This window comes from Lagopus muta, chromosome 1 (assembly GCF_023343835.1).
Source record: "Lagopus muta isolate bLagMut1 chromosome 1, bLagMut1 primary, whole genome shotgun sequence".
Classification (NCBI taxonomy): Eukaryota; Metazoa; Chordata; class Aves; order Galliformes; family Phasianidae; genus Lagopus; species Lagopus muta.
Genome location: NC_064433.1, coordinates 159,196,032 through 159,268,120, shown reverse-complemented (window position 1 = coordinate 159,268,120; position 72,089 = coordinate 159,196,032).

The window sequence follows — 72,089 nt, the reverse complement described above, 5'->3', positions numbered from 1 at the left end:
ATAGAGAAGTAATGAGTCGTGTATTTCAACGGTGGCAACAGTGACATGGGATCACATGACCTGACAGGGAGTCACATATCAATCTGGTACAGATTTATACTATCTTGGCATGCAGGCTCTGGTGGACAACAGGTTGACCGTGAGTCAACAGTGTGCCTTTATTGTCAAGAAAACTAATCATGTCCTGGGATGCATTAAAAACAAACTATCCAACAGGTCAATGGGGGCTATCCTCCCCCTCTACTCTGCCTTGATGAGGCCCAAATCTGCGAATTCTGGGCTCCTCAGTTCCTCTCAAAGAGAGTCCAGTTGAGGGCCACGAAGACTAGGGGTATTGAGCATCTCCTGTATCTGGAAAAGCTGAAAGACATGGGACTCTTCAACCTGGGGAGAAGAAGACTCACAGGGGATCTTACCACTGGAGTCAAATAGATGGGGCCAGGCTCTTTTCAGTGGTGCACAGTGACAACACAAGGTATATCTGGCAAAGTCTTCTAGACAGTTCATTTCAAATATGAGGAAAACCTTCTTTACTGTGAGGGAGACACAGCACTAGAAGAAGCTGTCCAGAGGGGCTGTAGAGTATCCTTCTCTGGAGAAATTCAAGACCTGCCTGGACACTTTCCTGTGTCAGTTACTCTAAACAACCTTCTTTAGGAAGAGGGTTGGACTTGATACTTAGAGGTCCCTTGCAACTCCTAGAATTCTGTGATTGCTATGTCAATCATATTTTTTATGAAAAAAAAAGAAGTGATAAGAATTTTCTTAGCATGTTTCTTCTTCATCTTACAATATGTTCTCTAAGAAGCAAATTAAAGCCAATTTCAGATAAAGTGATGGAATGTATATGATTTTACATATTTAAGTAACAGTACATCAAAATTACAGCTGCCAAAAGTATCCAGGAACTACATTCAAGAAAAGTTTACTACACAGTGTCAGCAGGCATTGTGATAAACAGTCTTTACTGATGTAAGCAGCTGTGAATATATATGGAGTAAATATGAATAATGCATGTAGAATTAATAACATTTTGATATATTTTACAGGGTACAATTAAACAGAGCTAAATCAGAACAAGTTCTCTAAAAACCCTGGCTAGCTATGATTCATAGAGACCATCACTAATGAAACATTGCTAAAATCACATTTTAATTAGGTTAAATATACACTTTAATTATGTTTTCTCCTACTAAAACAATATGTCATTATAATTGTTTCTTATTCGTACAAGTGCCTTAGTAACATCTTCTGCTTAAGAAAATAACATGTCATGAAGAAGTGTTATTTAGAGATATCTTCATACCTAAGGTGAAGATTCTAAATGTGCTCATTGTTAAAGGTACAACAGTTAAAAACAGTCCAGTAATAGGAAATAATAATTAAAAAAGAGACAAATCAAACAGATGGCCAACTTAGAGTCAGCGAATGGAGATGGCTGTATTACAAAGATGAGGCCCAAAAGGATAGACACTGAGTAAAAATCTTAGATATAGTATACATATTTCCTACCATTTTATAAAACTTTGAGGTGAATCAGTCAATAAAAGACCAGAATACTGTCATCACATCACTGAAATATGTATAAACATGTTAATAATAACTGTCATAAATAAAATTAAACAAACATAATTATTTGTAAAGACAGAAGGAACTGATTTGTCCACAGTTTATTTCCAATGAAAATTTCTACAGGTCTCCTACAATATTTTTCAAAAAATTTGAGTGGATTAATAATCCACTCAGTAATCTCAAAATATTCCAGTTTATTTTTCATCTGATTTCTTTTGCAAGCATAGCATGTTTTCAATGCAAAACTCAAAACGTAGAATTGTACAAGGAGATTTAACCTCAAAAGCAAAGTATGCTTCTTTGATGAAGAGCTGCAGTGATAGCAGCAGCTGCAGTTTTCTGAAAGAGGTGGATTAGCTGAACAGTGGTGACTGCAGTAATGATTGTATGAGGAATGATAGGAATCTGGCCCAGATTTCAGTGAACAGAGGCATATGCTACTTCTAAATTTCCATACAGGCAGCTGGTGCTAAATGGTGCATCGGTGCAAAAAAGACCCAGTTGACATAACCTTGAAGGGGAATATCAGATAGAAAGATCTCCTTGTGTCATCTTTATGTTCAAACAGTGGACATAGAAAACAACCATCACTAAATAAATTTAAATTATCTTAGGATTTAATACATTTTTAATAAAGTGTTTTTAATTAGAAAATGAAAAGTGAAAACAATGAAAATTGAATGTGTATAGATATATTAGAGATACTTGTTTATAGTTCCAGATTGAAAAGCTTCAAACCACATTAAAACAAAATTAGGTTTACTGAGATTAAATAATGTATACATTTCAAATGGTTTAGTTCATTATCAGTATGCAGAATATAGAAAATTGAGTGAGAATCCATAGAATCCTGCAAAGTATTTCAGCCACCAAGAAGCCCTGCTGGAAATATAGAGGAGCTGCTGCAGTCTTGTTTCACCCAAAATATACCTACAATTTCTATGCTGGTAATTGGAGAAGGTGGTGGGGTTTTTTTTGCTAATAAACTGGCTAAAACTCTGTTAATATGTTAAACTATCATTTGAATAAAGATGAATTACAATATCCAGAAGAGTGAATTTTATTTTTTTTCTTTTTATGAAACATTTGGATAAAGATTAAATAGCAAGGCAGTTACTGAGTATTTAGCAGCAAAAAACTTGTGTTTTAGATAGGAAAGTTCTAGGGGAGAGAAGAAAATGTACCGAAGTTAGTCACTAAAAGAAGATAGAAGTAACCGTATTTTTAACGCAAAAACAAAATCTACCCCTCAACAAAATAAACAAAAGAAAACCCCAACAATGTAAAATCATACGTTTCGTTCATGGTTGCAGATAAAGTTTTCAAAGCAGTTTATAAGTAACTGCTATATAAATATCAAAATTAAAGTAAATAATAAAAAGACATAAAATAAAATCAACAAATATATACTTTCTGTAGTAATCTGGGGAAAAATTTCATGTCAGTCCTAGCATTTTTTACAAGTTCCATTTTTTTTTTTTTTTTAAATCTGCTGATAGATGACCAAGTGTAGAAATAGTAGCTCAACTTTTGCAAATGAATGTAGAGAGTTCTTCAGGTGGAGAACTGGTCTGGAGAAAGGAAGAAGGGAGGGGTGGGGAGAATAAGGCTCTTGTAATGAAGTTGAGGTGTTAATGCCAAAAAGTTAAAGGTAAAATGTAACAGTTTGTCACAATTATACTTCATATTGGCAGGTGTTCTGAACTTTCTGTTTGATAACTAGACATATAAATTTCAGTTCTTAAGCTTTGCAGCCAATTTAAGGGCTCATTTATTTCACTGACAGCAAGATATATATGCTGCCTGGCACAGTGGATGTCTGGGGCCAAATCCACCACTTTGTTGCTTGCCTGTCTCATGAGAAGTAAATAGTAGCAATTTTTCAGCATAGGCATACCAGTACAAGGTGTTTAGCAAATAAATGAGCATAAGATGACCTGTGGTGTCCTGAAATTACTAAAATTCATGAGTAATAAAATGATCTATAGATTGTTATCAGAGGGCTATAGCAAAGGCTAATTTGCAGTCATTGAAGCTTTACAGGATAATTTGTAACTTTTGAAAATTTAATGACTTCATCAGTTTTTACCTATTATTTTTAACAATATAATTGTCTAAAAGCTACTTTCAGCAGAAATCTTCTGTCTAAACAAAATCACAGTCTCTTAAATCATCACATTATGTGAACTGACTTTATCTACAGAACTTTTCATTCACCTCTATCTCATGGTAACAAAAATATGCATTTATCCTTTGAAGAGTTACTTTCCATTTTCTTAATCTTGTTGGCATATAAAGCAATTATAAGTGGAGAAATGCAAAGGGAAAATGAATCTTGAAAAAGTAATCCAAACCAAAACCAAACTAAGACAGTACCTAAAATAAGATCAAAGCCATCAGAAGAAAAAATAAAAGGCAGTACACATACTATTTGTAAATTTTATGTCATTTAATTAAGGTTTTGAAAAGAAGAGATGTACGATTTTGAATCTTTGATTATACGTATGTATTTTTTCTAGTTTATTTAGATTAGTTACTAGAACAAACATACTGAAACAACCAGGAGAACAAGAACAAAGGACAGTTGCTCTCTCCTTCACATGCCTGAAAGGTTCTTCACGTAATACATTATTCTTTTGCTATATATGACTTTTTCACACTTGCTGTCTCCAACATACTCTGTAGGCAAATTTGCATTGTCTTGGGTAATATTTCAGGAGAATTAGATGCAAGGGAGTAATTCTGCAAGGCAGGAGGGAAATCAGCTTTTTACAAAGGGAAATAAACTTTTTAGATGTGCAGATAGTGATAGGACAAAGGGGAATGATTTTAAACTAAAGGAGGGAAGATTTAGATTAGATGCCAGGGGGAGTTCTTTCACTGGGAGGGTGATGAGGTGCTGGAACAGATTGCCCAGAGAGATTGTGTCTCTGGAGCTGCTCAAGACCAGGCTGCATGGGACCCTGGGCCCTGGGCAATCTGATCCAGTACATGATCAAGCAGCTTGCAACTCTGCCTGCGGCAGGGGAGTTGGAACTTGAGGATCCTTGAAGTCTCTTCCAACACAAGCCATTCTATGATTCTATGATTAGGTGTAGTGCAAACTCCAAAGACTTTTTTTTTCTTTTTTCCCAGCACTGCAAGATTATGCTTACTTACTCCTCTCCTGTGTTTATAGCTTCCTTTTCAAATGATGCTGGTGTTTTAAGGTCCTCAATTCTACTTCACCTGTCTCATGTATTCTCTTGACACATAAAGAAAAGTACTAAATCTTTACTTTTACACGATTCCCTTTGTACACAGAAGTCCCCACCCCTCAACAGTATAACTGTGGGTTAATGATATCTCACATAACACCATGTGTTTGAAAAAGAAGAAATTCACATAGTGCTACTGAGGAAATTAACCCACACTAGGATTTATCAGGGAGTAATACCTTTTAATACCAAATACAAGTGGGTAATATTCCACCTTTAATAACGACAGAAATGTTCCAGACACTTCTGTCAGGAAACATCTGCAACTTAATCTAGAAAATGGAAAATAGAAGCACACTCTATGTAATTTCTGCTTTCTTTAAAACACATTATTAATTAAAGAAGATGACTTTTCAACTATTTAAAAGGGATAGCTAATTAATGTCATTTTGTCAATGTAGAGACATAGTGACTTTTGGCAGACACTTGAGAATTGCTGTAAGTGGTATTTACAATATTAAAAAGAAAATAGAAATGCAACATCCAAATGTTTGTAAAGGACTATTCATTCATATATTCAAAGAAAGAAAAAGAAAGATAAAGTAAGTGAAGCTAGTATACTTATTTTACAATTTTTAATTGCTTTTTAAACTTTGTAATATATCTGAAAGCAAATAAAATGTAAAACATATTCATGTGAGTAATCTTCTTTAGGCTTTTTTCAAGATAGTTCTGTGACAATGCAGAAAAAAATTCTCTTTTAAAATACTTTTTGAGTTATGATTGAAAATTTATGGCTTAGTAAGTACCATTGCATAGAGTTATATTACTCCTCAAGTTATATTTAAAAACAAAACAAAACAAAATAAATAATTTACAGTGATGAGTTTCTCCAAACCTGGACTAGATTTCACACAGGTAATCACAGTGACCTTGCTCTTTCTAAAAGTTGTACATAATGTTTATTATAATCAGAGCATGTGGACGATCTAATTAGTCCCAGAGCTTCAGAGTTGTTGTTCAAAATACAGTGAGAATTGTTCATTAAAAAGGTCAACACAAATAGAATACTTTGGAGACTTTTATTTTTCTACCTATTTATTTATTTATCTATCATGTTATTAGTCAATGAATTTGTGTGTCCCTACGAGTTTTCTTGGACGGAGTGTCTAGGAGAAGAATTAAAAATAAACAAACAAACAAGCAAGCAAACAAACAAATAAAAGATTAGGAACCCTGATCATACAACCTCAATCAGTCTGCTACTGAAAAAGCTAAAAAATTGTTTAATTTTCCCTTGATCATGCTTTCCCAGGAGTAAAGGCTGTTTGAGCTGAAGAAAATAGAGCAATGAAGCAGTTTAATACTGTTTTTACCTTGTAGTAACTTGTTTTCCAGTATTTCTCTGTATACTGTATATTTTAATTTTTCTCATGCTATACATATGAAGATTGAGTGCTACATCTTACTTGGGTTTTAAACAGTAATATAATCTATCTGGAGCCTAATGGAACCTTTAGATCAGTTAAGAGTAGTGACGAATTCCTTGGTAGAGATCTGCATCTTGTGATCACTGTAAACCTGCCAGCGTAATACCAGGAAAAGATGGAGCCCCTAAAATGTCTGTAAACTTGACTGTACTAATGTCACAAAATGCCAGTTCTGACAGTTTGGCACATAGAGGGTTAAATCTGCATATGTGTACAAATCTCTGGAAATTACCTTTTAGATAATACACGAGCTTGAATGTAACTTGATTTCTTGGTTTCAGAAAGTGCAGTCCAAATTTGTACAACTGTTTGACAACCACATTCTCTACTGCACGACAAAGATCAAATGCTACGTAGGTAGAGAAACAGAAATTTACATTATCTACCAGCATGAAAAAGATCTACGTAGTACAGAATAAAGATGTTCAATTGTTTTATTTTTGTTTGATTTTGTTTAAAACAACATCACACCAAGTTTGCCACTCATTCAATATTCTTAACAATGAAATAATCAGCTTAGCTATTCAAGAAAAATGTTACACTGATTTGGCTATGTGATAAATGTGTGATCTATAGCAAAACCCATGTGAACAGTCACTGAATTTAACTTGACACGTTGATCTAGGAGTGATTTTATTTTATTTTACTTTATTTTATAAATAAAACCAGATAGTGTTAACTTCTTCAAATAGCCACTTTCCACAAAACTACGGGAAATAAGTGAAATTCATGAAGTATTTTAAGAACTGCTTGGTATCAACCATGAACTGAAATTTTTATCGTTTATATATGTCTGAGTTTAGTTTACTGAATCAGACCCTAAGTTGCATTTTAGTTACACTTAATGCTCTTAAGTAAGTGAGAGAGTCATAGAATCATAGAATTGCAGGTTTGACGAGGGACCTCAAGAGATCATCAAATCCAACACCCCCCCAGCCAAAGTAGGTACCCTACAATAGGTTTCACATTTGACAACTAAGTGCTAAAATTAGAAATGCTGCACCAGAAGTCTAAATTAACTTTACAAATTAAATCTTCCACAATAAATATAGTCTTAGGAAGTATTATTCATTTTATTAAGCTAAGCAAAATTTTGATTTTACATTTTGTACAAACTTCAACGTATAGTGTCTGTGTAAATTGAACAAAAAAATCCTACACAATATAGTACTCTGACAACCCTTGTCTGAGGAATTCTCAGGATACCTGCAGTAGAAAGGAAATGGATGCAGTGGCTTTAGGGTGCAACAGAAATCTATTTAGAGCAATACAAACATTTCCAGTTCTCAAATATAGACAAATTCAGAAATTAAAAGAGTAGCAGATACAGATTTTAAATTTTCAAGACATTAGATCTTGTGGAATGCAGTCCTTTAATATTAAACACTGTCTGTAAGAACTTCCAATTAAAGAGACCAAGAAGTAAGAAAGGGAAGTGTCTAAAGGAAAAGACACAGATTTTAATCAAAATAAAAGGCAGCCTATTTGGCAGCATTATGTGTTGCAGTATGAACCATGGTAACAATCTATTTCTGTTCTGACGCTGACTGACTCCTATGATCTCAGCCAGATTAATTAAGGCCTAATTCTGTCAACTTTAGTCACAGTGATTAATTCTTTGGGAAGTAATTATTTGGGAACTTTTTCTTGGGAAGTACAATGAATCTTTCACGAATAGCAGAAGGCTGAAATACTCAAAAATTGATCCCTCTTAGTGTGAAGTGTATCTACTGACTTCCTCCTAATCCTTAAAAAGCTCTGTGTATAGAACTGGAATGGCAGCTGAATAAATCTGTTATTTATTTTATATTCTGACGGGCAGGTCCAAAATTAACTCTCTGTCCAAAAATGCCAATACTGGCATTTGACTTAAAATATTTGTAAATTATTTTTAAAAATTTGTAAAAAATTACAGCCTGATATGTTACTATGTGAAGAACATAATTGATGTAGGGGACCTGAGAGTTAAAGCTGCTGCAGTCCCATTCCTACATCTGATCTGTATCAAGGCATGTACTGTCCATAGGTACATATACAAAGAACACAGATATATATCATATTCAGGCATGTCCAACTTGCAACCCAAAGGCCGCATGTGGCCTGACATGGCTTGCAGTGTGGCCTGTTTCTTTGCAGAGGGCTCTTATCCATTAAGTGTGCATTCATTTCTCCCAACAGCCAAACAAGGGTGTGCAATCAGCACTGTCTGGGCTGAAACCAAAGTATGGAGAGGGTGCAGTTCAGTTTTTACTCAACTTGTGGCAAATAATTTTATGAATTTCAATACGCTGGCCAAACATAGTTGTGTGAACAGTGAAAAATATGCAGCCACGCTTTTCACACTGATACAGAAATTTGAGGAAAGGCTTCAAGATCGACAAAAAAAATCATTAATTTATGTGTGCAAATCCATTTCCAGTTGACACAAATACATTACTTGAAAACTTTCAAATGAGATGCATACAGTTGCAATCAGACATTCAACTCAAAAATTTGATCATGTCTCTTTAGACCTCTCTTAGTGGAGAAAAATATCCCTCTCTTCAGATTCATGTCTTATTCATGTCATCATTTTTGGCAGTATGCACATTTGTGAGCAACTGTTGTCAAGAATGAAATACAGGAAGAGTAAAATTTAATTTAAAAATTATGATCACCTTGAGAACTTACTCAGAATTTCAACCACTGTCATCGAATCATAATGATGGATTGTTTTCACAAAAAACAAGGGCAAATATCCCACTTCTATGTTATTTCTGCTTTCTCTATAGTATATAGTTTACAAGATCTGCTCCAAAAGTAATGCCTGCTATTTTATTATGCTCACTCACAAAATGAGAGGCAGATGTTGATAGTACGGCAGTAGAGGTTGAACCTTTCTGTCCATATTTTGTTGCATTTTGTTCCCATGTGACAGATGACACCAGAGGGACAAAATGATGTCTGACGTAGAAGTGTGTATGAAGTAACAGTGTGCTATTGAATTCCTCTATATAAAAAATAAATAAATAAATAAATGCCCTCATTAACATACATCAACACTTGCTGAATGTTTATGGAGATGAAACAATGGATGTGAGTACAGTGGTGTGTTTCAGAAGTGGTGAAAACTCACTGACAAGTTTGACTTGTTCCTGGCTAGTGCTCACATGCTCACTTGCACATCTACTCTCTATGTAGTCAGACCATGTGCCTCTGACTGCAGTTACTGTTCCCAGATTAAGCCACTGCTTCTCCCCCTCACAAAGAATAGAGTCCCTCACCCACAAATGACTTAGAAAGGAATTTCTCTGAGTTTTAATGTTTTGCACTTGCATTTATCCCCCCTTTGACAGATGGGCCTGTGATGGACTTATGTTTCCTGTAACAGGTTTGGTAGTAGCTGATAGTAGGTAGGATAATGCTTGGGCTATCCCTCTTACCCCTATCCCTCTATGTTTCATTGTATGTGTGCAGATGAGCTTCTTAACAATACCTACCAATTGTTAGATATTGTAAAGATAACCTAACAACTGCTTATAGGATATAATATTCTTATCTCAGTAGTGAGCCATACTCTAACATTTAGGAAATACAGGCTGAGATGACTACTGAGAGGAAAAAAAAAAAAAAAAAAAACAAGAAACAAAAAAGGACAGAAATATAGAAATGGAGTAAGTTAGTAAAGAAAGTAAATTGTTAATGTAACTGGGAAACCTTGAAAAGTGTAGTGTACAAGTTAATGTAGCCTTGGACAATTCAAACTTCGTACTTAGCATTTATATAGTCAATAACCTCAACTGACATTGACCTTGGGAGCAAAATGGGAATCATTTTTTCACTTGGGTGAACTGTTATTGCAGAGTTTCTCTAGTGTATTAGGCACAAACATTCATTTCATCAACATCAAGTACATGCTATCTTTTTTCATCAATTTTCTTTTATTTTGTCCTAACATTGTGGCTGTGGTCAGTACAGGGAAAAAATACTTCGTATGAATGTTAACTTAATCTCTGGCATAGTAATATTGAAATTGGCTGTCTTAGCTATATATTCTCTTTGCAGGGAAGTTTGGATATATTTATTTTACTGTTAATAATATAGGCTGTCTCAAATTAAAAACAAAACAAAACAAAACAAAACAAAACATTTTACTGTCATATAATCAGAAGTGAATTTCAAGTTGAAAACCTTCTGATCATAGTCTGAAATGTTATGAATAAATTGTGACTAATGTACATTTCCAAGTGTTCTGCCAATAAAAAGGAATACAGATGGAATATCCTAGCAGATATGACCTTTACTGTGTTATAGTTTGCAACAATAGACTGACAGTAGCGATGCATACCATCCAAATAGGCACGTATATAAATCAGTAAGAGTTAAGAGATCCTAATCGCTCTGTTGTAAATATTCACACTGTGAATGGATTTTGTTCAGATCAGGAAGCAAAACACACGGAAGCATTTGAAAATCAACTTCACCTGTTCATTTTCTTCTGAAAATGTTTACCCTCTTTAAAACTAGATGAAAATTAAACAGTAGTACTAAATGTACTAGAATTAAAGGTGTTGCTCAATTTCACTCAAATAAGGTTCACTAACTCCATTCTATCTTGCATGTTGATGTGTGCAACTGAATGTATTTATTTAGGTTGTGCTTATGTATTTATCAGTAACTGGTTAAGTTACCACATTTCAGGAAAGTATTGCTCAGAGAGAAAATAAAAACAGATTAATATACAATAAAATGTACGTATGACTGAATATCAAGAGAAAAAAAAATTGTGAAGTAAAAAAGAAAAAAAAATACATGTGCGAGGGCAGCATCTGAGGACAGACTCGGATATGAAAGGTGCAAATCATTTATTACAGGTTATATCATCCCTTATATACATTTACAAGTTTTCTCTTAACTTTCCTCCCTCCCCTTTACACATCAACAAAACATTCCTCAAATACTCCATAACTGTGCACGCAGGCACTCTGTCCAATCACAGCCATTAGTCATTTCTGGCCACGCTCTCTTCTTCCAATCAGGGTCATCACCATGTGGCCATCATACAGCTTACTTGACTTTGCTTTTATCCTCTTCCAGAGGAACGTTCCTGAGCTTCTCAGGGTTGCTTTCTCATGTTGTTTATCTTGCTACACAGCTTCTGCTCTGAACAGTCTTTCATGAATTCCTACAGAGAAGAGATATTATGAACCTAAGGAAATAACTATTGTATTCCAGTATATAATATTTGGTCTAATAAGGAACAACTCAATATATATGAAGAAGTACTACATTAATATTCTAATTTACTTTTCTTTTTTATCTTCTGGTGTTTAAGAATGCAATGTGCATATTTACAACTCTAATAAATAAATAATAATTTGAAAAAAAAAAAAAAAAGCCCTGCAGAAATTATGGCAAAATGGAACTGAATTTGTTATCTTGATCAGAAAGAGCTTTTTACCTTTTGAAATTTTGTCAACATGGGTTCTTTTTTTTTTTTTTCCTAATTTTAAGACTGTTAACTGACTTACTCCCTTCAACAACCTCAGTATCTCCACAAAGGCAATTATATGCCTTTACAAACCCTTCAAGAAAACTATATTACATGTTTCACTTTAGTGAAGCTAATTCAGAAATGAACATTAACAAAACAGAAATATGAATATACTTACAGATCACATAAGAAATACAGACCATCAGAATTTGAAAACATACTCAAATAGGCTTTAACATACTGGGTGCTGGGTAGGAAAAAATAGAGAGAAAAAAAGCAATGGAATATTAGAACATATTTGAGAGAGGTAGTAAGCTATCTATTTGGAAATTAAAAGCATGGCAAATTGAAATAAATAAACGAATAATCAAATAAATAGTTTCTCTCTTGAAAAAGGTATTTTTACAAAACCCCATGCAGATGGAAGTTGCTTCAGGGAGATTTAATTTTGTTTCTGTCACATTATTTTACCAGGAAAAGATTCTGTTTACCAGTTTTGAAGGACTGTCAAGTTTCTCATTTTTTTTCTCTTATGTCTCCCATTTCAGCTTTATGTCCGCAATAAAAGCATCAATGATCAGTTTGATATTACTCAGTGATAAAACTTCCCCAAGGCGAGATGCAGGAGGCATCACTGTCCCAATAGCCTTTTCAGGCAGTGACCTTGTGTCAGGGTTTCTCATGCATACTAAAATTCTATGTCTCACAGGTTTGTTGCGATGGTATATGTTTCTCCCGCCTCATAAACGGTGAAAAGAAAAGCAGAAAAGACAAAGAGAATTGCCACTTTTCAATTTCTTTTCATATCAAGGAAGAAGAATGTGGCAAGAGAGCTGCGGGCTCCTCTGCTGGTGCAGAATGAAGGACGTTTAACAGCTCCTGCTCCCACAAGCTGAAAACCACCAGACCTGGAGGTTTGATCCTCCTTCTCTTGCGGTGGTGAACGAGGCTCAGGGTCTGCAAGCTTTGCTTCAAGTTGCTGAGCTCCAATAGCTTCCACTCCAGCGCCTTTTGTTTTGCAAATTCCTTTGTAATGGGCTTCTTTAGAGCAAGCAGTACCTTTTTGCAGTCATTGTTTGTATTTTCAATTGCTAGCTTTGTACAGCGAAGGGCAATTGTCTGGGGACGGTAAGACTTCTCTGTCTTGCGCTTTTTTCAGCAGGATAGGGCCTCTTTCAGCCCGACGCTTCTCTGTAGGACTTCTTTCAGCCCGTTTCTTTATAGGACTTTTCTCAGTCCTTTTATCTATAGGACTTCTTTCAGGCCTTTTTCGCTAGAGTTTCTTTCAGCTCTTTCTTTTTCGCTAGAGCTTCTTTCAGCCTTCTCTTGCTAAAGCTTCTTTCAGCTCTCTTTAGATAGGACTTCTGACCGACGCTTCTCTCAGCCCACTTCTGACCGCTCTACCTTACTTGTCCCTGTTCGGGCGCCATTTGTGGCAAGAGAGCTGCGGGCATCCTTGCTGATGCAGCGAGAGAAGCACGGACTCCCTTGCTGGTGCAGAATGAAGGACGTTTATTGTAGGTGTTTACAACCTTTTATGCCTGCGCAACTGGTCACATGTAGGAGCCGGGAGCCTTGTGTGCGTTTAAGTCTGGCTCAAGTTACTGCTGAGCTTTTTTACTCATTAGCAAGATAATTACTTTCTTTATCGACTGAAGAATATTTTGAAAAGCATCCCTTCCATAGCCAAAGCTAGCTTATTAACCCTCTCTTTATAATCATTACAGACTTTATATTTTGAGCACTGCATCTCCAAATCATTCTTCATTTAATTTATAACCCTTTTCCAACCTTCTCTCCTTTTCTTTTGCCGTTGGTCAATCTCATTTTTCCTTTTGCTCTTCCTCTCTCACTATTATTTTTTATTCTGAACTTACGAGTCATGTGCATATCACTGGGAAAAAAATAAAAAATAATAATTAAAAAAAAACACTGAGAAAAAAATAAAATTAAAAAAAAAGTACTTTATGTTTTCCTCCCTTTCCGTACTACTCTTCGATATTAATAGAATTTAACGCGTTGCACCACCATCTACTCAAGAAATATAAATAATGGTAATTTTAATTTCTGATTTGGAAAACAGGGATAAAAATAAAGCTCAGTAGGTACCTGAAAGGATTTAGGTTAAGCCCATATTCCACATCAGAGAAAAGTTGCCAACTTCTTGTTTTCTTAGTCATTTATTAAATCTCTTGGCTGTGAGATGGTAGACTTATGTATACCATTCCCTTCCACTGTTCACATATTTTTGAGACTGGGCAGGAGTTACAGCAATCAATGATTTTCAGTGCTTGGGTTTTCACTTCCTAATCAGTTCAGATGCAGGAAAAGCTGGTTAAACAGGGAGATGGGTTTCATCAATAAATTGTCAGCAGAAGCGGCCAGACTTTGGAAATTCTGCATTCACCCATAGTTGGGATTTCCTGATGGATAAGGAATCCTTTCACCTACCTGTTTTAAGAGAGGTAAAGCTCTGTGTCTGAGTTTGTAGTCTGGGCTTTTTCAGCCTTGAAAAGACTCCAGTGAGATCTCGCTGTAGACTTCCAATACACAAAAGCTTATAATCGAGAGGGAGACAGAATTTTTACATGATCTGATAGTGATACAACAAGGGGGAATGATTATAAATTAAAAGTGGTGAGATACAGATTAGAAGTCAGGAGAAAAAAAATCACTTGGAGGGTTATGGAACAGGTTGCCCAGAGAAGCAGTGAATGCCCCATCTCTGGAGGCATTCAAGGCCAGATTGGATGGGGCTTGACAACCCTACCCACGGCAGGGGTATTGAAACTACACGATCTTCAAGGTCCCTTTTGTGATTCTATGATTCTACAGACTTTTCAGCCAATACTGTAGGAAAATTCTGTGGAGATTTCAAAAATGAAAAATCAATCTAGAAGCCTCTGTAGGACAGTAGTTAGTGGTCCCTCCTTACACTAGACTCTTCACAACCATGATTTAGAAAATTCATTGTAATACTATGTTATGATTTAGTTAGCAAGGGATTTTTGAAGGTGTCTGTGTGATTTGGGAGCATACAAAATCCGTAGAAAATTATTCATATTAAAACAGCACAGAAGATGATGAAGGCTTCTGCTTCTAAAATGAACAGTGCTTTTGGATATTCCCCTGAAGACTGATATTAAATAAAAGGGAAGAAGGTTTTAACATCTTTTTGAAATAAAATTTGGTAAAATTGAAGTTCTACTCTTAAAGAGAAAGAAAAAGAAAAAACTCTATTTCATTTGATAATAACTAATTCTGCTGGAATCTTTGATACCCTGATAATATATGACCTTTAAAACAAGAACAACACGAAAAACTATTTTCATTTCTTCTCCTCTTTTCTGTCATTCAGTTCACTGAAGTCTTCACAATTCTCTTTTGTTTATCAAACACTGTAGAGCACTGCAGTATCAGTTTGAGAAATGATTCTTCAGACAAAAAGCATCTCATTGGCATAATTGTGTGCATGCCTTGAACCCTATAGAATTTGGGTACAGTCCCTAACTCAGACTTTAAACAAGTGCCACATATTTGATTAGAAGTGACAATATGCGGTGAAAAACTGTAACCACAAACTATAAATAGTTAATTATTCAAATAAGCTCTTGTAACTGGTTACTGACTTAGGATGGACTTCTACAGGACTATGAGTGCATTCCTCACACTAAGGATTTCAGTTACACATAGGCTTTCTGACAAAAGCAAGCAAATAAAAAAAAAAGTCTTCTCAGTGCAATTAATTTTGCCCAAATGTGTTTATCTATATAGAATACTTAAAAAAAATTAGTCTTTAGAGCTGCTGGAAAGAAATAGATGTTTTCATTATGTGAGTTATTATACCATGAAGCAGATATCGAAGTTGACTTTTCCCATTTAATGTTTACTTTTCTCCAATTGATGCAACTGAATGTGTTTAAAATCCTAAGTTTTGGAGACATAAATCCCTGTAGTTCCATTTGTAGACATACAGAAGGTCATTAAAAAGAATGAAGAGTATTTTGTCAAATCACCAAAAACAATAATTATTTCTTAATACATGTCTAAACCTCTTTTATATTCCATAACAGTGACAGTCTAGTTCAACAATAGAAACCGTGGGAAAGTAAGGTGTTGCTATCTAAATACATTATAGCAAGAAAACGTAAAAGTTAATTGTTTTCTATTAGTCTGTGAAAATTGGTACAGTCTCTATTTTTTATTAATTTTAGCAGAAGTAGGATTATTGAAGTACAATACTGTTGTAGTTTAGCCCAGCAGGTGGTAGAGCACCACACAGTCATTTCCTCACTCTTCCCAATTGGACTGGGGAGATAATAATAATTAATTGAAATTTAAAAAAAAAAAAAAAGCAGATTAAACTATTTACTAAGAAAAGGATCATAGCTATGACTCCATATATGGATACGTATAACAAGTGATGCACAAGCCATTGCTCATCATGCACTCGCCAATGCCTAGCTAGCCCCCAAGAAGTGGAAAAGAGCCAGGTGAATTTCTACACCCTCCAAAACTCCTGCATGATGTCATATGGCATGGAATAACCTGCTGGCCAGTATAAGCCAGATGTCCCAATTTTGTTCATCATAGCTCCTTGGGCCCTTCACTGACAATGGCCTTGGTTCTGTACAACACTGCTTAGAAGCAGCTATAAACCTTGGTATGTTTTTCTCCTAGAACAAAACACATAGCTTTGTACCAGACACTGTGAAGAAAGCAATTCTATCTCAGCTGAAACTCAAACAAATTGACTTAATATTATTTATTTTGAATTTAATATTTCTAGAACATCATATCATTTAGTCCTCATAAATGTTCTGTAGTTTCTCATCGTTGTCATCATGTGATGAAAATAATTTTATCATATTCTGAACCTGTAGTGTCCATAGCCAGTATTGCAACACAAGAGCGTGCTAAGAGAAATAGAGTTCAGTGTTTCCTCAGATCTCAAACATTACTATTTTAGTAATAAAAGATATTTTCAAATAGCCAAACTGCCAATCCACAGATGATATTAGAAAATCACTAATATTTTAAGTAATGCATTGGTCTTAAAATCTAAACTATCACATTCTCTGGGAACATTTTTATTGCTTTCTTTTCCTATTGTTTTTATATTGTGGAAAACAGATATTTAAAAGTAACTAGAAAAAGGCAAAGTTTCACATCTGTTATGAAACATGCTGGAAAATGAAACAGCAAATATAAGGTAAAACTGAGCATTCTGAAAAAAATATTCTGGAATAACAGTGGATAATGATAATGCACAGGGTATGCATTTGCAAAGAATGAGCATACAAATGTCAGAAAAATCTCATATTTTGGCTCAATTTTCATGAAGAAATCTCTTTTCTATTTTTGTTGTTGTTGTTGTTGTTGTTTTTGTTTGTTTGTTTATGACTGGATTTTTTTTTTATTTTGCAAACAGTATGCGGTGGGACAGTGTGCAACAGTACCAGATTTCTGGTATGAACCAGATTTCTTCTGATTTGCTATTGCATATGATGTATTTTTTTGTGTTGAAGTCATAACATTCCCATAGTAATATCCTACATATATTATCTCTATTATTTCTTAAGTAAATTGAATCAAACATATTAGCTAGTAGTGATGAATTCCATCAAGTGAATATAATATAGTTATAACAATAACTACTGTATTAAGAAAAATAAATCTGATAGTACTATTTCACATGAACAAGTATCATTTTAAATTAATATGCAGTGACATTCAGTTAAAATGACTTTTATTTGGAGAAAATTGTGACAGGCTATAAAATCAGCATGCTTTGCTCCAAGAATAAGTTTTTCCAGAGAACACCGCTAGAGAAGAACATCTGTGGCTCCTCTAAGGAGAAGGTGCATGGAGCGCATAATTTCTCCACAGTCAGTTATGCCTTTTTACCCTCTTGCATCCATCTAGAAGTGATTAACTGTGGAAAATAATAGTAAATAATGTTCTCTGTATGAACAAGAGTATATATATATATATATTTTTTTTTTTCATTGGTCCCTAATTGTTTAGAAAGAGACTGAAGATACTTGGGAGAGCAGAGTCTAATTCTCACAGCTGGGTGATATGGTTACAAGGTGACTAACAGGATAGGAAGGAACTGATCAGGCGTTCAGCATTTGTTATCTGCCTTACTGGCATCTTTAGAGGCCTTATCTGAGCACATTGAAGTAATAGCAATTTCAAAGCTCTTTGGCTCACACTGTCGTTACATTGGTCTGCTATTATGTTTTCCAGCATCTGTTATCTATTAGTGGATGGGATGTTCATGAGGCTTAGTAAGAGCTCATTCTTGCTATTACTCAGCTAATCTTTAACCATGCAGTTTTTCAGCACAAATAAGAGAAAAAAATAAAAAAAAAAATAAAAAAAAAATCCTAGAATTTATTGTCTGACTTTTCTGAATTTTCCTCCCATATAAATTATATTTAAAGTATACTCTTTTAGGACAAAGTGGTTCTGAGAATCAGCTTTCTTGCAAACCAATGGAAATGTTATAATCTCCTGACAGATCTGGCATTGGAATAATCAAGAATTCTTCCTCAGATAGATTTGTTTGTCCTTTTTGTCTGGAGCCCATTAGTTGCAGTGTTATTTGTGCTTTTATGTCCATATTAGACTGTTCTGTATTCTCTGGAAATAAGGATGTTCAGAATGTAAGTCTGTGCTGTGATTGCATAATTTAACACAGAAATATATCAGTTTTGATATTTTTTTTTCCTCATATGTAGTAAATTGTTGGATCTGCTTCAGTCAGTCCTCAGAGACTGCTAAACAAGTTCTGTGATGTTCCAGGTACTTTCACCACTAAATAGAACATTAGATTCATCTGAATATTTCCCCCCACCAGCCTCACAGAGCACCAAATCTACAACTCAATGCTACGCTTCAAATAACAGGGAAGTCTTCATGGAGTCATTAGACTCCAATTAGGAGGAAGTAACAAGCAGTGTGGAGCCAGGGATTTCTTGTATGTACTAAACTCCTCGATAAACTAGTGGAATTTAATAAACAATATTATTTAACACTACTGGAAAATAGACACAGAAGAAAATACTGACTTTTAAAGAAGAATCTTTGTATATTTATTATATTTAATTCAGTGAAAAGAAAGAATGAATTAATTTCAGATAACTTGACAATGAGAACAAAATTATATCTCAGAGAGAAAAAAAAAGGGAAATAGATCAGTTAATAAATGAAGGAGCTGAAATTAATGCTGAATTTAAAAATAGCCTAGATGCTGATTTTTTTTTTTTTTTTTTGTTCTGTTTTGTTTTCTAAATAACTTGTCTTCTGCAGTTGAACTAAAAGAGAAATGTTGATATGATTAGCAACACCATGAAGATTTAGTACAGTGAAGACTGGAGATATAAGCATAGGCAGTGCATTGAAGAGTGCAGCATGTAAGCATCAACCCATCTGTAAAGAATCATGGACTAGACTTCTGAAAGAATGCATTATTTACAGTTCCCGTTTAGGTGCCTGGACATTTACAGGCAGTGACTGTATCAGAGCAGCAGTAAAGCCAATAACCACGTGTCTCAGTATAGATGTGCCACAATGAAACCAACTCATTCATACTTTGGAAAAGTTAAACTACTTCATGTAGCTGACAAAATGGGAATTTCAGTACTTTTCAAAATCTGCCTTTTGGAAGACAAATTAAGGCAGAAAAAGAGTTAATTAATATACTTTTTAGACATTTAATCTTTAAAGCTAGGCTATGGAAAGACAACAGAAAAAGTACTTAGATTTAACAAAACATTTATTTAAATGCTACAGTTGGTAAACTTCATTCTTTCTCTCATATGTAGCCAAAATATTTTGGAAAAAAAAAAAAACAAAAACCATAAATAAATAAATAAATAAATAAATAAATAAATAAAGGAATCCCCAACATTACACTGACATCATTTCTTATCCTAGAGTTACTTGTCCAAGACCATACTCAAAGAGATTTCAAATGTCTCCTGAGAGAGAAATTCTGAAACATCTTTGGGCAGCCTTTTCCAGTGCTAGGGCACCATTACTATTAAAAAAAAAAAAAAAAAAAAAAAAAATGTTTCTTGATGCTTAAAAAACCTCTTTTGTTCCAGTTTGTGTTTATTGTTTCACAACCTTTCACTGGGCACTGTTGACTGTCCTTTTTGCATGGTCCACTCAGGTGTTGAAAGACATTGATGAGATCACAGCTGAACTTTTGCCCTCTCACAGCCATTCCTCACAGAAGAGATGCACCAGCCCCTTCATTGTCTTCATGGCTCTTCATGGCACTCTTTCCAGTATGTCCATATCTCTCTTTCTCTCTCCATCTCTCTCCATCTCTTTTTTTTTCTTCTTTGTTTCAGAAATGCTCTGCTTTTGTAACTGAATATATATTTGAAAAAGCTCGTATATACAGTGACAAGAAAATGTGAAAGATCTTTTAAAATCAGTTTGACTGTGCATTACTAAAAGCCTGCAACTTACTTATTCTATATCATATTTCCTGACTAGTTGTTTTTCTGTTTGTTTTTGCACTTTGCATCACTAAATTAAAAACTAAACAAAAATAAAAACCACATGCTATGTATTTATGAAAATAAATACATATAAATTTAAATATATTTAATATCATTATTTAGTTCAATATCATCATCAAATTTAGTTTAATATCATTATTCCATTCATGAATCAATGCTTTTCAGTTAGAAAACTAATTTTAAACAGTACAGAATTATTTAGAAAACAGGTGAGTGCATCTTTGTCAGGTTCACAATGTAAAGAACAGTATGTTATTCTATTGTTCACCAAGAATAAAGTGATTCTAAGCACTATAGCATCAATTTTAAATTTTTTTTCTGACAGTACACGGTCACTTTATGCTTAATCTCATAATATATGCTTTGACATGCTCCTTACTTTGCTTTTATCTCACTCATGAAGCAAACATAAAAGCTGACATTTTTTCATCTGTTTGCTCTTAATTTCTGAAGTTTAATTAATGAATGCTAATTAGAAAAAGGTGACTTTATTGATAAAATAAATACTTATTTTCAGGTCAATATCGCGGGAAACAAAAATATTTTACTGCAAAATCTATGCAAATACTTGTAAAGCACAATGAAAAACTCTGTAGTTTAATGTGTCTGTAATTATGATCAGTCTGTATGCTCTACAGGGCGATAAATGGAATTAGAATATATATAGAAACAGCATCACTGTTATTAAGGCCAGTGAATACAGAAATAAGGATTCATCAAGTTATTTGTTTCTTTTTTTTTTTTTTCTTTTTCCTTTTTTTTTTTCTTTTCTTTTCTTTTTCTTTTTTTCTTTTTTAATTTTAGAAAAATAAATCTAAAACTAGCATCTTACATGATTATAAAATACAATATAGTGGCTTCCATAGCTTTTAAATGTCTGCTACCTCATACTTGCAGGACATTTAGAGTCCAGGCATCAGAAAATATTTTGCTCAAATGTAGATTTATTAACATAAGAGGGGGCATTAGAAGGAGCTTACTTGTTTTGAAGGATATTTCTTGAGACAGGTTTCCATACCATTGCATCTTTTCATGTGTTTAACAACAATTTAATATTATTTTTATTATTTTCTCTATCATCAACATTATCACTGTACATGTATTGCTTTGAAATATATACACATTAATGCCACTAGATGGAACTGAAAAACCTTGTAATTTCTCAGTTTTCCTGCCTATGCAGATGCATTTCAATTTCATCAGCATATGAAATACTGAAAACAGTCCAGAATTGACACTTAGAAACTTAAGTATTTTTGTGGTTTAACCTGGCAGGTGGCCGAGCACCACACAGTTGTTTGTTCACTACCTCCCCGTCTCAGTCATGACTATATATAAATATTTGTACATATATCGTCATAAGGAAGATGCTCCAGACTGTTTCTAGAAATTTCCTACCTTTCTTGTACTGGGGAGCCTAGAACTGGACACAGTACACCAGATGGGGCCTCACCAGAGCGTTACCTCCCTCTGCCTGCTGACCATGCTCAGAATACCATTGGCCTTCTTGGCCACAAAGGTACACTGCTGGCTTATGGTCAACTCAGGACACCTAGTTTCTTGTCTGAAGAGCTTAGGAAAAGGAAGGCAAAAATTAAAAAAAAAAGGAGAAATAAAAGAAAAAGACAAGCAAGATAAGGAAAAAGACAGCAATAAAAGAAAGAAGACAAACAAAATATCACCTTACCATTACAGTTTCTGAAATGGTAATAAATCAAACTCAAATTGATATTGATTGTTTTTTGAGAGATGCTTTGAAGACAAACTAAGGCATATGTTCATTTTCAGTGTATCTGATGTCTAACTGTAGAAGGGCATTTAAAAATAAGATACATATGTTTCTGTTATGTTTTGTGCTGTTCATTTGTAAGAGTTTATTTATTTAAACATCTTACGGGAATAAATATTTCTTCTTCTGAAAGATGTAATTTTTCAAAACTTCTAGTTTCATGATGTATTCAAAATTAAAAAAAAAAAAAAAAGAAAAGCACACAGTATTTGATCATTATTTCTTCTTTTTACAGACCTGATAGTTTTTTTTTTTTCTGTGGCAGGATGTTATCAATAGGATAGATCTTTCTGTGCTTAGTTCATCTAAACTTGAATCAGGTGTGGAAACAAAAAAGTAATTATTTTTAAGACCTTTAAATTAGCATAATTTTTTTATGGATTGTTCAATCATTTGTATTATTTCAACCTAAATAGATAAAAATTGAATTTAGACTGAATTCACATATTCTGCATAAATAGAAACATTTCTCTCCCTCTGACTCGTGGTGGAACTGTCAATCTTTCTGTTAAAATGTTCAAAGAAATATTTGTTTCCCTGTCTTGTGACTCACTCCTCTGTATCCATATTTCTTAAACAAGACATTACTTCAGTGAATGAATAAGACATTGATAGTTTCTAGCATTATTCTAGAATTTTCTGGAACCTTAAAGTATTTGCCTTTCAATTAGAAGTTTAGGCTTAACAAATCAGTTACATGTAGTTAAAATATAACTGTATTTTTACAATGTAGTTGTATTAGGAATTTTGAAATAACTGTATTAAGCACCAAACTGTCAATACATGAACACTGCATGCATCTATCCTGTTCAGCTTACTCTTTATAATAAAAGAAGGCCTGACAGAGAAATGTCAATAAATTAACTGCTACTAAGCTTCTTGATATTACTTGGAAGCAGCCCAGAAGGTCAACTGTGTTCTGGGCTACATTAAAAAAGGGGTAGCCAGCAGGGAGAGGGAGGTGATTGTCTACTTGGCTCTAGTGAGGCCCCATCTGGAGTACTGCATCCAGGCCTGGGGCCTCCAGTACAAGAAAGACGTGGAGCTCTTAGAGCAGGTCCAGAGGAGGGCCGCTAAGATGATCAGAGGGCTGGAGCACCTGTCCCATGAGGAAAAGGTGAGGGAACTGGGCTTGTTTAGCTTGGAGAAGAGAAAGCTCCTGGGAGACCTCACTGTGGCCTTCCAGTACTTGAAGAGAGCATATAAACAGGAAGAGGAATGGCTGTTTACAAGAGTGGATAGTGATAGAACAAGAGGGAATGGTCTTAAGCTGAGATGGGGAAGTTTAGGTTAGATATTAGGAGGAAGTTTTTCACCCAGAGGTCACCAGAGGGTGATACATTGGCACAGGTTGCCCAAGGAGGTTGTGGATGTCCCTATCCCTGGAGCATACAAGACTGAGCTGGAAGTGGCTCTGGGCAGCCTGGTCTGGTGGTTGGTGATCCTGCACATAGCAGGGGGGTTGAAACTTCAACCCCTCTTCAACCCAGGCCATTTATGATTCCATGATCAATCCCATTTCTTTTGAGAAAAATGTGTATACACATTTGAGAAAAATGTATATGTAGTATATGATAAACTCCTACGTAGAAAAAAATATATTTTTTCAATCTAATTTATATTTTCTTAGTAAGGGTAGACTGAAAAAGCTGCTGTAAATTAAGCTAGGATATTAAAGGAAATTAATTAAATTTCCTTTTTAATTTAATTTAATTAATTAAATTAATTAAAGGAAAGATGGGTAAAATGCCCTTTGTTTACTGTGGATTTCTGAGAAGTGTAATATTCATAGTTTGTAGACTAACCCTCTTGCAAAAATTTTTATTTGACCATACCTTTAAGATATAAACAGCACAGAGGAAGTTTTTAATTTCTATATTCTATAAAGCAGCCTGTGTGTTTTAAGTCTTCTATAATACCAAATGACGGTGGGCTAAAATCTGTGAAAGAGCTGAAGACAGTATGAGTGAAATTCCTGAAAAAAAAGATCAAGAGGATAAAGCAACTTCTTGAGTTTTTGAATCAGATATGGAAAAAAAAAAATAACATGTCAATATGAGAAAGTGTGTTTTTTAGTTCATGAATGCCCCACAGAGCTGGGAAGAGTCAAGGAAGATTCAAGAATTACATTTGTGAGGTCTCATCTTTGGGATGAAATGCTAATATGGCCTTTGTAATTATAAAATACTGACACAAAATAAGAACTCATGACAAAAGTGAACATGTAAATAGTTCTATAATCTTGTTGGTAGTTTCAGTTATGGTAGATCTACCATCTTCATCTGTCACAAGGAGACCTATGCTTCAGGAGTCAATCTATCATAGCACTGAAATGATTTTATGTGGTATTTCATATTTTAGTACTTTAGAACACATTCAGTTTTAACACCTTAAAATATATCTACTTGGTGCTCTAAATATTTTATTGTATTAGTTCATATGGAATAACAGTTCTATGTTATAGTTACCAAGCTTCAAATTTCTCAATAAGTATCAGTTATACGTTAGGCAATTTAATAGTGCAATTATAGAATCACAGAATCATAGAATCACAAGGTTGGAAAGGACCTACAAGATCATCTAGTCCAACTGTCCTGCCATCACCATTACTACCACAAGCTACTAAACCATATCTCATAGTTCTTCATCCAGATGCTTCTTGAACACTGCCAGGAATGGTGACTCCACCACCTCCCTGGGCAGCCATTCCAGTGCCTGACCACTCTCTGAAAGAAAAAGTTTTTCCTCATGTCTAATCTAAATCTCCTCTGGCACAACTTGTGGCCGTTTCCTTGGGTCCTGTTTGTTGCCTGGGAGAAGAGGCCAAAACCCTCCTCATCAGAACCTCCTTTCAGGAAGTTGTAGAGTGCAATAAGGTCTCCTCTGAGCCTCCTCTTCTCCAGACTAAACAATCCCAGCTCCCTCAGCCACTCCTCATAGGACTTGTGTTCCAGACTCCTCATCAGTTTTGTTGCCCTTCTCTGGACACGTTCCAGGGCCTCAGTGTCTTTTTTTGTAGGCCCAAAAAGGGGCCCAAAACTGAAAACAGTACTTGAGGTGCGTCCTCACCATTGCTGAGTACAGAGGGATGATCTCCTCCCTGCTCCTGCTGGCCACACTGTTTCTAATGCAGGCTAGGATGCCATTGGCCCTCTTTGCCACCTGAGCACACTGTCGGCTCAAGTTCAGTCGAGCATCAACCAACACCCCCAGGTTCCTTTCCAATTCACAGTCATCCAGCCACTCTGCCCAAATCCTGTAGCACTGAAATTGTACAAATACACTAGATATTTAAAATACTGTTGAGATCAGCTGAGATTTTACCTGGTGTGAATCAAATATATTCGCAGGCTAGGCACTAGTCAGTTTTTACTAGTTCAGGATAAGACATAGAAACAAAGCACATTTCATTTGTTTCTGAGACTTTAACTCAAGTTATACTGTCTTGCACAATCGAAAAATTTTAACAGTAAAGTCACTGTTCCTTATTTTCAACATTGCTGCTTTAACAATGATGCAGTTCATACTCTGAAAATAATAAAATGGACAAGAATGCAAAACCAAAATAATTATCCAACCTTGAATGTAAATTGTTATTGCTTTTTACTTATGCAGCTGAAATTTCAATAGCTTAATTTTTCAACCAAATTAATATCAGAGGGTGACTAGGAAGCATTCTAAGTCCTCCGTTGTTGATTCCAAATATTTTATGTTATATTCCCCATCTCTTTTTATTCGTTTCCTTTTCTTCATTCCGGTTTGTATTGTAACATCCAGTTCTGAACAATCTCAAACAATACCCAATCCTACAACAAGCAGTGCTTGAAGAAATCATTTAAAGAGCATTTTCTGCAAGCAAGTACTTCATGCTTAAACAGCGTTCTGTTAGTCTGTCCTCTAATAGGATGACCATGGTTAGTAACAGTTTGCAAGTAAATTAAATTAGTTAATTAAAATTAATTAGTTAATATCAGATATATTTTTATATAAGAATTTATGCATTGTTGTTATGGACACTTAAACACTTCAGTGTTGCCTTATAAATCCAGTTTAGAGAAGTTGTACTAGAACTAAAGAATGATTCACCCATGTTGCTTAATTTTTTGTTAAATGCAGATTTTGCTTCCCAGCTTCAAAAGAGCTCTTCTATCAAATAAAGATCAGAAGAATGTTTTGACCTGGTTTCCCTTTTCATGTCTTGAACTATTCTTGCACTCTTCTGGTTTAAAATGTATCATTTGTTCCCACACATTTTGATCTGGATTTGTTCTTTTGGGAATCAGTTGAAACTCCAGATTCAAACATTGACACAGGATGCCAGAAATCTTTGAAGTCTCTAACCTTGGAGATATTCTAAATCTGACTGGACACAGAACTGGACAACCTGTTCTACCTGGCCTACATTTGGTGATACTTCCCGTGATCCCTTCAAACCTCAGTGATTTTATGTTGCTCCATGATTCAGTGACTCTGTTATTCTGTGATGAATATTAACATAAATCAGACTTTAAAAAACTAATAACTGTTACCTAATAATCATCTCGTCATATATAGTTGAATACCTTTTCTGCAGTTGGATTTTTTTTTAAGACTGTGATATTTAACATTTTTTTTTCCTGTTATTTTCATAGTGTTTATTTCAGAGATCTGAATTTCATTTTCCTTTTAAATATTGTCAGTGATGGTGTTGATTCTTATGTTATTACATGAAGAATGAAGAACAAAAAGTATGCTAACATGAACCACACAATACTATAATTATCTGCCATCCTTATATGAAAATGAAAATTTTTCTGGACTAAATATCCTCACAAAATGTGACTGAATCATTTGTTTAGTATCCCAAAGTAACCACAAATCCATTATTCTAATCATTAAAGAAATCATGGTGCTGAATTCTGATTTTGCCTAGAAGACAAGAAGAAAATTCTTTGCTTAAGAAAACATTCAACAACTCAACATTCACATGCATATATGATTACATACCTTAATTCTATAGAAATGTTCATAGAACCTATTCAGAATAACAGATGAGAGTTCTTAAAACAAATATTTGAGGAGTACAGTCCTTGTCATGGTAATGACTTAGGTCTTGGAGACCAAGAAAGAAAAACTGATTCTTCAAAGAAACTTGTTTTTTATTTACTTTTTCAGTTCTCAGGGCTTTGCAGTTCATTTGCACCAGAAATTCATACTGACATACATACAGTACAAGTGATTCACAGTTTGTGTAAGTATAAGATACACCACTATATCATTGTGAAAGATGATATCTCCCTTTGAACTTCGATTCAGAATTGGTTGATGAGTTAGTAACAGAATGCCAAAGCAGTAGATTAAAGTACTCTAAGACAGATGGATGACCTTTCGTTTAATGCAGCACCCATTTTATTTCCATCACAAAATCTGAAAAGCTATGACTATTTCTTTGCATCGGCTAAATAGCTGTTTCTTTGAAATGCTATAGTGATTTTCAGAAGGAGTTATTTTTCCAAAAGACTACGCAGTTACTATTACCAATTTTCCTTTCAGGTGACGGAAAGGGCACAGTTCTTGCTGCCTGATCTAGTCAGTATGGAAAGATGAAATCTCAAAATTATCTCAGAATTATTTGACATATAGTTTCCTTATTTTAATTGTCCCTTTAAATTGCTATAGAACTATATCTTCATCAGTTCATTTTTAGATGTAAAATATTTCTTCGTTTAGAGCAAAAAGTGTTCTTTAGAAGTTAAGAGGCAGTATCAGCCTGACCTATGAGGGATGTTCTTACTCAGAGCAGGTGAATTGGGCTAGGAAATGTTTTCTGGGTCCTTTCCAACCCAAACCATTCTATGATTTGATATTTCAGTGGAAAAACAGGCTACAAAAATTAATATAAATGGACAATATACAAACCGTAATTTAAGAAAAAAGAAAGAACGGTAAAAGAAAAAAAAAAACAAAAAACAAAAAACAACCCACAACCTCTCATCCATATATCTTTGCGTCCAAATATATATATATATATGTATATATGTTTATGAACCTCAAATTGTATTTACATGAGAGTAACATCACCCTCTCCATTTGTTTGAACCTTCTAGGATGTTCAAATACAGCAACAACATATGAACAAAATTCAAGGAGTGATTTAGAAAACTCATGGATTATATTCTTCACCAGAATTGGAAGAAAAAAAAAAAATAATTAAATAGACTTAAAGCTCCATGAGACTAATTGTATTTTTCTACTCCAAAAATTTCAATGACTTATAGAGTTCATCTAAAAAAAAAAAAAAAAAAAAAAGATGGGAAATGAGAAATATGCCTAAAAGTCTAGTGTCAAATTTAATCAAGAATAAATAAATCATCTTTTTTCCACTCTTTTTCATTTTCACCTCTAGGCTAAATCAGCTACAGTGCTTCAGTGTAGGTAATCTCTTAATTGCTATAATTAAGCTACGTCAAAAATGTTAACAGACTAGTAAATTCTTGTTAACTTTAAATGTGGAAAGAACATTTAAAGTTCAGCACTGTCTTTTAGGAGTCAAACAAATAAAAAGTCCTACTTCGGTGACCAAGATTTAAAAATGAACATGGAACGTTGTTTAGCAATACCTGATCCAACATTAACAGAACAACAAAGTAGCAAGAGTTAGTAATGCTGTAAGAGACTGCTACAGATTGTCTAGTTCAACCCATTCCAGAATGAAAGTCAGGTCCACTTGTCCAGGTTTGGTGCTGAAAATTCCACAGCCTTCTGTGGAATGAGCACCATGAGCACCATGTGGCAGTGTCTCATCATCCTCACAGTTAACTGTAATGAATAAGGCAAACAAACAAACAAGCAGAACAGCCTTTTTCATTTTCCTTCAGATATTCATGCACATTGATAAGATCTTTCTGATTCTTCTTGTCTGTAGGCTAAATAGTCTTATGTCTTCAAACCTTTACTTGTAGAAGATATTCTTCAGTGTGATCAATTCAGTAGCCCTTTGTTACTCGCTCTTCAGTTTAGAGTTATAGAATCATTAGGCTTTGAAAAGATCACTGAGATCATCTAGTCCAACCATCAACTCATCATCACCATGACCAATAAACCACATCCCTGCTGTTTTCTTGAAAATCTCCAGGGACAATGACTCCACCATTTCCCTGCACATCTTGTTTAACTATACCACTACTCTTTCTGAGAGTAAAATTTTCCTAATGTTCAACCTGAGCCTTCCCTGACACAACACATGACCATTACTTCTCATCCTATCACTAGTTACTGGGGAGAAAAGGCTGACCCCACCTCACTACAACCTTCTTTCAGATAGTTGTAATGAGTGATAAGGTCTTTCCTGAGACTCATCTTCTCCAGGCTAAACAATCTCAGTTCCCTCAGTTGCTCCTTATATACCCTTCACTGTTTTTTGGCTTGTTTTGTTTTGGTTTTTTTTTTCGTTTTTTTTTTTTTTCTTTTGGACATGTTTCAGGGCCTCAATGTCTTCCTTATAGTGAGGGGCCCAAAACTGAATACCGTACTTGAGCTGCAGACTCACAAATGCTGAGCAGAGGAGCAATCTCCTCCCTAGTTCTGATTACACTATTTCTGAGACATGCCAAGATGCCATTGCCTTTTTGTCCACCTGGCTACACTGCTGACATACGTTCAGCTGGCTGTAAACTAACATCCCCAGATCCTTTTTCTTCATGTAGCCTTCCAGCCACTCTGCAGCAATTATGTAGTGTTACAAGGGGTTGTTGTGACCAAAATGCAGAACCTTGGATCTACAAACTTTCTGAGGGTGCACTCAATTCCCTCATCCAAATAATCAATAAATATGTTAATCAGAGCCATTTCTCACATATTCTTATATCAGGAAACCCAGAACTAGACATGGCTACCAGTGCTGAATAAAGGGGAATAGGGGAAATGTGACCTCCTCCATCTTGCTGACAACGCTCCCCCTGCACTCCAGGAGGCTGGTGGATTTCTGAACCACTAGGACAGAGAGCTGCCATATGGTGAGCTTGAGAAAGACAAGGATCCCCAGGTCTTTCTCTGCAGAGATCCTTCCTAACCATTTGGCCCCTAGCTTTTAGTGATGTGAAGGACTATTTCTCCCTAGGTGCATATTTTTAAATTAATTATAAATCAAATTATTAAAAACTGTACAAATTGGCTTGGAAGATGAATCATAGAATCACAGAACTGTTTGGATTGTAGGAACCTATAATATCATCTAGTCCCAAATCCCCTGCTATAGGCAGGGATACCTCCCACTAGACCAGGTTGCTCAAAGACCTTCCCAGCCTGGCTTTGAATGCTTCTAGGGAGGAGGCATTCACAACCTCACTGGAAAACCTGTTCCAATGTCTTACCATCCTCACAGTAAATAACATCTAGTCTAAATCTTTCCTCTTCCAGTTTAAAACCACTTCCTCTCATCCTGTTGCTACTTACCCTTACAAAAAGTCCCTCCCCAGCTTTCCTGTTGGCCCCTTCCAGGTATTGGAAGGCCGCTATAAGGTCACCTTGGAGCCTTGTCTTCTCCAGGCTGAAAAGCCACAGCTCTCAGCCTGTCCTCATTGGGGAGGTACTCCTGCCCTCTGATAATATTCATATCCTTCCTTTGGATCTTCTCCAACAGCTAGATGTCCTTATTTTGTTGAAGAATAGTACAAAGCTGATCTTGAATTTCAAAGTCAGAAAACTTTAAGAGGTCTTTGTTTGCTCATTACTTACAAAATATGTATACATGTAATGGTTTTACAATTTTTGTTATTAATATTCCACATTGTAATATCATGTAGTGTACTGGGAGTTAATGATCCAGTTCTGTAGATTGTCAATAGTTCCTGCTATATCTTTATCAGAAGAGAAGAACTACAAATCTCAGAAGACTTCACTGTTCTTCCATTTTCTGTTTAGGGGGAAAGACAAAACTGGCTGGGAGTCACAAGACTCTTTTTCTGCTCATCTCCCCAATGTATGCTCCCTAGCCATCTCACCTTTGACATTAGAGTAAGGCCTTCAGTTTTGGACACTCTCATTTTACTTGACTGATTAACTTCAGTTCTAATTGCATCACATTATATTGTGTAATCTTGAATTCTGCTATCATATTTAATAAATTAATATTCTTCCTTAACTTGTTGCTGATTTTCAGGCCCACACTGGGGCATGGGTCTGTTGGTCCATGGGCCCCCCTGACCCATTTAGTCACAGATCAGACTGAACCAGGTCAGAACCGTTGATAACCTTTGACTGGGGGGATGCAATTCTGAATCTATTGCTTATAGATGTAAGTAAACTGATTGGTGACATCAGGGTTGAAGGCTGCCTGGGTTGTAGTGACCATGCTATGGTTAAGTTCACATTCTGGAGGGGAGAAGAGACAGGTGAAGACTAAAATTAGGAAGCTAAACAACAGCCCCGTCATTGGCAGGGCTGCCAAGTGTCGCTGGTATCATCTATCTCAATTTCAGTAAGGCCTTTGACATGGTATCCCACAACTTCCTTCTCTCCAAAATGGAAATAAATGGCTTTGATATGTTTAAAAAAAAAAATAATAATTTCACCGGCACTTATTCTTTTTCTTTTCCCTCTTTTTTTTTTTTTTTTTTTTTTTTTTCTTATAAAGAAGAGGAAAAACAGTGACACGTAAGCATGAGTTCTAAATGAGATCTGGAAGTAGACAAGATTTGTATGCCAGTTCTATGTGTAGTACTTTGAGAATGTGAAATTGCAATCAGCTAAGTTAGAAAGATTATTATTCTGTTACAGCACAATAATTTTTCTCATGCATTTTATTGCACACATATAAGATTTTATAATCCTAACTTTCAGATGCTTGGAATTTAGAAGATAGAAACATATTTAGAAAGAAGTGGAAAAAGTCACAAAAGCTGGGAGAAGGGAAAAGAAGATTCTTGTTTAGATGGCAGTTCTGAAAAGTGAAATTATCCTGGGTCCTGCTCCCTTACCCATGTCTTCTCTTTTTTTTTTTTTTTCCTTCTGATTTTGAAGGGTGATAACCAATGCAGAGGAAAAACAAATCTTACACAACCATAAATTAGTTTCTTTCTTATTTCATTTTTGCTACATTGATATTTTAACACCTTTTCTCGTTCAGTTTGTCAGGTTATAATTAGCCATATAGAAAGAGACTGCTACCAGAACATCCAGAACATAAGAATATAAAACAATAACTAGTAGGCAACTGTGCACAAGACATAGCTAGGATTTGATTGAGTATGCATTAGTGTACTCACCTTCCCTTACAAGGTACTCCAAAGACAAGAAATGGTCAGGCCACAGTTGCCAGAATAATTTCTCATTCTTGTTGATTTGTCATCCTCCTCCATCTGTATCAACTGTGATGATACTGATGACTTGGCTTGGAAACCCTGCTGGATTCCAGGTAGCACCCTTGTTTTGTTTTATTTTCCTTTTGGGTTATATACTTATCTACATGAGTGCTTCTTCATCTTGAAATCTTGAGCTAATGACAGTCCCTATATCAATAGTCCTATCCCTGTCCATAATTTCACTTTTCTTATTCTTCTCCACTCCTTTCCACAATTTTTGCTGGGAACATTACAATTTTCTCAAAAATCAGACCCAAAGTTATGTTGCTGAGCTGTATCCAAGATCAGCCTTGTACTCTCTGACTGAGGTGACTCAGAGGCAGAGAAATTATAACACATGTTGCAGAGAGAGGGCTACTCTGGTGTCCAGGAAACAGAGAACATAAGATCCATCATATGTTCCTGTATATGCATGTTTGTATTTATGCAGAGTAGGTAGTTATGCAAAATAGATATTTATGCTAAATAGTAATCCCTCAAAGAAAAATTGAACTTTCTTATAGACAATTTTCTCTCTTGAGCAAATAAGAAGTGGTAGTAGGACAAAATGAGGTCCATTTTCCAATTCATGAAGGATTCCTATTAAGATTTTATCACAATGCATCTATTAGATTGTGTGTCGCTGCTCTGAATTAGTTCCTAAAACTGGGATGGATCTAGGGAAGTCTAAGGCGAAGAAAACATTCTGAAAAATTTTACAGATCAGTGTCCTAATTTTCCATCCATATCAGATACTCTCTTGCTATTATCATGTATCTGAGAAATTTATTTGAGAATTTGAAAAGAGCTCATAACTAAACAAACAACAGGATCCTCTAAAGGATGATTCAGAGCATTTGCCGAAATAAATAAGCATTAAATATAAATACCTTTTTCATTATTTTCCTCCACTGGGTGGACTTCATAGTGTTTGGAAAGGAGTCAACACTGAGATGTACAGCTTCTTTTACTTCCATATGACCAAATTCAAATTAAATTGTGGCCACGTATTTCACTCTTTTATTATTTAATTTTAGTCTGAGATTTAAAAATGGCAGTAAATATTTTTAGTTGGCTTTCTTAATTTTAATGAAGGAAATAATCAAAGGGGAAGAATGTTTTCTATACATCAGCTGGAATTGTGAAGGTTCTATATTTATACCTGAAAAACAATATATTCATCTACTTGAGGATGCATTTATAGTGTTCAAGACTTTTCCAGTTTTTTGCCTATGTCAGATGACTTACCCTATGTCTCGCTCCAATTTATAAGAGGGAGAGGAGGTTCATTTATTATCTATATACCCGGCGTGAGATTAAGAAGCAATGGTTCAAATGTTGGTCCTACCAGTTTATTACAAATCTTAATCAGGGAAATGGGGAAGGGGAGGACGGACACTATTATGAATTAGGGTAATGGGGAAGGGAAGGAGGGCGATAGAAAAGATAGAAAAGAAGAAGCAAGGAGTCTTTATAGGCAGCAAGAGGGAGATAGTCACCACCATGGATCCAGCGTGGTTCATAGTTCAGTCTTTGATCCTCAGTAGTGGTATGTTGTCAGGCAGAGTTGTTCTATTGACAACGACGATGACGACCATGGCGATGGTGGCCCCTTTTCAATGCTTCAAAGTGGTTGAGTCGGCTGTCTTTGGAGTGACAGCTCAAATCCAAAGTGGTCGAGTCAGCTCTCCTTTGAGTGACAGCTCAAAGCCAAGGTGGTTGAGTCAGTTCTTGCGGTGGCAGCTTCTGGCTCTGGGATCTCAGCAGGAACCTCCTTTGTTCTTATCTTTCTGGCCTTGCCAGCAGATAAGAGGAAGCAGGGAGGCACCAACTTGTATCTTGCCTTTGCAGGACACAATGGTATCATCCCCAGCCTCCCGTACTAAGCTGGAGCGGTTTAGTCACAGGCCAGATCTTCTGCCATTGAACACTCCTGAGCACTCTCTTCCGCTCTTCTACAGAGCAAGCAGCTCTGGGGGAAGGGGCTTTCAAATGTTCCCAAAGCAATATCGATTGTTACACAGTTAGCACCCATCACTTGCCTCCTTGACAAGTCACTCAGAGTCTTATCACAAGAAAAACCTCAGGAAGCAAGCTTTGGGCCAAAAAAAAAAAAAAAAAACAAAGAAGGATTCTCACACCCTATTCTTACTGCTGACAAGTGAATCAAAAACTTCATTGGTAACTTTGACACCGCTTTACTTCACACACATTACATCCATGCACAAAAAAAAAAAAAAAAAAAAAAAAAAAAAAGGCCATAAACAACTCATTTATAAACATTTAAAACATTTAAAAACCTTTTTTTTTTTTTTTCTCTAATTTATAAAATCCCTAGTGCATTTCAAAGTATATCTGGATTATTGTTATCTTTGCTTTCAATTATATTTCAAAGGCTTTCTCATAGTTTTTATGCTTCTATTCATATTATCTTAAAAAAAAAATTACCAACCATAGAAATTAGATCTATTCCCTAGGCCCTAACCACATTTTTTGATCCTTCTGGGATACTTTCAAAAAACTTGAAACAAAAAATAAAATCTATGCTCAAGATACTCCTCTCTAGATTCACTGAAAAATTGTCTTTTGATCACTCGTGAAGAAAAAGGTTGATTTCTTTCAACTTCAATACAAACAAATATCACAAAGTATAGATTAACAGAAAGACATATACAAAAACTCACAATACCTCTGGAAAGTTGGATAAACAGTTTTCTGTTCTTTCATATCCATTTGCGACATTAAAATTGAAGCAATATCCTCATTGTTTATCTCAGAAAAAAGTTTTGAAAGATGGTGAGGATTGCCACAGCTTCATAATTATTCCCACTTAGAGATATACATTTTCCTTGTAGATGTAATGTGATCCCTTAAGATATATACAATTTTTGTTCAAACAATATTGAAGTAAAATACGTCTAATGCAGATTGAAAAAGAACATATCCTATTGAATCCAAATGAGACCACTTACAATTTTACATTTACAAATCCTTGTGTGAGAACCTAAAATCCGTATTACATTCCTGATAGATTTTTGTATGTGAAGCTCTCTATTGTCTGATAAATCTGAATTTCTGGCAACTATATATCTCAGTGAGGTTGTAAGACATACACATGGTAATTTTTCTCCATCAGAACTGTTTTAGATACTTATTCCAGTGATGTTTCAGCTGTCAGATTTAGCGTACGTGGACATTGTTCAAATAAACATTTTAAATACTATATTGAAAATTTTTTGCTTCAAGCGTGGCAATATTTTGTCTTAGTAAGAAATTTCCCAAGAGAACATATGTTCTAAGAATTAAAATCACATTCCACTGCCTCTGCTTCCAGAAGATTAAAGAAAGTTAAAAAATGGAATTCACACACAGATTAATTCAAGGACTGGCAATAGAAATTTAGGTGTTTTGTTTTGTTTGTGGTTTTTTTTTTTTCTCTTTGATACTGTAGAGCATATTGTTGTCATGTATACTGTACACAATGTACATAAACGTATAAATATATATAAATGTACATATTTTGATAATTCAGTACACATTGTAGATCTGTTATTATATTTCAAGATCAGGAATGCAAAAAATCTTTTTAACATTTCTGGTGTTTTGTTTGTTTCTTTCCTTAGACTAATCTCTACACATTATCATTGATTTCTTCTCCGTGTTTCATAATGTGCATACGCTTTGCCCATTCATATTGCTCCTGTAAGGCATAAACAGCATCACACATTAGTCATAGAAAGCACAGGAGCTGGTAGTTTGGTATAATGCTTTGATCTGTCTTTGACAATTTAGTGGAAAAGGAGTTTCACATCTAGCAACAAAAAGACTGGTGTCAGGTGCTAAAAGAATGGACACTTTTTAAGATATTGTGCTCAGTGTGTTCTTGCATAGTAGCATATATCCATTCTGTCCTTGTTTCTGTATAACTTGTATAAGAGGTCTGTTACTGTTGTTATAGTTTTCGTTAGGTGTAATTGTTTAAATCTGCTTTCATTAATTTTATTAATTGCTCAGTTAAATTCAAGTTAGTAAATACTTATTTTGTTCACTTTGTAACTTTGTTTTTAGAAATACCAGACTTTGAAGTAAAGATAAGTAAAAAAAAAAAAAAAAAAAAAAAAAAAAAAAAAAAAAAAAAAGAGCAGGACAATTCCTTCCCTTGACTGGATAGCAACATTGTGCCTGATGCACCTACGGGTGCAGTCAATCATTTTGTGTGCCTGGGCAGACTGTTGACTCATATTCAACTTGCTGTCAACCAGAATCCATGTATCCCTTTTTGTAGCGCTGCACTCCATACTCTCATCCCCCTGTCTGTACTGGGGATCTGTACCCAGTCTGAAACAAGAATTGCTCCATCCCAGGTGCAGAATCTAGCATATTATCTTGTTAAATTTAATGCAATTGTACAACTAATTTACTAATTTATCAGCGACTCTCTGTGCTGGGTAACTTGCAAAAGAAAGACATTATATCTGAAAAATAACAATAGTTTTGTGATTTTACAGTAGTTGAAAACTTTAATGAAAACAATAAACTTTTAAAATTAATGTATAAGGTTATTTTTATGAAAAATAGCAAGTTACAAAGTTAAAACTTTTGCAAATACTTGCCAAATTAAAAATAGTTAAGAATTTTCAGAACTAAAAATTGATTTATAATTTATGGCTTTCACATAACTTAATCTGACATTTTCTGCTTTCATCCCAACTGTTGTTGTTTCATTTTTACATAGTCAAATTGAAGGTTTTTTATGTCTCTTAATACACCCATATCACTGGTACATATGTATAATCAGTTAGTAATCCTCCCATCTGTGTAAAATAATCCTGCTCTATCTTCTCTGCGTGTATGTTTACAATAAAAACTGTAGCTGTGAAAAAGGATTTCATAGTGCTGCAAAGAAGCATCATGAATTATTTCCAGTAAATGAAATTTTATAACCTTCCTCAATCTTTCATAAAGTGTATCTTCCTTTTTCAATATTTTATCCAGAGACTTAAAGCAGTATAAGCCAGGGAAATCTCCTAAATTCCTGAAAGATTTGTAAGAGTACAGGAAGAAATAGTTCTTACAGTAGTTTTTGCATGAAATGAAACTGTAGGATTATTGATATCCTGTGTGTATTTAGTACTAAAAAGGAAAGTATCAAGATTTTCTAAAATGCTCAACTGTTATTCTTTGTTAACATCACTGTAAGTTAACAGGAACTGTTGTCTTAACTCATATTCATACTCATTCAACTGAGGTTTTCATCCTTATTTCTTCTGAAAACACAGAACCAATTATACAATAATGTGTGAATGATATGAGAGTTAGAATATATGTTACAGTTAAGGGATAAGGATGTTTCCTCAGAAGGACTTCTGCATCTACAAGGGAACAGTGGAAAACCAAAAACTCCAAAGAAGAAATCCAAGAAAAATTGTCCAAGTCCCTGAGCACTAAGTTAACAATGAGGGACATTGCTTGAAATGAGCCAATGGTGTGAGCTTGCAATCCAGAACGCCAACTATATCTTGGGCTGCATCAAAATAGGGGTGACTAGCATAGAGAAGAAATGATGGTCCCTTTCTACTCTGACTTCATGAGGCCTCATGTGCGTTAAAGGCATCCAGGCCTGGAGTCCCCAGACAACAAAGATGCAGAGCTGGTAGAATGGATCCAGAGGAAGGCTGTGAGGATTGTCACCCTCTACTCAGATTTTGTGAGGCCCCACCTGCAGTACTGTGTCCAGTCCTGGGGCCCCAAGAACAACAAGAGCTCTTGAAACAGGTCCAGAGGAGGGCCACTAAGGTGATCAGAGGGCTGGAGAACCTATGAAGAAAGGCTGAGAGAGCTGGATTTGTTCAGCTTGGAGAAGAAAAAGCTCTGGGGAGACCTCATTGTTTTCTTCTAGTACTTGAGGGGTGCTTATAATCAAGAGGAAGACAGACATTTTACATGGGTAGATAGTGCTAGGACAAGGGGGAATGGTTTTAAACTAAAAGAGAGTAAATTTACATTGGCAATTAGGAAGAACTTCTTTGTTCAGAGGATCTTGAGGTACTGAAACAAGTTGCTTAGAGAAGTTGTGGATGCCCCATCCCTAGAAGCATTCAGATCAAGGTTGGATGGAGCGCAGAGTAGTTTGATCTAGTGGGTGGAATTCTGCCAAGAGCAGGGGAGTCAGAACTAGCTGATATTTAATATCTTTTCAACCTAATTCATTCTATGATTCTATGACCAAGACAGTTATATTTAATGAAGTAATTTAAGGGAACAGGAAGATATGACTACTATGCAATGGTACACATAGCTAAAACAAAAATAAAAGAAAGAAAAGTTATTTCATAATGCTGAAAAAACAGCAGAGCAATACTCAGTTTTTTGAAGGAGTATGTACAAGAAGTTATACATTCATTTTTTTTCCAAAATTTTGTAAGATTGTATGGGAACTGTTAAGTCATGCCCTAAAACACTAATTGATCGCCTGAGGCAAGGACTGCATCAGCCGTGGGAGCACAGGTGAAGGTAATTCGTCCTAGACCTCACTTAAGGGCTGTTTAAAATCTGAAGATTCTGCCTTTTTGGAGTTTTCCACCATGAGCCTAGATCCTCAGATACGGATTAGCATTTCTTCTTTTTCACCATAATACTTTTTTTTTTTTTTTAACTATAACACCTTTAAGGTATTATTCTACCATGCTACTTTTCCAACTGCACAAAGATAATTGAACTTTGAAGGGCATTGTTAGGGTAACAAAGGAAAATTTCAGTCTTTAGAAAGAGTTTGGTCAAAAGTAGAACTTCTATTTAAATTTCTTGAAGTTATTGTAGTTGATTTTATTTTAATAAAGGTTTGCATGGTATTTAAATAGATATTTATACTTAATTTCAGTTTTTCTCATCACTGAAAGACTTTTTTTTTTTTTTTTTTTTTTTTTTTTTGGCTCAACAGCTTTTGGGAGCACAGTATTGACAGTAATAAGAATATAAAGTTTAAATATACCAATTCAGCTTTTAATGGGAAGGATTTTAAAATATTTGGAAGTGGTTTTGTCCAAGTACTGGTGATGTGAATTTGATGTCAAAAACACAATCGACATTGAACAAAGTCTCTTTGGCTAAATAAATACATATATAAATAAATCACTTCTAAATATTAATAAGGCAGATTCCACTGTGCTGTTTCTACACTGGAATATAAAGAATATAAATACTTTCTGTTCCAGATGATCATGTAATCCTATGAGGTTATTTTGAGAGGATTCATTTCAAACATTCATTCATTCAACACCTTATTCAGTACTCTTAAGGGAAATAAGTATGTTTTAACAAAATGATAGCGTCTTAGTTACAAACATCCTCAAAATTTCCACTGATGGGTTTAAAAAAAAGAGAAAGAAAAAGTATAAGGAAGCCAAAGTCTTAGAGCCAAATTTTCTATTGAAACAGGAGCGATCACCTTCTTCTGCTTCTGGCTTTCTGGCTGAGATCCGTGAGAGACTATTTCCAAGAAGGATTCCTCATATGTTTTTATCTTCATCTCCCTCCAGGTTCTTCCTTGCTCAGAGCCAATTAAGCTTCTCACTTAAGTAGGCACATGCTGGACTTATTATATTCGTAATGATCCCCATGGTTTTCTGAAGAGACTTAACTGCCAAGAATTACAGGATAACTGTGTTGTTACATTCTACCATATTTAAAGTCTGAGTTACGTGTTTTGTTTCAATCTGCTTTTTTATTTGTTTGTATAAGTAAGCATGTTCTTTCAGAAAATATATGACAACGTGAGAATTAAGTTTTCAATCATGTTGCTCTTGTTTAGTTAATACTTGAGTATAAAACTTTCAGAAATAATTTGGATTTTAACAAGTAAACCAAAACTTTAGCTTGCATTTTTATTTATGGCCTCTTTTTATGAATGTTTTTTCATTTATGAATGATATGTGATATAGCTTTTAAATGTGCATGATAGTAATTTTATTAAGATATTGATAGAAATATTAATATCATGATTTGATTACCTTATGATTCAATTTAATAATTGACAAAACTTAGAGTAGATGATTTCTGCAGGAATATGGGCAAGAATTACATCACCAGAGAAAGTAAGGAGCACTTATTAAAAATGGTTATAGAATGAAAATACTATAACTTGATATCTGAGGCCTAAACTTCCCTTGAGAGCAGTCCTGTGGAGAAGGACTTGGTGGTCCTGGTAGACAAGAAGCTGGACATTAGCCAGCAGTATGCGCTTGCAGAGTGGAATGCCAACTGTGTTCTGAGCTGCTTTAAAAAAGGGGTGGCCAGCAGGGAGAGGGAGGTGATTGTTCTCCTTTACTCAGCTCATGTAATGATCCATCTGAGTACTGCATCCAGGCCTGGGGCTCCCATTAGAAGAAAGACACAGAGCTCTTGGAATGGGTCCAGAGGAGGACCGCTAAAATGATCAGAAGGCTGGAGCACCTGTCCAATGAGGAAAGGTTAAGGGAACTGGGCTTCTTTAACTTGGAGAAAAGAAAGCTCTTGGATGACCTCACTGGCCTTCCAGTATTTGAAGGGAGCGTGTAAACAGGAGGGGGGAATGACTGTTTATGAGGGTGGATAGTGATAGGACGATAGGCCTGATAGTGGTTGGACTTGATGGAATGGTTTAAACTAAAAGAAAGGAAATCTAGATTAGATTTTAGGGGAAAGATTTTCACTTGAAAAGAGGTGAAACACTGGAACAAGTTGCCCAGATGTGTGGTTGTCCCAACTCTGAAAGCATTCAAAGCCAGGTTGAACGAGACCCTGGACAACCTGATTTGGTGCCCCATTTAGTAATCTGCAATTCTGTTCCTGGCAGGTGAGTTGGAACTAGGTGGTCTTCAAGGTTCTTTCCAACCCAAGGCCTTCTTCGTTTGTAAGATTCTATGACTGTATACATGGTCTTAGTTAAATGTTGCTATTGCAGCATACATAATTATATACATTCATACTTATATAAAGATTGCTCATTTGTGACAGTACTTAAACAAAATTTGAAAATTCCTCAAAGTATTCCTCAGGTAGGTTAGCTAGACTTGTCAAATTCTTTCTAATGTTCAGTATTGCAAATTAAACTTTCTTTTATGGATATCAAACAAAAAGATGCTGAGTTTTCTGGAGTTTTGTTCACTTCCTTGTATATGTTGTTTTGCTTGTTTGTTTGTTTTTTTAAATATCAGGAGCTGAAGGAACTTTTAACTTGCCAGGGGCACCAAGCATACATGGCATGGAAAATCTCAATATTTTTAAAGATAGATTTGATCAAATTAGATTTTATGAATCGTTATTTTCAATTTTGCTTTCAGGTATTATAGAATGATACACCATGATAGAGTTAGTTCCTTTTTCCTTCCTATTTTTAGTGATGAGTTTCCATTTTTTATTTCTGTAGTTGAATACTATTTTAAAAATATGGATACTATAACTTAACTTTTTGCAACGACTAGGTCATACTGCAGTTACTTCAAGTTGTGGGGGATTTTTGCAGGGTTTTTTGTTTGGTTTTTTGTTTTTTTCCCATGTAAGGTATTACAATTTTCTTAAAGATGTCTCTACCTTCATGAGTGAACTAATCAGTTCTGAATGAGGAAGAATGAACAGTTGCAATTGGAGATCTGCTGTAAATAAACAATGAAATTCTTGAGGACTTTGCTTGACACATTTTGTTTACAACCTTTCATTTTACACTACTAGAATATTGGCATGAAAATAAAGCACAGTACTTTTCATATGAAAACCAATATTTTACTCTTTTTTTCTTATTTATTCATTTTTAGATTCTATAACATAACTTTTTTATGTACAGAAATAGTTTTATAATTAGATGGTTCTACAGATTTTTTATTATGAGATCTTATCCTTGTAAGATAGTGATTAAAAAATAATCAAAATCCCAAAGTTACAGATCAGTTCAATACTTCAAAACATATTCTTCTCTCTTAACAGATCTTTTATGAGTCAGTGAAGCAGTGTTTCTCACAGAGCTCAGGATTAAGTCTAGTTCTGAAAGAAATCAATGTATTTACATTCATAGAAAATTTCTTATTATGCATACTCATTATTGGTATACACTTAGTACAGTCAAAGAATCAGAAAGACACAAAAATTGGAATTCTAGAAATTCCCAAATCACAAGAGGATTAATCTACAAAATCTTTCATTAGAGTTCCAGTTCTCATTTATGGGTATTTTGAAAGTCACCAGCACAGTTCTATGCACTGCAGCATCTTGGTTTTCCAGTCAGCCCAATGATCTCTAATTCATAAACTCTACATTTAAGAAGTAGTGTATAGGAACTGTCATAGGTGACATAGCATAAAATCTTGTCTCATCCTGATACTCAGTAAGAAACAGTAATGCAGCTCTGATGTCCAATATTTGATCTATCAATTATAAAATTCTAATCAATCCCAGTGCAGTAACTTAATTTTATCTTTTTCAGTATAGCCTTTGATATACAATTGATGAAACAAGATGAGTTTTCACATTTGATTGGAATGCATAAAATGTTAATATAATCATATCGATCAATTAGTGATAAAATTTGCTTGTATACATAATAACTAAAAGAAGTTAAATATCTAGTTTATATCAGTCAAGAAAAATAGCTTAACAAGACTTTCTCCAAATACACATTGTCTGATATCAATTTAACTCACATCAAGGGTTCTTTTCAAAGCTTTCCCCATGCTCTATTTTTGTCATTTTCTTGTATGCATATCTGTGTGTGTAAGGTTGCTCCAAAAGTATTGGATATAACCTATATGTATCCACATATATCTGTCATGGTTTTATGATTTTTTGGCTATCAATATGCCACAACATAACATCAGGTAGTGCACTGGGAGTTAAAGAGTTAATTCTCCTGTCCTGGGAACGTGTCTGGAAGAAAAGAAGAACTACATATCCCAGGGGGCTTTGCAGTCAGAGGAAAGATATAACACCTGGCAAGGTCACCTGATGTGCTGTTCTTTGTCAGGCTCTCCTCCCTGCTGCTCAACTGGACTGTGCATCTCACCTCAGTGTTATGATGAGGCCTATCCACCTTTTGGACACACTCATTATATTTGATTCATTAGCTTTAATTCTAATGATATTGTATTATGGTGTGTTATCTTGTATTCTGATACTATATTTAGTAAATTAGTTTTCTTTCTCCTCAGATTGTTGCTGCTTATTTAATTATTTTGGGGTCTCCCATTTCCCTTTTCATGAGGCATGAATCCGTGGATCCCTCCGCCCCACTAGTCACAGAACCAGGACGAACCAGCCTGTAAACTGTTGACAATATCTGTTATTTGTTTAAACAGGAACTGAAACAGATACAGAGAGTACAATAACACAATTTGATAGAGAATCTAATTCTCTACCAAAAATGATAGAGAATTAGATTCTCTATCTACAAAATGATTTATCAACATAATAACCACCATTAACTATGCAGTTTCTCCAGTGCATGCTTCATTTGTAAAATCTATGCCAGTACAGGTAACAGACTGTCACTGTCACGACTGCTGAAACGCACCACTCACTGCTTCACTGTCTCAGATCCACTCTTTCATCTCCATAAACATTCAATAAGTGTGGATGAACTGTCACTGGTTACAGTGTTTTCTGCAGGAAGAAATTTAGTGACACACCTTTGTTTCATACACACTTCCACATCAGACACCATTTTGTTAGGCTACTCCTCTGCTGCTATCTGTCTCATACAGGCAACAAAATTTAACTTTTCTAAATTGTTTCCTTTTAATTTGATGCTAAATGATATGTGGTCTTTTCAAAAATTGTTTTTGAATATAATTTTTGTGTGAAAATATACATGAAGTTACTCAAATATTAAAACCAAAATTCAATCTGAGAAGTGCAGTAGTTGGAGATAATCTTAATGATTTTGGTGAAAAATAGACAGAGTAGAAACCTACAGATCTCTAGAGCCTACTATGTAGAGTCATATCCCAAGAAAAATCCAGAAGTATAATCATCTTTTTTTCCTAAGGTTTTCACAAATGGTAAAACGAACCTGATTATAATTACAGAAGTTATACTTTGGAATGGTAAATGATTCAAGATCAGTATTAAATTTTGTTTTGACATATGCAAAAGAGGAAAATAGCCTGATAACTAAAAATTGTTTTAATCTCATTTAGAGGCAAATAATACTAAAACTTGTTGCTAAGAACTGTAAATGAGATGTCAGCCTTGAGTTATGGCATTTAAAGCCTTTGCTGGGGAAAAAAAAAAATCATATAAATAGTAAATGGAATGCTTCACTTTCCTAGAAATTGAATTATTGCTTATACTATATCTCACTTTCTTCCAGCTAATATTTGAAAATATACCCTATTTAAGCTCAAGGTTTTCTATGCATTGCACTGGAAACCATGAGTTTATATGAAAACTATCTATTTACAACAATTTAATTTGGACGGTATCTTGAAGTCAGTAAATATAATCAGAAAGTTAATTTTAAAATGCCCTGAAACTGTACTGACATGTTGAAGGTAATGTAATTATTTACACGGGTTTCAGAAAATCAAATGGTATATAACTTTTTGTAGTACAAAACAAACAAGACTGAAAACAAGGTAATTTTCTTTCAGTGAATGAATGTTAGGTTTATTGCCTCCATCTGTCTCAATTTATTGGAGCAACACCCTTCCAGAATAAAAATTCAACAAGCACAAATCAGACATAATGAAACTATGAAGAGGTTTCGCTAAAAAAAAACCTTGGTTTAAATTTAGTTAAGCAATCAGATATCCTCCTACCTTTAGAAAACAAAACAAACCATTCACACAACTACGTTGTCCTCAGAGAATATAGTGAATTGAAAGGAAATCCTCAAACTGGAAGAAAATTGCTTTTTTTTTTTTTTTTACTTGTTTGTTTGTTTGTTTTAATATTTCTTAGAATTTTCTTAATTTTTCAATGATACAGCTATTCACTTACCAGGAAAAAAAAAAATTAATTTCTCATTTGCTTATTCATATCTTTAATTCTATTTAATATGGGTAACATTTATCTGAATATTCTATTTTCAAAATACAACACTAAGAACACTTTTACATATTAGTTTTGCTCTATGGCTTCTGAATTTTGAAGTAATTTCAAGTGTTCTAATACATAAAGAAGACAAGTTTTGTGTCAAATCACCTTTCATAATCTTTCACAGCATCATATCTTTCTGTTTGTTTGATGATTTTTGTTAATTATGATAAGTGAAAATAAATCCATTTTTGTCTTAACAATTATTTACCAAGTTCTAAAATCTATGTTGTCTTCTCTCTTTTCAGGTTAAGCTTTTCTAGTATCATCAAAGCATCATCAAGGGAAAAGAAGTCAGAAAAGAAAAAGAAAAAAAAAAAAGAGGAAAAGAAAAATAGATAAAGAAAGAGAAAGAATAATTGACACCATATTGGGTTTATATGGTAATGTTTTGGTAACCAGGTGGCTGCAGAGGTGTGCTCTGTGAGATAACAGAGTCCAGAAGTCCACGTTAAATACAAGCTTCAAACAGGATCTGCTGCTGACCAGAGTTGAGCTAATGAGCACTGCTGGTTGTGCAGTGGAGAAGAAAAAATCTAGAGAGAAACATCTCTACATACACCAAGCTTAATGTAGAAAGAGAGCAAGAGCTGTTCCAGGAACATAGCAGAAATTTTCCTGCAGCCCAAGGAGAGGCTCACAGAGGAGCAGGCTGTCCCTCTGCAGCTCAAGGGATGTCACTCAGAGCAGGTCTCCACATGCAACCATAGAGGAGCCCAGAGTGTAGCAGTGGATGTGGCCTGAAGGAGGTACAGCCCATGCATAGGACCTGCAAGAGGAAGTCCTGGGACAAAGCTGAAGACAATGTAGAGATAATCTAGAGAGAGCTGCTGCCCATAAGGAACTTATGTTGAAGTGATCTGCTCTTGAAGGATGGGCCCCATATTACAGATGCATGTTGGAGAAGAACTGCAGCCTGTGGGAAACCTTTTTAAGATCAGGTTGGAAAGGATGGCTTCCCATGGGAGGAATTTCATAGTGAAGCAGTGGAAGAAAGTGAGTATGAATTAGCAGCAAAGACAAAACATTATGGATTAACTGCAGTCCACACACCCTACTCTCCTGCATTGTTCAAGGGGAGAAGGTAGAAAAAGGAGGATGAAGGATGAAATATCTAGTTTGCTTTTTGACTCTAAGTGCTCTACCACATTAGTAATAGATAATAAATTATGAGGATTGCTCAAAGTAGTATCTCCCGTTTTATTATGTTGGCCCATGACATCAGAATTCAATGCTAGTAGAGGAGGAACCTTCCCACCAATACTCCATTACATTTTGTTGCTGTGCAGCAGATGGCAGCAGAGCAGCAGTGTGACAAAATGACATCTGACCATTAAATATATTTCTATGTATTTCAACATTTTAATAAGCTTCTTCTAAATGAACTAACATTTTATTGTATTGAATAAAGTGTGCACTGCAGAGAAAAAAAAAAAAAAAAGATAAAAAAATCACTTGAAATTTTTTTAAGGGATTAGTGCTATTCCTGAAATGATGACTGCTTTATTAAAATAGCAGTCTCTTCAGCAGAATAAATAGCAAAGTTCACTTAATAAGGCATATGTTGACACTAATATTACTGTTTCATTAAATCTTAAATTATGTTTTATTATTTTCAATTGTATCTATCCACTTCTGATCTATTACTTGTTGGGTTTTTGTTTGATTTTTTAAAAATTTAGATGTTAATTGTAGCACGTCAAAAAATCTCAAAGATATTATGTTAATGAAACTTGGAAGAAATCCAATAAAGTCATTTCAGTCTCAGGTACCATCAAGGGAATGGAAGCAAGTATCTCTCAGAATGTTTAATATTATAGATCAGGGGGACATAAGACTGGTTATATATGGGAAGAAAACAGCAGGACTTTTCACTACAAAAAATAAGATGAAGAAAAACTCAAAATCACAAAACAGAAAACTGTATTGCTGATGAGATGTAAATACAAAAGTGTTTCTATAAACTGAGACTATACCCTTCCCAACTAAGATTTGACATTTATTAATGAGTCTGGTTTTTGTTGCATTATTATCAAGAACTGAGAATCATAGAATCACATAATGGCTTAGGTTGGAAGGAACCTTAAAAATTATCTAGTTTCAACTCCCCTGCTATGGGCAAAGCCTACTATATCAGTCTGCCCAGGGCCCACCCAACTTGGCTTTGAATGTCTTCAGGGGTGGAACGTCCACAACTTTTCTAAGTAAAGTTATCTAGAGATAAGCTATCAGGGTTATCACTAGATGTATCTGTATTCATGACAGGAGAGCAGCAAGACCTCAGGCTGGGAGGGGGGGGGGGAGGGGGAAGGGATGTGGGGAAGGGAAAAGAAACAAAAAGATGCAATGATCTGAGGAGGAAAATTATTTACTAATTTTAATTTTAAGAGCAGAAATACAAGTTAATTGGGATTGAAGCTAATAAATCAAATAAATGAGAGAGTTTCTGAAAGCCAAGCTTCTTACTCTGATCCTCCAGGGAGCAAAAAGAGATAGTCTTGTGTCTTTCAGTCAGTTTTATCTTTCCCACTGTCTGAAAACAGAAATGGAACAGCAAAGTTTTCTGGGAGATATAGTACATCTCTTCTAAGACTTCCAGTATACTACATGATGTGATGGTGTGGAATAACAAAAGTCATAAAACCAGGACACCTTTTCCAACACCTCATCAAACTCTGAATGAAGAATTTCCTCCTTATATTCAATCTAAATTAAACTTTTTTTTTTTGGTTTAAGGTTTTTCCCCCTTGTCCTATCGCTATCAGACCATGTAAAAAATTGGTCCCCTTCCTGCTTGTAAGCTCCCTTCAAGTAAAAGATGGGGACAGTGAGATCTCTCTGAGCCTTCTCTTCTCAAGACTAAACAAGCTCAGTTCCTTCAACATTTCTTCATCAGCAAACATGTTGAGGATACACCCAATCCCACTGTGTCACTGATGCAAATTTCGAAGAGTAATGGTCCAAAGACAGGGCCTTTATTAGGCTCTTGTGAGGCCCCATCTGGAACACTACATCCAGGCCTAGGTCCCCCAGCAGTTGCCAGAGTCAAAGCAGCAGTCTATGGAGCAGTAACAAGTGAATTCTCCATTGAAGAAAAAGTTGAGGATGCAGTCCTCAGTGGGTAAAGTGATGTTCACTGTCATTTGGAATAGGAAAAGGTTGATCTCTCTGGATTTACTGGAACTCAGTCAACTCTGGCTGCTATGTTGAAATACTAATTTGAAAGCTTGTACTTCTGGATACAGGCCAGAGAAAAAGATACCTTTCTCTTGCAACATGATAATTCTAAGTCCCACACCAGTTTGAAGACTATGTAGCACATTGCTCATCTTGTCTGCACTGTCCTACCACACTGACTATGAAGTCTGGATTTGGTTCTTTCTGGCATCTGTTTGGGCCAATTAAAAATGCGCAGAAGTTTTCTAGTAATTACACCATCATAGCATCTGTGAAACTGGGGGTCACCTCCACTACTGCAGATTTTTATGATCACAGCATGCAAATGCATGATCATCACTGGAGAAAATACGTAGTTAATAGTGATCATTATGTTGACAATGTTTTATAGCTGAGAATTTGCTCTATCAAATAGTGGTAATGTGCTTTTTGTATCTGTTGCAGTTTCCATGAAAACAAATAGAAAGCTTTACTTTTGGAGTGCATACTTTGACAGTGTTGGACATTAAAGAATGTTGGTATCCTCTTTTAATGAGTAAATAGTAAAAAGGAATATCAAAGTAAAACATATTTTGTGAAACTATAATTTATTTTTGTGGGGCAACTTGGTGGAAATGTTGTAAAACCGAAGGAAGAAGAGAAAACCTGTGTTTTTTGTAGTACAATTTCATAAATTTCTTCAGGAATTCCTTTCCACCACTTTTAAACAGTGTCAACAGAAAACAAAAGCACTGAGACAGTGTTACTCAGTGTCTGTAACAGAATAGTTCTCATAGCCTTTCTCAAGTTTCTCTCCTAGTTCAGATTATGCAATCAGGTTCAGTGATGTAGAAGATAACAGCAATTTGTGCAGACTGAAAATCTACACAAGATAATTCTTGGGCAGATTTCTTTAAGTTAATTCTTAAATAGTCACACTTTTTCACATCCTTGGAGTCAGCATACCTAATTGCAGACAAGAGGCTACAGGAGTGTGCAGTAAGGACTTAATCTTGTTCTGATCAGATTTCTGAATTGACTTCAGATTACTTGGAAGACATGTCTAATATTGAAAAGGAATTTCTCACTGGAATTAATGAAATTTGAAAAATTGTTTTTGGGATCAATCCTAGGTTTAAACAAAAACAAAAACAATCAATCGAGAAAGAAACCTAAAGAGTCCCAGATCTAAATTTGATCACATAGCCAAATTACACTCATAGCCAAATAAAATACACAGCAAAGGAGCCTGAGGTGGAAATGCAGTTTTGATTTAAATATCATCTAAATTCTTGGAAAAGAGGGAATTTAAAAATCTATACCTGTTTTTAATACCACTGTTGAATAAATCTATGTAAGCACTCATCTGACTGCTTTACTGGATTGTAATTTTCAATTTCAGTTTTGCTGAAGCTACACTGAATTTTTTATTCCTTGCTAAGGGAAATATTTAGAATACCACTGTAGTTCCTTACTTGCAGGTAACTAAGTCTCTGACTGAATCTAGTCTATCTTAAAAACATTATATAACTATTAGCAGAAATGACGTTAGTGTTGAATATGTCCATGTACCAAACACTGAGGGGATAATTTTGTTTCCAAGATAGGTTACATTTCAGCAAGAGAGACAAAAAAAAAAGACTCATAAGTCAGGTCAATACAAATAAATAAAAAGCAAATTCAATCACTGTATTCACAAAGACTTGAAGTTGTAATTCAATAATTGAATTAACAAAACTGATTACAGCAGCATCTGACACTAAAAAAATTTCTAATTGCTGTGACATTTATTTCTCTGCAGTAGCTAGAGTGAAAGATTACATTGCGTCTTCGAGTATCAGAAAGATCTCTGCTTATGATAGGAAGAAATGAACTTTCTTACCACACCAATGACTCCCTGAAGATCACAACAACTGTACTTTGCCTTTAAAGAAGTAGTGCAGGAAATTATTTGAAGATGCAGATTCCTCATTCTGTTCTAAGTACTTTAATAGAATAAGGTGTCTGCAAATGCCAAGCAGGACAATGTGGTTGCACATCTGGCTGCATTGAACTGCTTAGTTTAATGCAGTCTCCATGCACTGCTATTAGGTTAATTCCAGGATCATTAGTCCAATTACTCTGTATTGATAACTGCTTGATTGAACATTTCAGGTAAGGAATCAGATGCTTCTGCAATCTGAATTAAATAAGCTTCATGGTCTTCAGAACAAAAGCAAATAGAAGTGTATGAACTATGTATGTATGGTTGAAGTGTATGTATTTAGTTAATATTTTCACACTTGTAAAGTCATATACTGAAGACTGGAAACAATATTAGGTAGTTTTCAGCTTGTTTTAATTTTTGTTGTCATGATATTGGCTTACTTCAAGAGCTGCAAATGGATGCTTAATCAGAGCACTGCCCAAACAAAAGAGGAAAGCTTCATATGCTAATCAACAAAAAGAGAAGCTAATAAAAGTACAGTCTTAAACCTGTATTAACAAAATATAGGTTTGCAAAGTGTATGTGTGTGTATATGTATATATGTATAAATACTTATTTTTCACATAATTGAACTGAAACACAAGGATCAAGTACTTATAATGTATTGTGAAAAGCCTGGCCTCCTAAATGAGTTCAAGTGTAACCTACTGTTTCCCATCACAAGGTCACATCTGTATATAAGAGCCTTGAGAAAAAAGAGATAATTGATTGAACTGATTCATGTGCACTGCTCATCTCACTAGGTCTATTTCTCAGCTGCCCTGGGTTAATAACCAAGTCCACGGCGTGCTGATGTCCTCCATCACATCATAATTAGAATACAGCAGGCAGAAAAAGGGAACACTGGTGAAATTATTCATATTTTCTTCTGAGGAGGCAGATGTTGCTGGATAGATTTCATTTAATTCTATGACAGCTGCAATAATAGTCTCCATGTGCAGAGAGCTGATAGTGGCATCGATAATGGTATAAAGGAAGTTAAGTGAGTCATGCTTCTTTGCTGCTTAATTATGGTTATTCATTATTGTGGATCATCTCATCTTATTTGATAATTATAGTAGTTTGGAGAAGGTTTTAACATATGCAAACAGAAACTACTTAAAAAATAATTCCACAAAAGTGAAATTATATTCTCTAATGTAAAAGCTTTGTAGTGTGTTGCTTATGAGAAATTAACAGGTTTGATTTACTTTAGGATGCAAAGTGCCCTCTCTGATGACATACCTAAGAAATTATATATACAGAATTTCTGTGTGGCACTGCTAAAGCTATTCAAAGTTCATAGATTTAAAACTACTACTGACAATGGATATCAAGATATCTACAGAAAGACTACATTTTCTGACAGAAGCTAAAATTAAGATTTAACTTTGTGGGACACTGAAAAAAAAAAAAAAAAAAAAAAAAAAAAAAAAAAAAAAAGAATGGGTGAACCTAATTCTACCTGCAGGGAGATGGACAGCAAAAATAATCTGTCTTGCATAAAAACAACACAATCTATCAAATGTACAATTCATAGTATTTGTAAATATGAACAGCTTTATTAGATTGCTATGAATTTTACTTCTGCTCTAGAAATTAAATATTTGTGTACATAGAAGCACGTACATATGTGCATGAATATGAAGTGTGGAGGCACTGATATTTATAGAAGTAAAAAATATATGTTAAAAATTTTCTGTGTAAAATTATTGAAAATTAATGAAAATTTTGACAGATCACACAACATTATAAAGAAGATATTTGGTTTTCTCTTTATTAAATAGATTAAAACTATTCCTGAGTTTGAGCAGCTTTAAAACAAATTTAGGTACTGTTCTTTTTGTTCTGACTACACTGTGCAACAAGTAGACCGGAAACAAAGAATATTTCATCTGTATTAATTCTATAAATAGAAAAAAAGGGAAAAAAAAAAAGGGATTTTTTTTTTTAATTTACTGTATTTGTTTATGCATTTATTGTTGTTTGCTTCTTTGTTTTTATTTGTTGCCCCTAGTGACTGGTTAAAAAAAAAACAAAAAACAAAAAACTATGCTTGCTATTTTGGGTAAAAGTGTTTAAGTTTAGTGCAAAGACATCAACTTGTTTTATGTGAGTTAGCTATCAGTTTCTTTGCTTCAATAACCAATAAAAGCAGTTGAAGGAAAGGAAAAAAAAAATCTGAAACAAAATATTCATTCAAGAATATTTTTCCAGAATTCTGTTGCTTTGTCTTTTCTCATCGAAGGATTCTGCATTGAAGTACAAATGAATATTATTTTGTCACAATTTTCAGATCATTCTACTAATTGTTTTCTCAGGTCTGTCACCAAGTGATTATTTGTGAAAACAGCTCCCAGTCCTTATTAATAACCTTTCTAATATTAATGATTGACATACTAGATAATATTATTTAGATGAATATTATCTAAAATAAAGCACATTGTATTTAAGTCTTAAAATATAAGGAAATGTAGAAACACCTAAATACAGTTATTTTTCTATTTTTTGTTGCTGGAGTTGAAGACAGTGTGCAACTTCTAAGCTTAGATAGTAAACAAACAGAGAACAAATATTCATTTAATCTCAGAAATACCAAAAGTGCTTAAATGCAGAAAAATGGTTCAGAGGAAAAAGAAAGCATTAGATATATTATAGATATAATAGATAAAATAGATATATTATTTTATTTACAGGCATGCATTAAGTCTGTTGTCACCATTAAAAGTATGACTATGTTATGTGGTATTATACCAATATCTGCATCTGATTTTATGACACTAAAAAAAAAAAATAATTAAAGTGAGCTAATGATATTGATAATCATTTAAAATTGTTTTTCACTGAAATTTAATGCTACATTTGAAGTGTAAAAAAAAAACTTACTATGTGATTACTGTTATTGTTATCACAAATTGTAGTATCATATCAAGAAACTAAAAGTCTTTTTACCTCTTCCTTTATATTTTGTGATTCAGTTATACTAATGTCAAATTTGTTGGTTGTTCTCAGTAAAATAAATGGCATCAAATCAGGAAATAATAACAATTCTTCCTGGGTTATGATTGATTTCTTTTCAGAAGCAGTGATATTTCTCATTTCATTTCATTTTAAGGTACTAAAGGGACAATAAAATTGCAGAGATTTCAGCAGACAGAGCCAAAATAATAGAAAGTTTGGAAAACTGAGGAAACACTAAGGCAGCTAGCTCCTTTTTAAGAGGAAGTAAAATTGTCAGTAGGGTTAAAAAAGAATTGTGGCTAATTCAATAATCTGGATGTAAGATGCCCGGAACACAAATAAAAAATGAGGACTGGCCAATCTCCAGCAAAGGGCGATTGCAGCTGTGACATATCAGCTTCTCTACGTTAGGAAAAGATTCAAGTTCAGCACTACTGCTGGAAGGTGTCTTGATGCTCTGTCTTGTAACTACAACTAGGGAATAGACATGAGCAAATGGTATTGTCTCCTGCATTTAATAGTTGATTGCTTCGATGATTGCCACGATGAAGGAAAAAGAACAGCAGTTGTATTTTCCATCTTTCTTCTTGTGTTACGTCCTTTCCTTTCCTGTTGGTTTCCTGACCTAGCTGGAAACTGTTTTTTTCTTTTTTAATAATTTGCTTTCTTTCTGGATTACTATTTTACTGGTCTAGTGAGCTATGTTGGCTCAAAGAGGGCGCTGACAATCACCCACAGGGAAACTGAATGTTCAGCAGGGAGTGGAGCCACACATTTTGGCAGTGTTAAAAAGAAAGTTAGTGCATTGATTTGGCCTCTCTCTTCAGACAGGAGTTTATTCAAATTTGACTCACCGACCGATAGAAAAGATGGCATTTTTTGCTCCTTAGGATGGGAAAATAGTTTTGGGGTTTGTTTTTTTTCATGCTGAATTACATTTTTTCCTAACTTTCTGTTCCTCTTATTTAATTTATTATTTTATTATGCCTAATGAGCCACCTTTGGCAAGGGGGTTGGACTACATGATCTCTAGAGGTCCCTTCCAGCCCCTACCATTCTGTAATTCTGTGATTCTGTGTGTTACAAAAGAATTTCATAGTATTTTCAGAAAAATAAATAGTTCTAAGAGATTAAAGAAGAAAAGCAAATAATCTTCACAAGAAAAAATGTGTAGATTTGCACTCCAAATAAAACCTTATTGGTCAAACTTTACTGTACTGTCCACAGGCAGTGTTGAATTCAGCATGGAACCCAATAATGTCATGTTGACAGATATCAGGTATAAGTATACCTCAATAATTATAAGACTGTGTAAAATATCTCAATTATACGAACTGAGTAGTATCAATTGATGAAATTAAACAATGTTGACAAAACCTATTTGGTCAAAAATTTATTTGACGTATGTAAAATAGGTAAAGAGTACACCTGCAACCGAAATAGAAAAATCAGGTTACTAAGCTCCTCCCAATGTTACTCCAAAATGCTGTTGCTAAATTAAATTATTTAGCATTATTTTTAAAGCTACTATCTGCATTGTACATACAAGAATTTCAAGTGTAAGTCCTCAAAGTCTTATATTAGAAGGTTGAATAGAAACTGGCATTTCAGAATTACTTTTTTTGTATTATAAAACAATGAATTTTCAAGAAATTTTGACACATTATCAAACAAACTTGTTTCTTAAGAAACATATTTCTTTTTCTTTCTACAGTTAATGAGAAGCATACAGGCAGTTGGTTTTAGAAATAATTTGGACAATTGCTTTGGATCTTATGGTGATCTGTTAAGATATGTATTCTACAGCTACTTAATTAGCTCATCAAATGTCTATTTAATGTACAGTTTGATTAATCCACTTTTTTGCCCAGAAGTCTGACAGTGATTTCTGCTTTCAAATAGTCCTAGGTATGCAATAACTGAAGCATGTTTTTAGTATGTGGTCTTGAAATGCCCAGCAAAAGTACACCTCAAATGTTACTAGACTTATCTAAATACTTAGGAAAACAGCTTTATTATTTAAATTATACTCCATCTATTATCTGGTGTTAATGCTATGAGGAAGACGAAGATTTAATCAAAGTTTTAGATACTTTATGAAAATGCACATGAAAATGAAGACTGAGGAAAATAAAAAGAAAATGAAAATGTAACATTAAAATAAATGAAAAAGAAAATCTGCTTGCTTATCATTTATCCACATTTACAGTCTTAAGCAACTATCAAGAAAAGTTTGATATTAAAAAAAATGGAACTTGATGAAGTTTACCAATGTTTTATTGTTTTTCAGCTTCCACATAACTTCCTGAACTTCTTTTTCTTCATTGCTTATTTTGGACTTCCATCATATGTTAGTCTTATCTTTTCTTCGCAGCAGATAGACCCTAGTACTCAGAACCACTCAATTTCCTCTTAGCTTTCAGACCAAGCTGTTCACCTCTGTTCTGAAAGCTTATACAGTTTGCAAAATGGGAATTTATGACAGCTGGCAGAAACTTGTCTCCTTTGAAGAGAATTTTACAACACATGGCTAGGAAGAACAGTATGCTGTTGGATCATGCTGTGCTATGAAAAGAGCTGTACTCTAACCACTGATAATGTTACAATAATTTCTAAGCAAATTCCTGTTTGATTTTCTTTACTACTTATGTAACAGTACTTTCAAAGCTTTCAGAGAAATTGCCTTATTTGTTTAATCATTTGCAAGCTACAGTATTTATTCCTTTATCTATAGCAACAAGAAAGGATTTGTAGCTGCTAGCTGCTTATAGCACAGATCCACAGAATAACTCTTCTTTTTTTGCTTCATTTGGACAAGGAGAAGGGTGAGGTACTGTCTCGCTCCAATTTATAGGAGGGAGAGGAGATTCTTTTATTATCAATATACCCGGCGTGAGATTAAGAAGCAATGGTTCAAATGTGGGTCCGACCAGTTTATTACAAATCTTAATCAGGGAAATGGGGAAGGGGAGGACGGACACTATTATGAATTAGGGTAATGGGGAAGGGAAGGAGGGTGATAGAAAAGATAGAAGAGAAGAAGCAAGGAGTCTTTATAGGCAGCGAGAGGGACATAGTCACCACTTCCTTGCAGTTGTATACCTATAGGTTTTAATGACTCTGGAAGCCCCCTAATTAAAGCAGTCATTCTCTCAGAATCAACAGGCATCATCATAGGTGATTCATGGTGCGGCTGCAGCTTTCTATCATACATCATTTGGAGACAAGCAGCCTTTTGAACACTTTCTACTAACTGATCAGTTGTTCCAGTAATGGCAAGAGGGTCTCCCCATTCTAAAGGGTTGAGACTACCTGCCCAATAGGCAGCCCTTTGTGTTAATGACCAGGGAGCACGATTGTTACCAGTAGTTAAAAGTACTCCTGGTCCCCAATAACCTTCTGCTTCCTTTTCTGTTAACCAAATCTGGTCGCCACCAGTGAGACTAACCCTCCATACATATTCTGTCTCTGATTCCTTTGGAGAGCGGCTGAAATCTTTCTTCAATTTTGCTAGTTCAGTGGCTGAGAAGGGAATTTCTTTAACATTCATTTGAGGATCTAGATCCTCACTGTTATCGAATGTGTATTCAGTTTTTATCAAAGGACGCAATGGGGCTATTCGAGTTTCTAATTTATCTAGCCTTTCCTTCATTCCTGGTAGTTCCACCTGAGGAAAAGGTTTTTCTCGAGGCAAACTATGGGTGACGATATGGCTGGCATGCTTACACATTAGCAGTTCCTTAAAAGCCATTTGCAACAAAGCCGAATTACGTTTCTCTCTAATTGTTCCTTGAGGTTCACTATTTGATTCTGCAGAGTTTTCACCAATTATTGTGTTACTTTAACCAATTCCTGCAGTGCTTGTATAGTTTGGGTTTCTGAAGAATGCTTTTCATCTCGGAACTCCACGGCTGCTTTTAAAGTAGCCCCGAGTACGGCACAAATAAACGACTTTCCTTTTCCAGCTCGGGTACGAGCATTCTTTTGCAGGATACTAATACGGTCAGAAACACGCTGCAAGTTATACCAGTTCTGTTGTGCCCAATCCATACCAGATAAAGAGGGTCGAGCACCATGTTTTTCTAAAAGATCAAATAATACATCTTCACTTTTCATGGTGGCAATGCTGTCGCTCATTTTTTCTTAATACAATGAAAGACCTACACTGAGGGAGATGGAGGTGCACATATTCAAAAGCTCAAGTGACTCCTTATCTCCCCAGGAAAACAGACACTTTTCAAATGCAAATGCTCAAAGCACTCTTCCCTTTCTCTGAGGGGAGCACACAAAAAGGTCCAAATTTCACACTTAAGGTACAAGATACTTAAATCACAAAATTCAGAGAGGTCTTCCCGAGGAGGCACACAGTAATCAAAATTAATTCATACGTCCCCGAGAGGCATACACATAAACAGTAAAGTTTTAGAATGCGGAGCAGTCTTCCTGGAGAAGGACTCATGTCTAAGTTTTCAAAAATATCACTCCTTGCAACTCCAGGAGGTGCACACAAAGAAAGTTTCAGACTATATCTGGAAGGACAACACTCTCACAGTGGGTATCCTGCCGACTACGCCATTAAATAAATGACTCGCTCCAATTTATAGGAGGGAGAGGAGATTCTTTTATTATCTATATACCCGGCGTGAGATTAAGAAGCAACGGTTCAAATGTGGGTCCGACCAGTTTATTATAAATCTTAGTCAGGGAAATGGGGAAGGGGAGGATGGACACTATTATGATTAGGGTAATGGGGAAGGGAAGGAGGGTGATAGAAAAGATAGAAGAGAAGAAGCAAGGAGTCTTTATAGGCAGCGAGAGGGACATAGTCACCACCATGGATCCAGCGTGGTTCGTAGTTCCGTCTTTGATCTTCAGTAGTGGTGGGTCGTCAGACATTGTTGTTCTATTGACGACCACGAACAAGAAGGACAACGACGATGAAGGACGACCATGGCGATGATGGCCCCTTTTCGATAGTTTCAGAGTGGTTGAGTCAGCTGTCTTTGGAGTGACAGCTCAAATCCAAAGTGGTCGAGTCAGCTCTCCTTTGCGGTGGCAGCTTCTGGCTCTGGGATCTCAGCAGGAACCTCCTTTGTTCTTATCTTTCTGGCCTTGCCAGCAGATAAGAGGAAGCAGGGAGGCACCAACTTGTATCTTGCCTTCGCAGGATACAATGGTATCATCCCCCAGCCTCCCATACTAAGCTGGAGCAGTTTAGTCACAGGCCAGATCTTCCGCCAGTGAACACTCTTGAGCACTCTCTTCCGCTCTTCTACAGAGCAAACAGCTATAGGGGAAGGGGCTTTCAAATGTTCCCAAAGAGATATCGATTGTCACACAGTTAGCACCCATTACTTGTCTCCTTGACAAGTCACTCAGAGTCTTATCACAAGAAAAACCTCAGGAAGCAAGCTTTGAGCCAAAAAACAAAGAAGGATTCTCACAGGTAGTCAGCAACATTTTTTGCCCTGGTCTTCGCTGGCAACATCTCTTCACACAGCACTCGAGTGGAGGGATTGTAAGGTGGGGACTGGCAGAGTACAATTCTTCCTGGATTTGTTGATTGAACTGTTTGATCGACAAGGACCAAGTTCAAGATCATATCTGGAGAGTGGTTGTCAATTGCTCAGTGTGCAGATGGAGATGTCCCAAAGGGGAAGTACTGGGACTGGTGTAGTTTAATATGTTAAACAATTACATCAAAAGTGGGATTGAGTACAACCTCAGCTGTTTTGTGTATGACACCAAGCTCTGTGATGTGATGTGGAAATTTGTGGACAGGATGAGATCTACAGACAGGCTTGCACCATGAGCCCAGGTGAACCTTGTGAAATTCAACAATTCTATTAATACAAGCAGGAGGAAAAAAGGATAGAGCACAGCCCTGCTGTAAAGGACTTTTCAGGTTGTGGTGGATGGTAAGCTGGGTATGAGCCAGCAATATTTATTAAGGTTTGGCTCAGTTCAGCCTAGTTCCATGACTGGGGATGAAGAGACCCATGAACCCACACCCTGGGAAAATAGAAAAGGTAGGGAGATGGGCCTAGATGAGGAAAATGGGGCAACAAGCTAAGGGAAAAACTGAATTTACTAAATATAATAGAGGAATGTGAGATAATACAATATAACACCATATGATTGGAATTGAAGATAACAAATCAAATAAAATGAGAGTGTCCAAAACTGAAGTCTTTAATGATGTAGATGAAATGATCAGGGAGCACACAGAGCAAAGTGTGCAAAAAGAGACTGTCTCATGACTCCTAGTCAGTTTTATCTTTCTCTCTGACTGGAAAACAGAAACAGAAACAGAATATTGAAGTCTTCTGGGAGCTGTAGTTCTCTCTTCTCCTCTGAGAGCAGGCAACAAGAACTATTGACAATCCACAGAACTGCAGCATTAACTTCCAGTTAAGCTACATGATGTTATGATGTGGATTACCAATCAAAAAAAGTCATAAAACCACAACAAATGTGACAACCATATTTTGGACTGCATCAAAAGAAGTTTTACATGCCAGTCGTGAGAGGTGATTCTGCCCCTCTATTCTACACTGGTGAACCTCACCTGGAGTATGTTTCCAATTATAGAGTCTCAGTACAAGAGACATGGAACCTATTGGAGCGTGTCCACAAGAGGGCCAAAAAGATCATTCAAGGAATGGAATAGCTGAGAACTGGGCCTATTAAATATGGAAAAGATTCTGGGGAAACCTGGTAACAGCTTTTCAGTATCTAAAGGGGGGCAATAAGAAAGAAGGGGACAAGCCATTTAGCAGGGTCTGTTTTGATGGGACAAAGAGAAATGGTTGCAAAGTAGAAGAGGAAAATATACATATATATATATATGTATATACACATATACATGTATTTATATTTATATTTATATTTATATTTATATTTATATTTATATTTATATTTATATTTATATTTATATTTATATTTATATTTATATTTATATTTATATTTATATTTATATTTATATTTATATTTATATTTATATTTATTTATACTGTGTGTGTGTGTGATAAAGGCAGTGAAACACTGGAACATTTTGCCCAGACATGTGGTGGGTGTGCTGTCCTTGGAGACATTCGAGGTCAGGCTCTGAGCAACCTGACCTAGCTGTAGATGTCCTTGTTTTCATTGCAGGGTAGTTGGACTAGATGACTTTTAACAGTCACTTCCAATTCAAAAAACTCTGTGATTTTATGATTGTAAGCAGAGAACAATAAAGTATGGCAAAGCAACATACTTTAATACAGTAAATGTGAGAAGGCAGCACCTACAGATAGTGAGATGATCCACTGAGAGGTTTCAGTGAAATATCTTCTTTTGCCATCAGTTGAAATCATACTACTCTGTGTTACTGATTGCTTTGGAAGATTTCCAATAACTCTCAAGTTACAGTGGTGTTGCTGTATCAGAAGCTGTATCTTTCTGTCTTCATGAATACTCAGTGGAGCAACAGTTAAAGAAGCTTCAAACTTTATTAACAATATTTCAAGAGTTTTTCAGACTGCAATGTTGGGCTATCTTATCCTCCAAACAATACAATAAAATACTGTTTTGTGAAAGCAGACTTCTGTACGCATTTTGTAAGTGCAGATGATTAAAATAGCTGCTAAACATTTCACATTTAAACTGCTCTCTCACAGGTAATCAGGAAAAAATAATTGTCGGGCTTGGTAAAAAATGGCAAATGCACACTTGTACCTCAGATGAATGTGGGTCTGGAAAGGAAACCTGTTACTGTTTCAATTTGTTTTTGTGAAACAGACTATGTAAGTAAATTTGGAGGCACCAGATAACTAAAAGTTTAGAAAAACAAAAAAGAACTTCTTTTTTCTTTATAGAAGGATGTTCAAATTGAATGTTGAATAAAATAATAATAATAATTAAAAAAAATACATACAAATAATCAAGATGTTAAAAATAGTATTTGTTATTCATGATCTGACTTACTTTATAATGCTGTTTTATTCTGCATTATAATAAAGAATGGTTCAATTTTGTCTTTGATTTTTCCAAACCGGGGGGGGGGGGTGGGGGGGGGGGGGCAGGGGAAGGCTTTCTACCACGAAACATTGTTCTGTGACAGGTAAAAATTATTCGCCAATACAGATCAAAACAAATGAACAATAGCAATAAAGCAAGAGCAACAACAGTAAAAAGATGAAAAGTAGAAGGGGAAGGAACAACAAATTAGAAGAGAATTGAAGAGAATTTAGTTTTAAGATACAGAACATAATGAAAATTTTCCTAGCATGGTGTTTGGATTTAACTGAGTATATAAAACAGCAAAAAAAATGTACACACACAATTTGTTGGGTTTTTTTTTTCCTCCATATCTTGAATGACTCAGTTGACAGCTTTTAGAAGACATTTTATGAATAAATCACGAAGTTTTGATTTTCCTCTGAACCTGAACATCTGCATCACTATCTGAAGATGTGTTTTGGTTCAGAGTTTGTCACATTTCCTTTCAATTTATTTATTTATTTATTTATTTTAAATATTTTTTCCCCCTGCAGCTATATGGTAACATTTATCATCAATTTTCATTCCTTCTAGCTTCCATTGTTAGGTCTCAAATATGAAAATATTCTAACATATCTCTCTTACCAGTTTTTTATTATACTCGATTAATAAAAATTCCATTAGCAAATGCTGCTAAAAGTCCTGCTGAATTATAACACAACATTAAGAATAATCATGTTTGCTGTGGTTATTTCCCCACAAGTTATTTTCCCTGAGAAGGATGAGCCTCTTTCCCACCTGTGCTTCTAATAAACTGCTTTCTGTGGCGATGGGACGGTGAAAGATGCAGGATAACTATTAAACAGATATTTATATTCTAAAAAGTTTAAATTATTATTAATTCTTTAACAATTTTTATTTTTATAAAAATAGTGTTTAAGTTCTCTAGATGAGACATTCTTCAGTCTCTTTCATCAGATTTTCCTGAATAAAGTGATCAAGAACATAACAATGGTTAAATTCCTTTTTTAGATGACTATCTTGAGTTATTCTTACCATAAATGAGTTTTCTATTCTGGTGAAGTGATTGGAAGAGGATGTGTTGAGAATTTTCACCTCTGTGTAACTGTAGAACAGTTGTTCAAGAAGCACACAATATAATTTCAGTGGTTATTTCCAGCCTAGGAAGTCTAAAAATAACTAGACTAAGTGACTGGTGTCACTTACACATAAGTACTTTCATCAGAAATTTGTTTATTTTATTGTTGATTTGTGTATTTAGGCAAGTAGGGAGGGCAACTGTTAGGTGGAATTCTTGGTGTTTAGTTACTACAGGTATCCTGAACATTATTTTCCCCAGTTAGTTTTATTCCTCTCAAGAAAACTGTACTTTTGAGACAGTCTTCTCTTTTTACACTAAAACAGCACTAATTCAGATAGCTCTTAATTCAGCACTCCAAAAACTGAACATTGTATAATCAGCCTAATGCAAGATAATACAGATGGTTATTACATTAGGAAGTTTTATACTTCATACGTGCAGCTGTTCTATTATAATAGGAATCTGTTAATAAATGACTATCAAAATTTCATTTTGTTAACCTTAAAAGCACAATGATCCAAACATACACTAGCCTTAATCCATCCAATAAATTTAATTTTTGGATTATAAAAATGCCCAGAGTATGAAATACTTTGTCTTATGCATGTAGACCTATGCAAATGGTTGGGTTTAAGGTTAGGGTTAGGGTTAATGTTATATGTTATAATGTTATATGTAATGTAATATAATAGGTACTTCTTCCATCTTATAAACCTTAACATATGTGGAAATGTGAGTTTTACTGTGTCTACTATCAATATCTTAGCATACTTTTGTATGCACTGTCTTACATTTTATTTAACATATATCACAAGAAGAAAAGCAAACAAATCTAGCTCATCAGAGATCTGAATCACCATACTGAAACAGATAAGCAAGCTGTTGCAGCTATCTCTTTACACATTCTGGAAAGTTACTTACATGTTATAATTGGTGTAGTGCACAGATGTTCATCCCCAATCACTCTTAAGAAGAACACAAATAAAAGTACAAATATTGTTAGAAATGTCTGCAACATCAGCTCCAGAATCTAAGAAAGAACTGCTATAGAAGAACATGGTAAATTTGGGGTTAAAATGTGCTCTTGGGTATCTATGCTGTATTTCCACTGATCTAAATGTCATTTCCTTGGCATTCATCAGCTTTATTGACTTTAATAAAGAAGTTCCTCACTCTTTCTCTGAAAAAAATTATGAAAGTCTTATTCCCATGAAGTACATGGTATCTATCAATATCCTTCAGAATAGATGTTATTTTAATAATCTGTTAGTAGTTTTGCTTTTGTTTCAGGAAACAGATGCCAATATGCTTCTTACACCTAGGTCTCTGGATTTGTCAGCAAATAAAACGGCTATGTTTAAAATAAAAGTAAAAAAGAGGAAAAAAATTAGTCAATTACTTTAAAAAGCATCTCATTTCAAAACTAACTAACTAATCAATCCAAATATATATGTTAGTTAAAAGGAAAAAAATAATAAGAGATAAATAGAGGTGACTTTTAGTGTAAATGCAGGGCAAAATAAAAGAGTTAAGAGAATCCTGATTCTGAAATCAGAAACGTTTGAGGAGTCTACTCAATTACTACAAGGAATATTTGTGTGAAAGTACACTCCAATGAACAGAATACTTGAATATCTTTAGAAGCAGTTCTTTTGTTGCTGTTGTTTTTGTTTTGTTTAGAATAAGAACTGTTAATTTGGTAATTGATTTAATTTTAAATGCTCAAAAATTATTTCACATCAAAAGTGCAGTTTTATAATTCACAGAAATAAATGTTACCAAGGAGATGAGACAAAAACATTGAGAGTGTTTTATATTAAAAATGTAATTTTCTGAAAAATGAAAATCATTTTTAATTATGGATTATGGCCATTGGCTCTATTTATATCAATTACATAAATGATAAAAAAATAATTTTGTATGTAGTGATCCTACTTTCATGTACTTTAAACATTTCCACAGAATTCAACAATAAGATATTGTTTAGTACAAAACATAATATCATAATTCCTTAAAAACTTTTTACCAAAAAGAAAGCATTGCAACGTATTCTGAAGTTTATACACTTTATTGCAAGGACTGTCATAAAAATAAAATAAAAGAAAATAAAAGGCATTTTCAAGTCAGTTAATTTCAATCAATTTAATTAATTGCCAATTAACAACTTTTGATCACTGATTCTCAGACTGAAAAATAAATAAAATAAAAAAATAAATACTGACAAAAAAAAAAAAATTCTGATTTTTACATCTTTTCCCTATGTTATTCTTGATCCTTCTGGCAATGTATGAGTAATTCAGGAGGTAAAAGTACTGTATAATATGATTTCAACTGACTTGCACTGGTAGGAGTTCATCCACCAGCTACACCTTCTTTGCAGTCATACCCCTTCCTCAGCTTCTTCTCTGTCCCTCTTTGAGCTGGTTGCTTTTACTCCTGCTTTTTTTGTTTATTTCAGTCTCTCTCCTCTGGTATACATGCCTGTGTATCTCCTCCTGCATAATTGTGCATATGTCTCTAGAATAATCAAATCTGAACGAATATTTTTTAAAATAAATTCATATTTTTAAAATTTTAAATAAGAATGGAATCTCATGAAATATCTGATATCACTCCAAACATACATAAATTTAATGGCACACAGAGATCATCCTTAGCCTATGGAAAACCATGTCCTAAATAATTTGAAAGTTTATTGTGGACAGGTTTCAAGAATTGGCACAGGAATCAGAAGAGCATGGACAGTCGCCAAGCAGTAATGCTAATGAGAACACAGAGTGAATATCAGCCTGGAGGACAAATGCCATGACATTTGTGAAAAGAACATCATACCACAATGATGTGCTTGAAATCACACATTTTATAAATATGAAAGAAAAGATAGAAGGTTAACTAATGTAAATAAGAAAACAGTAAGCTGATCCTAGATAAGTCTTGTTCAAAACAAATGACAATGCAAGACTTTTCTTTATATTTGTCTTATTTATCTATTTACCTGACCTTTTAAACCGTGAGTACTGATTTGGCGGCTTTTGGTGGTCTGAGCTAAGATGCCGGAAAGACAGTCAGATTCAAGGAGTAATATTCATTGACTGGGTAGCAAATAACTGCTTTGAAAACTGGGAATACTGAAAGTGTTTAAAATTTCTAATTTTAACATGCTGCATTACTGTAATTATGATATTCATAAATTTTACTCTTTGAATAGTCTTTTTTTGTTTGCTTGTTGGTTTGTATTCCAAATTGCTAAACAAACACACACATACACACATATATATATGTTTAGGAATAGGAATTTGGAGACATATATATAAAAAAATATATATATATAAATAAATTAATTAAAAAAATTTATGTATTTTTAATATATATATATAAATATATAACTTTTTTTTTTTTTTTTTTTTTTTTTTGGAAGAGCAGTATTGAAACTTTCAAGTTAGTAACAGGCCAACTATGCTATCTCTGAGAGCCCAAAACTTTCTCCTTGGTGTTCAACATTTCTACTCAAATTGGAAAAATGCCTTCTGAGTTTTTAAACTGATATTTTTCTCAATATGACTAATATTTTTCCATATATTCACTTGGTCTCAATCTAAGCCTTTCTTTTGTCAGATCATATCTATAAAATATTTTCTGTGCAGATTAAATACGTTACAAATATAGTTCTACTGAACTGAGAACACAGGAGAGCATGCTAGCAGCAATTGTCTCAAATGCTGTCACAAATTCCAAAGCTTTGCTGTCCTCAGAAATGGTGGAAAGCATAAGACATAGAATGAGGGGTAGGTACGAAAGGCAGCAGCCGAGTCCCATGCTAGTGTCTGTGTTAGTCAGCAGAAAAGAGAGAATGACAAGATTTTAGAGGAATGCATTCTGTAACTTTTCAAAAGGAGTCAAAGCAATTGTTTTCACATATGTTCCTCAGCTACCCTGAGGATTTACTCATTGCCTGGGATGTGAAATGATCACTGTTCTCTCCCAGCATTGGTCCTACTTGTAAAAACCCAACTAAACTTCAGGTGAAAGAGAGAGAAAAGAACAATAGTGCTTCCTTCTGAAGTGTCTCATGCTGGCTTGCTATGCACTCTAAGAATTTCTCCACAGCTGTCAGTCACACGCAACATAAAATAGATTTTACACAGAATTCCTGAAGTAGCTGTTTGACAGATTGCATTCACCGAAACAAAATAAAATAAAATAAAACAAACAAACAAAAACTACGGCATTTCCTGCTCTTTTTGGAGTTTTCAGACTGTGGATAAAGCTCCAACCTACTTCACAGAAGGACAAAAGATTCTCTGGAAGTAATTCATTCACAGATGCAAGTAATTCTTCCACAGAAAGGCAAAGAAAGAACGTGGCACACCATCTGACACAGTGAACTTAGATTAAACAGCTAGTTCAGATAAAAGTTCCCCATTGGTACTAATAAGACTAGATTTAATATGGAATTTGTGCCCTTCCACAATATTTGGTATTATCTTTCCTTTAGAAGTACGTAATGTGTAGCTTGCCTGTACTTCATTCTATCCTTGAAATATTTTTAAGGAACAAATACATGGAATAGGGAAGTTATTGATTTAGTGAGCTAATAAAAATGCAAAAATCCAGTATTATTATTAATCTGAATGCAAGGACATAAACAAATCAATACACATATTATTACTTGTCATGGTTCTATGTTTTTTTTGTTTTTTGGGTTTCAGTATTCCACAACAAAACATCATGTAGTGTACGGGGCATTAAAGTGTTAACGCCCCAATTCCAGGTACCTATCCCTGTACATTACAGAAGTCACGGGATCTGACCCTTTCGGGGGGGGGGGGGGGGGGGGGGGCACTCTCTTGCTGCCTTGCAGTGGGTGCTGGAGGTGCTTTCCTAGATGTTCCAAGCTTTTCAGGTTTGAATCGGTCCCGGGAACTCTCTCTCTCTCATCTCATCTGATTTATTGATCTCATTTTTAATTAAATTGTATATATTGTGTTATCTTGTATTCCGATATTATAGTAAAATAAGTTTTCCTCCATAGATTGTTGCTGCTGTTCTTTTCCTCCCTTCCTTCTTTCCCATTTTTGTGGGACTAGGGTGGGGGGGAAGGGCAGAGGCCTGTTGCCCCCCCTGTCACAGACGTAGATTGATCTAGTCAACTCCATGACATTACTACACAAACTTAAGGTCTTTTTTCTGTGATATCAATATCTATGATATTCTGTGATATATTCAATTTTCTAGTATCTCTTTGTGCCAATTTGCAATTTTAGATGATTTTTTTCCTGATCAACATTTTCATTATTACCATCTTTATGTATTTACATATAAGGGAATCAGTTATTTTAACATCTGGCAAATTCAAAACCCTGAAACACAGCATGATAGTGATTTTATTACAAAAATTATCCCATAAAAAGGACTTGACCGGGTGGATACAGTTGAAGACACCATCACCAAAACCTTGTGGGATGATTCCCATGAGCAGCGTGTGACTATCAACAGCAACAAGTTGTTCAGAAATAAAAGATAAGGAAGGAAGAGAAGAAGGATTGCCCTCCACCAAGAAAAGGAATACAGTGTGAAGAGCTGTCCCTGAAGAATGACCACAAAGAAGTTAAAAGCTTATGAATGAGAGTTGGAATCTGTGGAAACAAAGGGATCCTTGTGATTGGTGCCTACTACAGGCCATCTGACCAAGCAGAGCCTCCAGCTACAGGAGGAGTATTCACAGGTTCTCATCCTGCTTGGGGGCTTTAACCACCATTACATCTGCCAGAGGAGTATCACAGTGAGCTGTAGTCAATTCAGTTACTGAGAATAACTTATCAAGCCAAGTAATACATAGCCTCACCAGGGTAGATAAAATACCAGATCATTTGCTCGCTAACACATGCAAACTAATTGGAGGATGCCTGGGATGTAGTGGCCACGCAGTGGTGGAGTTCAAATTCCTGAGGGATATGGGACAGACAAAGTATAAAATCAAAATGCTGAATTTGAGAAAATACAACTTCCATTTATTCAGGGACTCAGTAAACACTCTGAGAAACTGTCCTTAAGGTCAAGGGTATGAACAAGAGCTGGCAGATCCCATTCTGCTCTCCTTAGGGCACACGAACACAGCCCTGCTGAAAAGCACTTTCTGGGTACTGATAGATGGTAAGCTGGACATGAGCCAGCTCATAGGCCAGAAAGCCAACTATATCTAGGGCTGCCCCAAAAGAAGCATGGCCAGCAGGTTGAAAGAAGTGATCCTTCCCCACTATTCTGCTCTGGTGAGGCCTCACCTGGTGTCCTTTGTCCAGGTGGGAAAGAGTTCTCATTGCAACAGGGCCAAGGACCTGTTGGAGTGTGTCACAGAAATACTTCCGAGGGTTGAAACAGCTCCCCTGTGAGAGCAGGCTGAGGGAGAAGGGAAGGCTCTGGAGAGACTTGACTGTGGCCCTTCAGGCCCTTCAGGAAGAAGGGGACAGATTCCTTAGCAGGACCTGTTGTGACAGGACAGTGGTTTCTAACTAAAGAAAAGGAAATTTAGATTGGATATAAGGAACAAATTTTTTATAATAAGGGTGGTGAGACTCTAGAAATAGTTGCCCAGAGAGGCTATGGATGCCCTCTCTCCCAGAGACATTCAAGGACATTCAGGCTTTATGGGACTCTCAGCAACCTCATATAGCTATAGATGTCTCTGTTCAATGAAGAGGAATTGGGCTAGATACCCTTTGAAAGTTCCTTAACTCAAACAATTCTATGATTCTACAGTAAAAATGTAAATCAGTGACAAGTGGCATTCCTTGGTGGTTGATATTGACATCAGCACTAGTTAAGTAGTTAATTATATGAACAGTAGGATTGAATGCACTCTTCACAAGTTTACACATGACATTAAACTGTGGTGTAGTCGACATGTTGGAAGGAAGATATACCCCCCGTAGAGACTGTGATGGAATTAAGATGTAGGCCAAAACATTCAAAACATGAAGTATAATAATGCCAAGTGCAGGGTTCTGTGCCTGAATTGGAATCTAGTTCAATTCCCAATGGCCCAAAGCAAGGTCAGCGACAACAGGTTGCCTACAGTTATCTACAAATAGCTTTCAAATATCTCCAAGGATGGAAATGCTACAACTTCCCTGGGCAACTTCTTCTTCCAGTGTTTGACCAACCTCACATAGAAAAATTTAAGTTTAAATGGCATTTATTTTCCGTGTTTTGTGTCCTATTCAAAGGATTGCCATCACAACAGAATGCTAAACAACTGCTCGCTAACATAGACATTAATGTGGGACTCAAATACTCCCTTCCACTCATGTTTGTCTTTTTTCTTTCTTTTTCTTTCTTTTTTTTTTTTTTTCTTTTTTTTTCTTTTTTTTCTTTTTTCTTTTTTCTTTTTTCCTCTTATGGAAAGTATTTATGTACAAAGACAGCTACTTTATTTTCTTCAATATCTCATTACCGGGACTCTTAAGATTTTAGCCTCTATATATCGTATATTTTAATAGAAAATGCAAATCAGTTTCCTGATGGTTCTGGGTCTTTGAAATACTAATTGCAGTTCATTAGCAGAAATATCTTATTAATATCATCTATTAGCATAATTAGTAAGAAACAGAGTATTGGAAAGAATTGTGTTCAACATACCTTTATATTTTCATAAATCAAGAAGAATACAGAGCATATTAAATTGATTCTTTTTTAATAAAGTTCATTTCCATCATGACTAAGTAAGAGGTGCAATCTTTAGTAAATGCTTTCACAATATCAAGTCAATAAAGTAAATTTCTTTTGAAGAGATGTGTTAGACATCTAAAATGGAGCTCAGAACAACCACCACAGGAAATCAAGGGAGTTTAACCAACAGGAAATTTTGGGGTGGTATCAGGGTTTGGGTGGGGGTGCAATTATCTTTTTTGACATAATGTTTCATATTTGAAATATGAGCTATTGAGCAACATGTATTTAGTTTTCTTTCAAACCCTATAACAGTCTAGCACAAATTTCTCACATATTCTGGACAACACAGATGTGATTTTATATTTTCATAGATCAGACAAATACTTTTACCAGTAATTTAGATCTGTGTTATATTTTTTTTCTATCTGTTTAAATTTTATTTTACAAAATTAAGATTTCCAATTAAACTTGTACTCAAGTTTCAATTGAAACAAAAAAGAATGGCTATCTTAAAATAAGTTGAGAAGTCAGTGTGTAATTCTGAGGAGTAGAGAATGTGGAATTATTCAAATGAAAAAAGGAACTCAGAGTAGTGACATCACTACAAAATATTTTGTAGGATCTAGTGCTGTCTGATCTTACATTAGAAGGACTTGTAAAGGAAAATTATTGTTTAAGTATTTATTATACTACCTGACTTCTTTTAATGATTATTCAAAGCAAACAAAGCAAACAACAAACTTTGAATTAACTTTTTACTATACACTAACTTACTGAATTTAACCTGCAATAACAAAAAAGCATCCAGCTATAACTGGTCTCTTACCTTTTGGCATTATTTCATTGCTACCGGTGCCTTAAGGGAATTACATTATATTGCATCTTCAGTTAGTTATATACTATAATATTCCAACATATCTCTCTGATAAATGAGAAGGGAGAAAGGGATACAACAGATATGGAGAAGGTTGAGGTAGTCGAGTTATTTTCTTTAGGCTTTCCACATCTCATGTGTCACTAAACCTCTTGGCAGGAGTTGGGGAAGAAAAATCTCGAAGCAAAGAGAAAGTTCAAGGCCACCAAATTAGTCTGAATGTTTATGTAGCAGGGTGACATGCACTTCTGAGCCATTCTCCAAATCATTACTATCAGGCTAATACCCTGGTGGCAAGGAAAACATCACTCAAATTTTCAAGAAAGGGAAAAAATAAATCTGGGAAACTACAGGCCAGTGAGCTTCACATCTGCTTGGGAAGACCATGGAGCATATCCTTCTGGAAGTTAAGGGAAGTGTAAGATGAGGAGGTAATCTGAGACAGTAAACACAGTTTCACCAATGGCAGGTCATGTCTCAGCAATCTGGTGGCCGTCTATGACTGAGTGAAAGAATTAGCAGGCAAAAGAAAAGAGGCCTTTAATATGGCCTTTAATATGAATATTTGCAAGGCCTTTAATATGGTCCCACAAATACTTTTATCTCTGTTTTATGGAGATATGGATTTGAATAGTGAATTCTTCAGTGGATAATGAATTGGTTGGATTTGTAGCCAGAGAGTTGTGGTCAGTGGCTCTATGTCCACGTGGCCAGTGATGAGTAGTATCTCCCACATTCTGTCTTGGAACCAGTGCTTTTCAACATCTTTATGAATGACATGGATAGTGGAATTTAGTGCACCCTCTGCAAGTCTGCAGTTTACACTAATCTGAGTGTTGCAGGTGACACAGTAGAAGGAAGGGATGCCATCTAAAAGGACCTTGACAGGCTTAAGAATTAGGCTCACAAGAACGTAATGAGGTACAACAAAGGCAATTGC